Source organism: Buteo buteo, chromosome 2, assembly GCF_964188355.1.
Source record: "Buteo buteo chromosome 2, bButBut1.hap1.1, whole genome shotgun sequence".
Classification (NCBI taxonomy): domain Eukaryota; kingdom Metazoa; phylum Chordata; class Aves; order Accipitriformes; family Accipitridae; genus Buteo; species Buteo buteo.
In genome coordinates, this window is record NC_134172.1 from 8,276,960 (window position 1) to 8,337,748 (window position 60,789).

Here is a 60,789-nt window from a genome sequence, read left to right on the forward strand (position 1 = left end):
GTTAGTTGTTTGGCGTGTATACGTAATGGCATGTATTTTAGTATGCGTGTGTAATTTCTGCTACATGTGACAACACCTATTTTTGTATGTTTATCTCTTTGGATGATAACAAGAGTTACCGTTTCTGTAGCACCTTACAAAGAAGCGTACCAACCGCAGTTGCGGGAATTAATCTGACAAGGTCCAGCGGAGTGTATACAGTTGGTCTGGCATGTGCTGGTGTGTGTAATACTTTGTTAACTCTTGTGTGCCTTGTGACTTGCTCTAGTACCTAAGCGAAAAGCCGAGTATCAGGATATTCTTGTACAACTTGATGGGAAGACTCACAAATAAAGAACTCACAATGAACTTTTCAGCTAAAACTTCATTCCCTTTTCCTTTTTTTATTCTATTACTTCATCTCCCATCCTTTCTGTCTGCATGTTATACACTGTTCTTTACCATCTTTTTCCCCATTGCCCTGTGCCTTTTCCTTCCCAGATGAAACATCCCTCTTTTTCCTATTCATTGCCCTTAGTGGGTTGTCTCCATATAGTTCATAATTTCTCTCCCTCACTTCCTCCACTCGTCCTGACATCTTGGGCAGGAGTGATTGAAGCAATGGTTTCTGAAAGAGCAAACCATCCTCTAGAGTAGTGTTCCTCTCTCTAGAGAAACACTACAGATCATTATCGTTCTCTCTCTGTTAATGGAGAAACAGAAAATGTGTGAAGTCAGTTGTTAACATAGTAAATGTGTAGATGAAAGTCCTTTTGCTGCAAGAGGTATCATAAATATAAGGTACCTACAGGTATTTGATCTGAGCAAAATCTTCCTTGACTCTTAGTATTCTCATTCAATATCTATGTATAGCTGATGTCTGTAGGAACGCACTGGAAGTCCCGATCTGTGCATTAATTAAATGAGTGGGGTTTTAATGTGGAACATGCAGGAAAATACTTTTTTATCTCTTCCAGAATGGGCAGCACACAAATTATAATAATTTGCATGCTGATTGTTACCGTGATAAAACTCAATCTGCCCAAGAGCCCTTTGCTGACTCTTCATGGATCAGTTAGGTCTGTTCCCACAGTGAAAAGTGTTTGAACTATAGTGTTACCATTTCACATTATTTTCTAACTGCTCTCTGAAAATAGAAGAAAAATAAGAATACAATAGTTGGGACCCCATATAAAATCTTCCTAGAGGAGTCCAAGGATACTCACCATTGGTCTCAATGGAGCTTTCACACATCCTTGAAAGGAATTCATTAAGCTGGAAAAGCTGGCTAGAAACCAGTCTTCCTATAATGTCTTCCATAATTTGCTTCAAGGGACACATTTATAGTCACTCAGCCTTTTTTATAGATCTTGTGCAAGATGAAGGGCTGGGTCACAATTGCAAGACTTTCATGAATAGATGTTTGTTGTATGCCACAACCCAAATAATTTTTTAAGCATCTCAGCACAGTGTAGTGCAGTCTTTTCGGTATGGACTTTCCCAAGGATATGCCACAAGATGATAGCTGCAGCCTCTGGAATCACAACGATGTAGTAGTGACTGTTTTTGTTCCAGGTGCTCCCGCTTCCATGCTGACCCATTCAGGTGCAGAAAGAAAACATCCAGCAACTGCAATTTCTACTCTTGATTTTTTTCAAGGGCTTGAAGATTTCAGCTAGTTCTTCTTATTCCTATTAACTTCTCGACAGGCTTGTATGGAGACAGATTACAATAGAGAGGCTCCTCTGATTAACAAAACATCACTGAAACTTTGAACATCTATCAGACATACCAGACAGGATAACATGCTGCTTTTCAGAATAATCCTAAGATCTTCTTCATGAGTTCTGTTTAATTTATGAGAATTGTCTGTCATTCCCATTCCACCAAATGCTGCTATTGGATTATAATGGTTAGAGAGAAAGGGAACCAAAAAAAAAGAGGTGTTTTTTGGGTGTGAAGCTCATGGGAGTTTTAGAATGGGGAAGTAGATTTGGCTGCTGACCTTTGATAACCAAATACAAATTAAGTCAGAAACTTTTTATGTGAAGGTAGCCCAAATTAAGAACGAGCTCCCTTCCTGTTCTCCTTATCTTTCTGAGAAAACTGGGCACATCATTGGCCCTGGACTTTTTTTGCTGGACATTTTCCACCTGGTCACAAACATTGGAAGTTATGTGTTAGCATGGTAAGCCAAGTAGCTATTGCACAAAGAAACATTGAATGCATTTATATATTGCAACAGAAACAGCTTTGAGTCACCGTATTGATATACAAAGGATCAGATAGTAAACTTTTTATTAGCAGCCAGGAATTTCTTTTGAAAAAGATTCTTTTTCTTTGACATCCCTACATATGGGCTGAAGGATGCTGGTACAGTTCTCTTTCTATCAAAATAGGATATAATGTGTTACTGTGTTCTAGAAAAGTGTTACCTTTTTTAACAGATTTATAATTTTTTAATGTCAGACCACCACAAAGCTTTCAAGCAATAGCTGCTGGCCAAAATTACATTAGGAAAGTGCACGTTATGCTCCATTTCCCTCAAGGAAGGGGAGGTAAACATAGGCAATCTGGACTGGGAGGGCCAGAGCAGAGGTAAGGAGGCAGCCAGCTCCCCAGCGTCTTGGCTGTTACTGTACTCTTCCTAGGGTCTCTGCTGCATCGATCCGTGGCAGTTTTAAAGAAAGATAACGGGGCCTTTCCTGAAACGATCAGACCCCTTTGCTTCCATGCCTGTATCCATATTTAAGAAAAATTTGTCTGTTATTCAAGAGAGGTAGCTGGCCCTCAGCTTTCCAGGGCAGGCCTGTCAGGCTCTGTGCAGACAGACACAAGCTTCTTCTGCCCATGCCTTCTCAGCAGGCATATTAGCTTGGGCACCGAGCCATGCTAATATAGCTCTGTGGCTTCTAGACAGGGGCTGGCACAAGTCCGCTTGGCGTGGAGTACGGGCAGGGTGAGCTCACATCTGTCTGCACCTGTCTGTGCTGACAGAGTTAAAAATCAGGGTGGAAAAAGAAACAGGAGAAAACCTAAATGAGCACCTCTGAATCCACCTTGCGTTAGCAGCCGGAGTGCTTGAATTCAGGGGGATGCTGGGGTGCAGCCATGTGCACGGTGGGAGCTGTTGGGCTGGATCTTGCCTCTGCAAGAGAGAGGGAGGCTGTGGAGCCTGCTTGTTCCACATTGCCCGCAGGAGCTCAGCAGGAACAACAGCTCTTGCTGAGTTTCTGCAGGCGGCCCATACACCCATTTCTTCCCAAAATGGCAATACAGAAGTAGCAATACAAAATACCCAAGAAGGGATATTGTATTCTGCTGAATACCAGCTACTCCGAGGAATGGGCAACACAGTGTGATTGTTGCATCCTGAAGGAGAGACGGAGACGGCATCCACAAAGGGGGAAACGATATTTATGGTGAATTAACACTGCTGACAGACATACCTGGTACATAGGGCTGGTGGATGCTGTTCCTTCAATCTGCAGGGAAAAGCAATGCACTGTAAAGCTCAGTGGCATTTTGAAATACGTGGAAAATCTGTGCAGCACAACCTGAACCTATTATTATCCGGTTAGTCACAGTGCTGCTAATTGCAAGACACCTTATACCAGGGAAGTTGGGTTAAGGAACCGAGCTCAGGAAAAAAGACCACCTAATTTAGGTCCCCCATTAGTCATTGTAACAGCTGAAATTACATGGCTTGACTCGAGCGGGACAAGCCAGGTCACCTAGGTTGGACATTTAGGCTTCGTATGCAGAGAGTGAGTCAAAAAACCAGTCTGCTTTCCTAGGTGAAAGAGGTGTTGGTGGGATGTAGCCAATGCTAAAAGCTGCATTTGCGTTCGCTCCCCTCCCTTCCCCTCCCCGAAGCTCCAGCCCTTCCCTCAGGGCTGCCCGTGGGAACTGCCGTCCTTTGGGCTCTTGACCCTGGAGGAACCTCTCCTGCTGGTTGCCAAACTGAGACAGGTTTGCTCTTTTTTACGAAACAACCAGTGGCACTAGGCTGAGCAGAGCCTACAGTGCGCTTCTGCTGGTTCCTGAGCATGTGTCCAAATTGCTGTGAAAAAGATGGGCAGAAATTTCACCTTCATCACTGTGTTTCTGTTAGCATTTGTCGGCGTCTTCTGAGTGTGCCCTTCCAGTAATCTTTCAAGTGATTTGTAGGATTTGGCCTAAATCTGGGTTGCAGAAGAGCTTAGGTGGGAGACCGACCAAGCTTTCAAGCTGAGCAGAAGGGCCCCTCGGGGATTAGGCAATGATGGTGGTTAGGCAGTGCTCCCTTTGGCACCTCTGGAACTAAGGCACCTAAATTCTGCTTAAATCCAGAGGTTAAGGAGCAGGCATAACACGCCGAGTACCTTTCTGAAAAAGCAGTCAATACATAAATTGCTTCTCCTGCCAATAGACAGCCTGCATTGTTTGGTTCAGTTGCAGAAGGAAGTGGGGTCAGGTGTTTCTTTTGTGCTCAGTGAAATGATATCTGTGTGCCCAAGAAGCTGGAAGGGATATCTGAGGTCACCGAGTTCAGCCCTTCAGTACTGCAGACAAACATGATGTAATCCCTTTCATTACGTGAGCAAACTCCCATTCTAAAAGTAGTTAGTTCTGCTTGTTTTCCTTTTTTTTCTCCACTTGATTTGCTTTCCTGTCCTGCAGTAAAGTTATGCCCAACCTTACTTTTCTTTTTTGAGCCTGTATTTATTCCAGGCTAGTTTTACCTATTATACTCTTAGGTCTAGCCCTTGTCTCCACATTTTTTGTATTTCTGGTGAGTGGAAGTGGAAAATGAAATCCACAAGAAAAGAGTTCAATAGCACTGTATTTGTGCATATTAACTACTGAGCCCACTAGTGCTTGATTAGACAATTTTGAGATACAGGCAAATGATAATTACATTGGTCACAATACATTGAACTGAACATCTGAAGTAGCCATTAACAAGAAAACCCTTCTAGAACAAGAAGACTTTTATTTTATTAAACCATTTGTAATTCGGTCATATGGTTCTTGAAGATACTTATAGCTGAATTATAAAGTACCTTATTTCACTTAGTGTCACTTTACATTTTACCAGTTGGAAGAGCTGCAGTGTTTCACAAGGCAGAGATAAGTCCCCTGGAACCTTCCAATTGCATCTGAAAAACTTGGGCTCCTTTGCTCTCCCTTAGTCTTAGCACATTCCAGCTACCAGCAATGTCCCAGTCAGCCAGAGCCCCCACCAGCAATCTGGCATCTTTTTGCTCTTCATCTCTGTCACATCAGACTTGAGACATGATTTGAAGCCAGTTTTGTAATGGAGGTAGAACAGGAAAGCATAGGCTTGGGAGCAAAATGATGAGGGTAGAAAAATGTTCGCTAACTATGTGCAGGTGACTGTGGTTAAAAGGAAGTGTGAACATTTGCTGGCTTGCCTAGCACAACAGAACACTTCGAGCGGCCTTCCCTTGTGATACATTCAAGGCAATTTTATTTTGAATTTCTTTCCAAGTAAAATTTTAAACTTGTTTTTTGATCAGTTTAACACATTGGTCCCTGGGACATTCTGCTCAATGCCTGTAAGACTGCTTCTTCTTCCCGTCCGTCCTCAAAGCCTGGCTCTCCTCCATCAGCTATAAAATGTAAAAACTTGGATAGGTGTAATCAGCAATACATGTATTGATTCACAACAATACAAAACCAGTTGGACTTGTATATATGCGTAATCAGCACTACATGTGTTGATTCACAATAACACAAAGCCAATTTGAATTTATATATATGCATAATCAGCATTGCAGGTATTGACCCACGGTAATACAAAATCAATTTGCAAATATGTATGTACTCCCGAATTGCACATGGCCGTTGGGATGTCGGGACTCGTGGTTTGCGTGGAGCAGTTACCTCTGTAGGCCAATTCTGTAAGACGTTACATAGGTACGTCCAGACCCCTGGTGCCCCGACAGCCTGTGCAAAACCTCGTCCCCTCTCCGAGGGTTTGGCTGCCGCGTGGCTGCAACCTGGGAGCGGGCTGCTGGGAAAGGAGCTGCGTGAGACGAGCTGGGAGAAGCCCCATCGGGGGCTGACCCCTTCGCTCCGGAGCTGCCTTCGCTCCAGCCCTCGCCCCGGGTCCTTGTCTGGGCGATGCTGCAGCTCCGTCCGAGGCTGGGCACGTCCCTCTCTGACCCTCGCCTTCCCGGCTCGATCTCGGAGCGGCCTCATCCCGTGCCCGGGCTGGCGGTCCCTGACCCCGCGCGCAGGGCGGTTGGAGCCAAGAGACGTACGTGCTCTCCTCGCCTGCGCCGGGGCGGCACGCCGCACGGGCACGTATTCCTCACATTCAGGATTAGCAGTACTGGGCCCTGTTCCTGCGCAGGCACCTGAGCGCTGTGGCCATGTATCTTTCTATAAATAATTACTTAACTTCATCACTCGCAGCCTCTTTTCATCACCTCTTTTCCTTCAGACTGATGGCTGTTTTGGGATGGAAGGCTATTTTCCTCTCTAGCTGGACCAAGGCCATTCAATGGAGTGAGCAGCAGGAGGTACTGAAAGAGAGATACTGTTAGCACTGTTTCCACATACCCGAAGACTGATCTTTATGCAGCTGAGACTACAAGGGATATCCCTTAAAATAAAGGCCAGCTTATTACCCATCTTCTCCAACTCCTGTGGAACTAAATATCCTGAAGTTGAGAGAAGCTGCTGCACAAAGCTTCTTTATAGCTCTCAGTGTGCCTTCTTTGCTGGCTCCAGCTGCCCCTACACTCTGTTTTTCCTCAGTCTTTTCTTCAATATTTTTTCCAGTTGACTTAGTTATTACAGTACATGGACCAGACTGAGGAAAATACACTGAAGGTTGGAGCTGGCAGAGCAGGGAGAGCTGCGAGGGAAGTGCTTTTGCCATCCAATGACATCATCTGCGCGTTAATTGGTCACATTCCCGCGGATGGGAGGCACTGGCCAGCGTCCTTGGGCTTACTTCCGTGATACAGAACAGAGACGGTGCCTGTCTCCTGCCAGCCTCTTTCATTGCCAGCCTTCTGGCAAAGCTTAGGACATTTATAAAAACAGTACAGTACTTTATTTAGCCTCTAGTGAGAAAAAGTCACTTCACAGCTCCAGTTTAGGCACAAGGCACTAACAAGCAGATTAAGAAAAAAAAAAAAACCCTTACATAAAAACATTTCAAATGAATACATGAAAGTTGATTTGTATTCCAGATGACCTCGCAAATCAGGAGATTGAGCTGTGCCTTTTATCTCCAGAGAAATGGGTTCAAATCCTGATTAGCCCATAGAGGAAATTCCATTTAATGGTCTAATTTTGGTGGGCTGAAAAGCTGTTCCCTGCCTAGAACCACCATCTATTATGGCATGATTGGCAGTCTGTGTTCAAGACAGAACAAGAACTTCACCTCATCTCTACTCCTATTACTTCATCCTGCCATCAGCTCGCACTACCTAACCCTCCACTTCCAAAGAGCCTGAGAAAATAGGCAGGGTTTGCGGCGTGAACAGAGTCATCACAGCTGTGCCGGGGCAGAGCAGTGCGTGCATGCAGTTAATAGGGGCTGTGGTGGTGGTGCCAAGAGGAGAATGGCGAGGTGGCAGAGGGGAGCCTGAGAAAACAAGAAGGAAACTGTTGGAGGGAAGTTTCAATGGAAGGCAATGGAATGCAGACAAGAAGGGGAAAAATAGGGAATGAGGATGGACGGGGAAAGGATGCGTGGATAAGCAAAGAGTGGGATGCAGGTATATCCAGAGCCGAAGGCAATAAACCGAAACGAGTATAACTCTTGTCTAAACGGCAGAAGGAAACGTCAGCTGTGGGAGGGATTCTCGCAGGGTCACTTCCCTGAATGGTCTCACTGTGTCTGGTGGTCCTGGTTGGTATAGAAATGCCCTTAGTCCTCAGCTTGTGCTGTTCTGTGACAAAAGTATCTTAGCATTGTTGTTTTCCCAAGTCTTCATTCCCCAGAGCACGAAACACTGTTCTGCAGAGGAGCAGAGGATTTGCGAGACTGATCAGCAGCCAACTCAGGCCTCCATCGTATCTTTGCAGAAGCCACAGATTAAGAGAAGAAATGCTTGTCTCCAGTCCGATCAGTACAGTATCACCGAGTTGTTCGGTTGTATTTCTCCTGCCAGCGTGAGAAGCCTGCATGGTGTTCTCTATAGGCAGAGCAAGTGGAGGACAGTAATAGAAATTTGTACGGTGACCCTAGGAAGCCTTATGGCCCTGTTCTGAGCGGTGCTGTGAGCAGACACAAAACATTGTCAATCTGAGGTGGCTGCAGAAGTGGCTGAGAACCTGTAGGTGATGGCTATGAAGGATGGCATTTCAGACAGACCTCACGGTTCTCTTTGTCCTTTTCATAACCACCTTGGGTGTGAGGACAGTGGATGTGCTTACAAAATACCTCTGTTTGGGGTGGTCTTACTTGCCACAACAAAATCTGAATTTAGAATAGCATTGATAATGGGGAAAAAATGTTACAAAATCAGCCTGATGATTAAGTGTGAACTACTGCACTTTGGGAGGAGAAATGCAAAAAGAGGACCTCCCAGCTGGGCAGCAGCATCGGGAGGGACTGGGGGTGCAGAGTGGACTAAAGGCTGACTCTAAGGACAGTATCAGATGTCCTTTTCTGGCCACAGTTACTCCAGCAGCGAAAGCCGCCGTCCATAACCCCATTGCTCATCATCTCCTCCCATCTCAGGTTTCAGCTTCTTCGCACCTGCTTAAACCTCAGCCTTACCTGGGTCTGTTAAACTGATGATTAGAAAAGACCTGTTATTTGAATTATTGACTCTAACCTGGATCATTTACTCAGATTGCGTTAGGGAGCGATTATACGGCAGTTATGCTGGTTGACCTGGGAGGGGGAGAGCCTGCAGCTGAGGGGTGGTGATAAGCAGCTGGAGTGGGTGAAAAGAAATAAACTTTTCACCCAGCTCAGCTGCAGGCAGAACAGGATGTGTGACTGCAACCTAAGACATAGGAGATAATTATTCTACTCCAGTTGGCACCGGTAAGGCCTCAGCTGGAATACAGTGTCCAGTTTTGGGCACTGCACTGTAAGAAAAATGTAGACAAACTGGAGAGACTCCAGGAGAGAGACACTAGAAATATCAGAGGCATAGAAGGAACAACCTAGGAGGAAATGTTGAAAGGATTGTTTGTTTAGTCTGGGAACAGCAGAGTCTAAAGAAGAGACATGATAAAAATCTTGCAATATGTTAAAGTTTATTGTAAGGAGGATAGTGATAAATCTTTCCCCGTGGCCACTGGGTGATAGGGAAAGAAGGAACCAGCTTCATTTGTAGCTAATAAAATTTAGGTTTGACATCATTAGGAAAAACTTTCTAGATAAGAGGGTGATGAAGTGAAGCTAGCTAGGGAGTGCATGGGTTTTGTTAAAATTCGTAATAAGGGTGTTTTATTTTAATAATGAGCATCAATAGAATAAAGACATTTCTTCTTGTTTAAATAACTATTTTGGGCTAACGCCTGGGACTGGATTTCCACACATCGACAGTACAACCATGTGGATGCACTTGCAAGAAATAGCTCTTGGACTGCAAGCTTCAGGGCATATACTCTTTTTTCATGATCAGCGTGTACAAAACCCGGCATCCTGTGACTGATCTCTTATTGCAGGTTCTCTACCTATTGCTGCAATACAAATAAGCCATCATGTAACACAAGGATTTGTATAAAATTTTACAAATACAGGAATAACCTTTCTCTTATGATTTCATTTCTGGCTCCACTGTATTTTTTTCCTTGCAGGTTCATATCCTATATCTCTAATCCCTTCTTTGTAGATTTGCTCTGTGTGCACAGCTAGAGATATATCCCCTGATTGCTGTTAATCCTTTGAGTGTTTTTACATTATATGGCATATGTCCAGTGAAAGTTCTGTCGTATGGTTTTAACGATATTCACTGATCCTCCAGTGACACTACTGGAAACAGAAAATCACACCACTGTGTTTCCATCCCAGGAAGTTCTCAGACTGTGAACTGGGTTTTCTTCCACAGCAGAGAATCAAAGAACCTCGTAATATTTTCAGAAGTTCGGTCTAGTGCGTTTGCAAACTTAGAAAAGAAAGACAAGGTTGGTCTAAAGGCTGGATGTGGAGGTAGGAAGTCAGCACACAAAGGTCCCACATGGGGTCTTTGGACTTGCCTATGACCTTGCAGAGGTCAAAATCTATGGCTGTAGCTGGTCAAAATTTTTTCTTGAGGCTTATGATAGAATACGGATTTTTCTCAGGAAACAAACTCTGCCAGAAAATATATTTGCTATAGAATGCCCTTTCTGATCTTAACCTGTTTGGATTTTAAGTGTAACTTTAGGTATGAGGGTTTTGGATTTTCTGCTGTTTGGTTTTAGTTTAGCTGCAAAATCTGTTAGAGGTGTTTTACTTTAAATTCCTGATATATGTGCTTAACCTTCATTCCACCTTAAGATGATTTATCTGTAAATTAACACAAATCAAGAAACCTGAAGTCATGGCTACTGTGGGATACTTCTAATATTTTGAAGATGAGTAATATTAAGCCTAAATCCCATTTAAAGAGTATATTCTTTGGAGTACTAGAGCAGTACAAATCGGCAAAAAAACCAGACAGTTAAACTGGGTTTATAGTTGCTTTGCTTTCCACAAAAGCACAAAGCACCCACGAGGTATTAATTACCATATTAATTAATAATCTTTTTGCAGTGCTTTCCAGAAGATAGGTGTCTACAGCATCTGTTGCAAAGAACCAAGCAGTGGTCAGTCTTGTCTATTAAAGTAAGCTGGGAAATGAAACCACATCTCATGAAACTCCTTTGCTGGGGGCTGTCGCTGGGTCACAGGAGAACTTCTGGAGATGGTTCGAGCCCACAGCTCCATGACGAGCCTTCTAGCCCTTAATTCTTGGTTGTTCTGCAGGGGATTAGGATAATTGTGTGCTCCCAGGTCTTCCTGTTAGAGCTGTGGCGACATGAAAGGTTTACTGAGATAGAAAGAGAAGAGAGGAAAGGGGTAGAGGGAGGAGAGGGGGAACTCATCTGCCCTGATTTAGATATTGAACAACTGGAGTTCAAAGGCTGTTAGTCATCCCAGGCTCCACGTACAGTCAGTGGAGAGGAAAAGGAACTCGAGAGATACTTGTCTCCTTTCAGGACAGGAAATGCCTGTTTCTCTGCCGCCTAGATGAGACATCTAGGTATCTAGCTACTTGATGAGTGAAGTTAGCCGAGATGACCTTGCATGGCCTATTGGTTATGGCACTCTCTTGGGAGGAGAGAGCCTGAGCTCTGGCCTCTGCTTCAGGGACTTCTGATGGACTTTGTGCAAATTACTGGTCCTACAGACACGAGCAATAACGAACGCACTGTCTCCCTCCTTCCTCCTGCCCAGGAGAGTGCATTATCATAGGGGTGAGGTATGGCTGAGGGAAGCGGGAGACGCGTGTTCAAACGACCTCCCGTGGGAGGAGGAACTCAGTCCACGCGCCAGTTCCTGGAGAGTGCTTCTACCATTAAGCAACTGCCTAAAAGTGGGAGCCACCTCCGCTGCAGTCCCTGCTCTGTCTGCGAGGCAGTAGTGACTACCATTACCTTTTGTAAGGAAGAAGACTCTATCACTGAGGTCTTGGCATGACACAGAAGCCCTGACAGACGGGTCGCTTTAGGGGGTTTAGGCTGAAGAGCAATTTCAGAGGCCCAGATGGACTTGGAAGTGAGCTGGGTGCCGAACTTCTCAGGCTTGTCAGGCCTGAGGCTCGACCTAGGCAGGAGCATGAAACGTTAAAGAGCTGCCTCTTCACTCATCCATACCTGACATCGAGGCAAAGCAAACCTGACATCTCTCTCACACGGGTGTCAAACCGAGCTCTTACTGGCCTTCCCCTGGGTTTCTGACAGCCCTTGGATGATCCATGGTAGATCACAGGGATGAGGCACCGGCTGAAGGGCTCTAGGTGATGGCTGCTCCAGGGCACTGCTGTTTTTCCAAAGCCTTGCAGCACGCCACGGTAAAAGCCTTTCAGGCAGAAGGCTGTGCTGTGGGCTGGTGGGAGGGAGAGCAGGAGGAGGAACGACACAACACATTACAGCCAGAGAAGAGAAAAGGATTCTGCATCAAGGATTATGTAACTTTTGACATGCCCTATATATCACGATCCAGTATCGGGGAGCTAACGCTGAGCCGTGCCATGTTAGCAGTGCTTACTTTAGACAGTTGTTGTTAAATGACATCCCCGCCTTGCCAGAGGTTCTCCAGTTTCATGTCTACTACATCCTTATGGGGCAGCTCCTTAGAGAACGCCTGCTGCGTGGCACCAAGCCGGAGCTGCACATGTGTGTGCCCTGACAGTGGCAAGGGAAGCCACTCTTCTCTCCTACTTCGGCTCCTCGAAGAAGGAGGGAGGCTTACGGACGAGCCCTTCACCCTCCTGCAGACCAGCACCCACTAGGACCTGGTTTGCATTTAATTGCACCTCAGGAATAGGAATCCTCATCGTTTGGGAAGCAAAATCCTTTGGCACTGTAACCAGACCAAACCCATCTTTGCTGGCTTTATGGCCCCTGATAGCTTTTCCACATTTCACATGGGACCGGGCTCTCAAATGCTTTTTACAAACTTGACCAACTCCCTTCAGTGTCTGGTGGGGTTTGTTTTCCCACTGATATTTTGCTTATTCCAAATGAACTCTACACCTTGATTTTGTTGTTGTTGTTGTTGTTGTGTTTTGGTTTGTTTTTTGGGGTTTTTTTTTGTTTAGGAGAGAAATGGGCAAGTGAAAGTACATCACGTGTAACGTCTGGGAGCAGCGCGGAGGCAGCCAGGCAGCCGTTGCAGGGGTTTGGCACCTCGTGCGGGAATGAGCACATGCAGGTAGAATGTTATTCCGCTGCTCCTGCTGAGTGCTCGGCAGTTCGCTCTCTGCTGAATCCTAAAGTCGAGCAAAACGCAGCTGGTTAAGGTGGAATTTGAAAATCAGTCATAAGATAAACAGGTTGCAACATTAAGCACTCTCCAAGGGAAAAGCAGTGTGCAGCATATGTTCTTACTTTGGAAGATACTTAAAAAAACTTTAATGGACCCTTTACTGGCTTATGCTAGTGGAGCTGTTAATTAATTAAATAACTATATGTGAATGGCATCCATTGGGAAAGAGCCTCACAGCTTCCAGATGCCAGTTATTGGCCCCATTATGGGCCTAAAACTATTACAGTAAATCATTACAAGCTCCAAGATGAACTGGCACACGATTGCTGTGAGGAAGGATGGAGCTATTCTCACTTGTGCCATTTTGTGCCAGTTTTTATCTAGTGAGATTAATTAGTACTTTTAGAAGTGCAAGTCAGAGCTATAAAATATTAAAGGATATTCCATCAATGGAGTGGAGACATGCTTAAGCAGGGCTTTTAAAACTTTTGGATGTTGACGGATAGATAGGAGTTGGAAGAGATAATAAGCAACATCTGATTTGTGTTTTTTTTTTAAAAAAAAGGTGAGATTTATAGCTAGCGGGACTGCACGAAGTCTCCTTTGTGTGCTGTGGGAATACTCAGAGGAGGACATTAAAGTTTATCACTGAAGTTCAGGTGCCAGGTAAGCAAACAGTTTCTCAGGCCAAAACCAATCATTTAAGGCAGTTATTCCAAATACAAAATCAAGCAGAAAGTATTAAATAAACTTTTAGCCTGGATCCCCTGCTGGGAGGGGAGCATTTCCTGACATTGGATGGCAGCCTAGAATCTATGATCTGGCCTAGAAGTGGCTTTTTTGTTGTTGTTTTTTAATTAATAAGCTATAAATTTTCACCCCAAATGACCACCATGGACCCTTCTGTCTTATTAGACTGAGAGATAAAACCACTGAATCACCTTGCGCAGACAGACCGTCCTTTGAAAATCTTCTTGCCTGCTTGGTCTGTTTTGAGCCCAAAAGCTGAGTACTGAAGAGGCACTCCAGGGACTGTTTATACAGTTTACCCAATAATTAGTTGTTAGAGACATTAATTCATGGGTAGACGCTTCCTCTGAGAAATTATTCCACAGCTGAAAGCCCTCCCACAGCTGGACGAGTCAGGCTGAGCACACAAACCTGGAGATGTTTCGGTCCCATCAGCCAGAGCTTGGGAGGAGCACTGCCAAGGGGACTTCTGCCGCCGTCCTCTTGCTCCAAGCCCTGGTCCGGACCACGCACAAACTCTCGCCGGAGCGCAGTCGTTCGAGCGGGGCCGAGGGGGCTCCAGGGAGCCGCAGCGGTGCCTTTGCTGATGCTGATAACCAGCGATAGCCCTCCCACGCAGCCCCGCCGGGGCAAACCGAGAGATGCCATCGCTGATAGACCTCTGCTGCTTACCGCAACAACCTGTTTGCCCAGAAGGACAGACAAGATCTCCCACGGCTCAGTGGGAAAGTGTCCCGGACTGCTCTGGCACGAAAAGCCTCTGCATATGGCCCTGGGACATGTACCGGGGGGTGGCGGAGGGGCTGCAAGTGAAATGCAGCTCTGCTTCTTGGCTACTTGCATCCAGGTCAGGCCAATTGCTTGGAGGACAAGATCCCTTTCCTACACCGTGGTGTGCAGGACACAGCGCAGACCACGTGTCCAATAACTCTTCCCCATGGGTTGAAAAGTTAGGTCTGTATTGGTTGTGAGGAGTCACAAGAGCATCGATATCAGGAAAACCAACCTCATCTCACTGCTTCTCCTAAAGCCACAGTCAGACACCGCGTTCACACAAATGCTACTGGGAAGCGTGACTTACTGTATGAGAAATGCATGAGTAAGAGTTTGCTGACTAACCCCGAGTTAAAGGAAATAAATTGATTTATTATATGAGCATGACAAATTGAGGCACCGGTCTTGCAAGTTGGGGCTGTGTGAGCAAATCTCTGTGTCCACGTGGCTCTGATAGGGCCCAGTAAGGCTGAGAACCAAGCGTTGTAGTTGCCAAACCAGCAATATAGCTGGTTTGATAGAAAAGGTTGGAAAGTTTGTGTTTATATTTTTCTGATGCGCCTGAGTTTTGGGTGGGAGCCATGGGACCTACGGCACCTAAGCTGAAGCACGAGGACAGACAGCTGCTTTGTCAGCAGGGCAGCCTTCCCCAGTGTGTGTGCTGGTAAGAAAGCACTGCCTTTTCTGTCTTTAAATGAAAACAAATTGCTTTTAGGACCTTGGATCTGATGAGGGGATTGTCACCATGTGTCCAACACAAACAAAAAAATGAGCTGAGCCAAGAGCAGCCCAGTGCTTGTCTCCCATTCCCTGGCTTTAACCACAAGAGACTCCTCTTGGCTTGTGTGAGAGTGGGAGGGAATGCAATCACCAAGCAAAAAATGTTGTTTCTACTTGATAGTTTAACATTACATAGGCAGCAGTTATGCTTTTCTACTGAGCGTACTTTACTCTATGGAGTCTTAGACTGGCCCATCCTTGCTGTAGAGAAAAAGAAACCGAGATAGGAAAAATGCAGCTACTTTTTTTCCGTGACACAGATTATTATATTTTGTTTGGTTTTTTTTCTGAGTGGAACAATTACACCAAAAAGACTACTGTGGTGTTAAGCCATCACCATGATGACTGATGTGTTTGATGGGAAAGGGCTGCAAGTGACCGGGGCATGAAGAGTGGAGGGGACTGGCAAGAGGAGATGTTTAGATCATGGATTTTGATCCAGAACAAGGTGGAATTGAGTGCAAGTCATCACAGTCTGGTAACGGGACACTGGCCTCTGTGCAGTGAGCCTGTGGGTACCACTACAGGCCTCTGAATCACGGTGTGAGATGACAGCGACTGTCAGCACGGCCCGCCTTCCTTCTCCAGTCATCATCAACTGGCTCTGTGTGGGCATGCGCTTTCCTAGCCACCGCAATCATTTTTTCATGCTCCACGTTCTGGGTATTTTGGGAAAGAAGTAGGAAAAAAGGAAGACAGCCATGTATGATGATTGTACAGTCAATGGTGGATTTCGAGTTTTCAGTTGGAGGAATAATAGACTAGTGTTAGAAATCTGGTTCAGTTATGTATGTTCTGGCAGACGCAGCTGGAGAAAAGCTTTAGGTATAGAATGCAAAGTCCAGTTTGACTTTGTAAAGATGTATTCACACCCTTAACTTTAAAGATAGAAATTTTCCCGTTGACTTCCCTGGAACTATTCATGCATTAAACATATCCATGAGCCTTTCTAGAAATAGGGATATAAATGAGACTACCAAAATAGTTAACCAGAAGTACTTTCTGTACAATGAAATAGGGAAATTTACAAGGGGTGTGCACATCATAGGAGTTCTTAGGAGTAGATAAAATCTAGGCCACATTGTTAAAGGACGAGGCATTGTTGCTGATGTACTAGAGGGTGTTTCCAGCTACCTATAGTGCAGACTAGAGTGCAGTTTGCATTTGTTACGTTAATTAAGCAATTTACTGGAATTTAGCATGTGGCGGATTGGCAGGAGGCAACTTTAACTTGGGTTGTGCGGCTGAGATCCTTTCATTGCGTTGACAACCCTGAGTCATGCCAACAAAGCAGCACACTTGGTAATGCATTTCTGTTGGTGGCTTCTGTGCAAAGTCAAACTTAAACAATTCCATTAGGGTCTGACAAAGAGAACTGATAAAAATAAACAAGATTTACATTACTTAAGCAGTCTGTTGTGGGCAGGATATCCAGAGTCTGGTGATACATAACAAGTTACCATTCAAGGAGTAGCTTCTCTGGACTATTAAGACTTCTTCTATTAGTTATTAGCCTCTAGTTATTTATTTTTTTTATATTCACATGGGAAATGTTTCTATTTTTATTGTCTGTATCTGTTTCCTCACATTGTTTCAAGTCTGTTTTTCCTGATAGGTTTATTGTTTAGCTTATGCTGTAGTCATTAGCATTTAAATCTATAGGTTGTTTTGGAGTCACCATCGCCTATGTTTGTGAATGTTAGTTACACAAACTTCCAGCAAATAAGCAATATTGTGACTTGAGCTAGTGGCTGCAGATGAACACAAACCCAGCCTACAGCAGCATCGAATCCATTTTGTGGCTGAAGGCCACTTGTTTTTGCAAAGCTGCACTATACTTAAGCCTTTTAGACTTGTGTTTGCTAAATCACCTTAAAACAGACCTTTAAGATTTGCTGTTTTGTGGCAGAAGTTTTGGCAAGCTGCATTCTCAGCTATCTTACACGTCTCCTTTCATGCATTAAAAATGGATACTTGAACAAGGCCATCAGCTATAAGTCTACAAAAAGGCAACTCCTTTTTCAGGAGTCTTTAAGGCTTTTATACAACTGCATAGGATTGCTGGGGTGGGGGGGTGTTGGTTCTTTGTATCAAGACCACACTCTGACCTCTCTTTTCTTCTGTACTCAAAACCTAATGTCACCCTACCCAGGATTATCAGGATCTGCTTTTCAGTATCAAGACCAATGAACTAGTGAGGAGACCTGTGGGGAAACAAGGCAAGTCCAAAATCAGATGAGGCTCCAGTCTACTCCAGTCTCTACTTGTATTTATTCTGGTTTACAGTGGGCTTCTTTTGGCAAGGGGTGATTCACTGCTCTGAGCTTTGGCACACTGTTTCAGACAGGGAGGAAATCTGGGACGGGAGACCACAGTGTAAGAAAATGTACCTTGCAGTCACTTTTCATTAAACATGATAGAGCTAAAGGGTTTCTCCATTCCCTTTGAATGTTCTGTTTCATACCACAATGGCTTTGCAAGATGAAATGCCTTCTATCCTGTCTGTGTGTTGCTGTTGTTCACAAGAATCCTAGAGGCAGCTAAATGTATGGTTTAGTCTGTGGATGAATTAACATTTTAGTTTTAGTACCTCCTACCCCATAATTACTTGCAATGTTTTTTGGAAAGAGAGTCTGAAAACCTACCTGCTTCCCAAGAGCAATGGTTTTGGCTTCAAATAAATGGCAGGGCAAGTGACACTGAAATCCTCCAAGGCTGAGATTAGCCAGTCACCAATTCCAAATACTGGGAACTCAGCACATTTTGAACTTTTACACTGGTATTTGGTGATTTCTTATCCTAACAGAAAGCACTTTCATTTGTGTTACCTTCATTTTCTTAGAAGTTAGACCTTGCTCCTGGAGAAAACCTGGAGGTTGTAGGATCAAAAGATCTAGAAAATCAGCCTTGTTGTTCTGTGTCTGCACGTTTCCATCTTCAGACTCTAACTCAGCCGTGCCGTATATGTAAAAGTGCAAATTCAGGAGGACTAGTTCAAAGTTTTACTCTTGGCTTTCAGGTGCTGCGGAATGCTGTTCTCTTTATATCCAGTGTGTTCATTTAAATACCTCTCTGTCTGTAGCTCCACCTGCCCTGTCTTCTAGTACTCCCTCCTACTTATCCCATTGCCCGTGATATCTTTGATCAATCCATGAGCGGAACAACACTGTTGTGTAATGTGCAGTTCAGAAAATAAACCCAGAGACTGTGTCCCTTTCTTGCCTTTTGCGTCTCAAATCTGTGGGTAGGATACCACACACAGTATATGACTTACCAGAAAAGGAAGTATTGGGAAATGTTGTTTCCTGGAAGAGATATTAGTAGTGGCAATAAAAAACAAACACAAAAAGAAAAGCCTGTTTCGAAATCTCAATGCTCTGTTATGGTGCTCTGACTCGTTAACATTCAGTTCATGGCCAATACTGCTAGGGTTGGGTAAAATGTCACCAAAACTGGTAGAGACAACCTCTGCCCTTCATTCAGAGCAGCAAAACCACTTGAGTTTCTTTACAAAACAAAAGTGGCTTCAGCGCAAAACACAGGCACGAGATCCCGCCAGAGCAGAGCCATGTGCAGAGCTAAGGAATTTGAGCAGTATGTGAGAAAAGGGTTTACTTGGTGGTTTCTGTACTCTGGGACAGTGGTTAGGAGTCACTGCTACCACATTCGAGCATTCTGCCCTAGAGAGGAGACGAGCCTGCTCTCACCATGCCAGGAGGAATGTCCCTCCAGGAGCCGTGCTGGACCTCCCAGCAGGCACCTCCAGGTGAAACTCTCCTTTGGGCTCTGCTGCTGGGGGTCAGTCACTGGGGTGATTTACTGACATCAGCGTGAGTTGATCTGCAACCAGCAAAGACCTGAGAAATGTCAGAAATTCCCGTTCCCATCGCTGAGAAAGGCTGATTTGCTCTGCAGCGAGCATGATGAAAATCAGGCACGTTAGGATTTACCTTCCGAGTCCAGAGCGGGGTCTCACTTACTCCCCTGCTGTGGTGGGAGACGGAACCTTTCCTGAGCATTTAGCAGCCAGCAGTGCCTTTGGGAGGCCGAGCAGCGGATCATGGGCACTCTCTGGCAGGCACCAAGCAGCTGAACCCTGCCTGCCTCCAGCTAGCACCGACTGCTGTTTTATTTAACCACACCTGTGGGAGCGAAGGAGGAAGTTCAGCCAGTTGTTAGGATGCTTATGGCATCCCGCAGGACATTTCCACAAAATCAACTGTGCTAGCAAATACTTTTGTGCATCTGCTCTGAGGGACAGGGATGTTTAAGTTATTATCTTCAGCCAGGGACTTAAGGCTTAATATGCTCAGAGCGCTTGTGCAGGCCATATCAATCAACGGGAAGGGTTGCGTAGCGTCAGCCTGCAAGGTTTGTTGTGAATAGGATTGCAGAATAATCATATTTTGAACGCCTCCGTGGATTTTAAAGACGGTGAGCTTTAACTGCATGGGCTATTCAAATATCTGACTCTACTGGCTTCTGTAACCTCATTGCCTATGCAACTGGTCTATATCATTTGCTTAGGGTATTCATAAATAGCATCGTGTTTTTCTGACGGGTGAAAATACGAGCACCTGTATAATTTCACAAACTGTGACTTCATTGTCAGAAAAGTGCCACTGATGATAGATACGGTAATCAAAGTGCAAACAGTGGCGGTAGTTTCACTGCAGAACCACAGAGTTAAGGCGTTAAAATAAAGGATGAGGGCAAGTTCAGTCATGACCTTGTAAGCGAAAGTTCCCCACCACGGGGCAAGACTGCTCAGCAGCTGTGGGGACAGGGTGGCCTCCCACCAGCCTCCCACTTGCCAGAAGGGGTTGAACTGTGTCCTGTCTCCAGCTGGAAGGAGCTGTGACAGCAGCTTCGAGCGGCAATGTGCTGTTCCCACCAGGACATGCTCAGAAGAGTACAGAGGAGCAGAACACCCGCTCTGGTGGCATGTCCTCTCCAGCCAGCTTTTCCCCTTCATGGTGGCCACTGGCTGCTCCTGCAAACTCCTGACCTTTTTAGAGTCTCTTTGCTGTTTCCAGCTAAGCCATTCCTTGCCATTTTTCTACAGGCTCTTGAGTGAAACGGAGCCCTTTGCCTGCCAGCTTTTGATGACCATATGGCTTTCCTTTTCCCATGCTTTAGCAAAGCCTCGAGGAGTTCCCCGACAAGCCTCCCCTTTTCTCTACTCTGTCCCCTCTCACTTCCCTGCTCAATCTGGGCAGTAGTTAACACCCAGCTTCTGGATGGTTTGGCTGTGTGAGTTGATAGCCTTGCTGGATGAGAAATTAATAAGCTTTTATTCATTATTCAATTTTGCAACAGACCATTTTTATAAAATACTCTTCCCAGTTTTGATATACCCCAGAGCCTCTTCCCACTTGTGGCATAGCTCTACCTTGGAGACTCTTTCCCAGCTGCCCTTCTGTGCATTTTGAACCTGGAGTAGAAGAAACCTCCATCATTTCAGGGGTGGCCTCAGGTGCCCGAGACAAGCTGGGTTGTTCCTCCACTGCGCTGCATTTCACATCAGTGAGGCAGTATGTAACCAGCCTTCAGATTAACTGAAGCCCAGTTAGGAAATGTCATCATACTTGCACTGCTACAGCCAATACATTCATTGGAGGGCGTGACCCTATCCATGAACCAAAACAGTAAAGGCACGCTGCTTTTTGAGGAAAACTAAGGCAAACCCAGCAAGTGACACGCTGCTGGAATTCACTAGACTAACACCTCCTGATGTTGTGCAGCTGGAATGGCACAACTGCCACTGTGCAAAGCAGTGAGAACTGACTTTATAATGCTGGGGACACGCTAGAGTAATTTCTGTACCTAAAAAATCCCATTTTATATTCCCTGGGAAGATGGTGGGGTTTTTTTCAGTTCTGCTAATGCTGTTTCATAGCAAGTTGTGGGTCTCTCTGGGACTAATCTTACTTGTGCCTTGTGAATTGTGGTGTGCCATGTGGTGTCTTGTTTACTTACTTCTGCAGTCATTCTTTACCAGATCAGAAAAACACTCTGCTAGTATTTTGCAAGTCAAAAGCAGCTTCGGAGTTGTTAAAACTGTCTGAGATTTTACTGAGGAGAAACTAACCCGCTTTGACGAGTTCTCCACTAACGTACACTGATCTTCTAAACCCATTCATTGCATGGTCCAAATACAGCATAGATTTGTTACATGACTGTGGGATAATACTTGAAGTTGTGCACTTCTGTGAGAAAGGATTCTTTGTTGAACCTGGTGAACACACAGCACAAGAGACCGAGGGTCAGCTGGGGGCTCAGAGGTGGTAATACTGAAGTACTGACTGAGTCTGGAGGATGGGTTTGCAGTTGGAGGTTCTGGCCCTTCAAAGGGTGTGGACTTGCTATTGCATTTTCACTGACCAGTGTCATCACACTGGCTATGCAGAGGACTGTTACAGTTGGAAAGCGTGGCCCAAACCTGCCCCAGATGACAATGCCCAGCACCATCTACCAATCCACACAGTATCACTCACGTCCAGTAAAGGCAAACGTGATGATGTTCACTGATCTCTGCAGCAGTGATGTTTGTACTACAGAGGAGGAGGCTGGGAGTCCATGGAGATGTTGGGCTGGAGACAGAACTCTCAGTGGTGGAGTTCAAGCAGAGCTTTTGAGTTGCACGTCGAAGACTGTACTCCCCACTGTAGCATGGTCTTCTCTCTCAGCAGTACGACAAAGTATGAGAGTACGCAGACATTCTAAGTCAAAAATCCTATTCACCCCTTCACAATATGGACAGTTGGTAAGGGAGACGTAGAGTCTGTTCCTTGATGCTTGCCAAGCCACCTTTGAGGCCTTGACGTCTATTTGCTGCTGCCAGGAACCTCATGGCCTTGCTTGCCCTCTTTTTGTAGCAATGGCCTAAAAATCTTGTCCTTCTTATATTCAAAACCTGAGATTTCTTCTCCTTCATATCTTGCCACAGGCCTAGGAGGTCTTTAGCACAGGCCCAGCTAGATGTATGAGAAAGAAGCCTGGCAAATTGTTTAAATTAAAAACTATAGTGGTTGTGCCAAGTCCTGCAGTATGAGAGTGCCACCATCCAGAACATGGCTGTTCACCAGCATTTGGCAAGGCAGTGACATCTTGTCACTGCTCTCCTTGAGCGCTGAGGCCCACACAGGTACACCGACCAGTTGGTTGGGGCAGGATGCAAAGCAGTGTGGGAAAGCAGAGGGAAGACTGCCAAACTTTTCCCAAGGCAAGTCACAGCCACGTTTCTTCAAAATCATCTAATCCAATGCGACATTGCTCCTGACTGCAAACAGAATGAAGTCTCCAAAGCTATTTACCAATTTCACTGATGTGTCACATGGGTTCAGTCCTCTATATTCAGGTATCCCAGTCTGCACTGGTAATAAAGAGCGTATACATAAACTCTTAGCAAAGGAGAAAACTAGCCACTTCCAGTAAAGCATGGTCCTCACATAGAAAGCTGTGAGTGCTTTTGGAGCAAAGTGCTGACTGTTGGGAAGGCATCTAGAGCTGGAGGGGAAAAAGAAAAACCAAACATAAAAACAGGAAGTCTGTTTTTACACTTAATTCCTCCTGGGTCCAGAAGAGCAGGGTTTTATATCTTCATTGTAAGCAAGCTATGCAGCATCTACAGAGTGGAATCCATCACCAGTTTCATCCGTTGGTGGGAAGAACCTGCAGGTCAACTATGGCCAGCTTTATATTTGAAAGCATTACCATGCTAGACGCGATAGTTAACAGTTCAAGAATCCTTTTGTCATATTACGTGTTATTCATAGCTCAGTGCCATTCTGCTGCCTTCTTTCAGGCACAGGGATGGCCAGAGTTTTATTTCAGAGACTGCTGCAGGGCATCACAGTTTTCTATCCAGAAGATCATGTAGATGCATTGTACTGATGCTCCTTTCCCTGTCTGAAAGTTTTTTCCACTGCCAAAGTCCTCCAAGCTCTTCCAGTGTTTCCCCTTTTTTACAAAATGCACAAGTCCTGCGCTGCTGCATAGTTGTTGGAAACATTAAAACTGTCTGCAGCTTTTACGCAGGCAAGTCTTCACTGCAACTTCCTACACGAGCTCAAGTTTGGTGGCGTGGCATGACCTTCTCCTGAGGTGGGCATTAAGTTTGGCATAAGGCTTGCTGATCACAAAATGACATTGCCCATTGCCTCAGTATGATAGCCATGTATCAAAAATACATTTGAATAAAGAGGTTTAAGAGACAATTATTGGAGCAGCCACAGAAAATAACTAAAATGTTATGTTCCTCTCTAGGACATGGTCCAAGCGTTACATCCAGCAGCCATCAAAATGGTACTGCCTTCTGCCTTTGTCCATTAGTCTCCAGTTAAAATATAACTGCAAGTATGCTTCCACGTGAGAATCTTTATCTTCTGCCATTTCCAAACTCTATGGAAAATTAAGTGGCTGGCATCAGTTATGTAAGAAAAAGGAAACTTGAATTTTATGTGCAAGTACAAACTTAAACCAAGCACACTGTTATTTGTATTTTATTTGCTCTATAAAAAAGTTTAGGAATACGAAGAACTTTTTGCTGAATATAAAAATGACATTTTCTTTCCAGGTGTCCACAGAAATACTGGTTTATTTAAAAATAAATATAAAACCTGCACAATACCTTAATTTGGTTTTGCTAAAAACCCTCTCATTATAAAAAGGATGGGGAAAAAAGGGTGAACTAGTTCCTCTTTATTTCAAGCTTGCTACTTTAATTCAGTGTTGCATATGAAGCAACAAACAAAAATTCTAAGGAATGTAAAAAGTTCCTGTGCCTACAAAAGCCTTAGTAATACAACACTGAGCTGAAGAACAATGACACTGACACAAAAGGGTTTTCATTTCTAAGAAATACCAGGATGAATTAAAAGTTTAGGAATACATGCACTCTATCCTCATATTTAATGACATGCGGTGGCACTTATCTTTTGCAGGGCTGATTTCCAGCAGCATAGACCTACTAACCTAAAATGCGCTTCCTCCCTGGGAGACTGAGCTGCAGCAGCACAGGTCACTCCCGGTTAGACAGTGGGCTGGAGACTGGGCAGTAACTGAGGTCTAGGTGAAAGAGGAGAATTTGGATTGAATATTCTATACTAAATATAATGCTGTGTTTAATATACTGTTCCTGGCTCATGAGGAAGAACTGCATTCTCCACTAACTACAATTTGTACGTAGTTTTAATGGAGAAAATTCTCCATTTAAAAAAATGGTAAAAACTATCTTTAATACCCACAGTTCATTAAGGTACAAACAAAATTGCTGTTTCCCAGGTTCTTTATCACTGCATCTTTCCTGCACTTGTATCCTAAAGGTTCATTTTTCCAAACGGCATAATTCTGGCAGAGGATAAGGTTAGTGCGCTCCCAGATTGCATACTGCCTATCCCTCCTGCAGACTTACAGAGATATGCAGATGCTCAACATCTCCAAAAGCTAGGCTTGCTATACATCTGAAACAAATGTGCAGAGCATGAATATTACAATTACCAGAGAACTGAAAAAATCTGTCTGCATTCAAAGTAAAAATAAAACTGGGAAATTTCAAAATTTCCTGAGGTGCTCTTTTTGATCAATTAGAACTTTGGCTTCATTTCAATTTAGGCATTTCTTTTATAGTACAATGCAAAATATAAACTACATTGTGAATAATATAAAAGCTTTTTTCCAGATGGGAATGCCGGAACATTTCCATTGTTTTTTTCTCAAACATATTTTTTAGCAAGTAAGATTTTATGAAGCAGTTAATCTTCGGTGGAGCTGTATTCTCCAATAGAAAAGGGGATTGTTGGTTTTTTGTAGTAGAAACTATGTAGTCCTATAATTTTCACATTTAAAATTTCTATAGTACTACTTGAATCTTTCCATTTTTTTCACAAAAAATTCAAGTATGTCCTTTATAATAATTCTCAGTGGAAGTGTCTGCTCATGTTAAACCATCTAACTTGGGTCCAGCATAGGCCGAATGGTTAAGTTGTATGTATTTCATGTATTTGTGTACTTATGCAAGTTCTGAAATAAAATAAATATTGGTGTTGATGGAAGAGAAAGCACAAATGAAATGACAGTCTATAAAATCATCACCTCTGCGGGGATGTTGAAAAGGCAAAGTTCACTCATGTGTCACAGTAAAAGAACTGATGGCATGAAGAAGTGATTAGATGGAAGGTTTAACATGAGGGGGGGGGGGGGGAAGGAAGTTTTCCCACAGAAAGGATAATGAAACTGAACTCATTGTGAAAAGACATGGTGGAACTCAAGAAGGTAAGTTAGTTAAAAATAGATGGAGGATAAAAATTCATGGACGATGGTCTGACCGCAGACTCTGGTCAGGAGCTTCCCAAGCCCCATGCTGGGGGAGGCTGGGAGGCCATGCCAGTGAAAACTGATTATTCTCACACTCCTCCCAAAACCTTTGGTACTGGCTGCTGTTAGAGGTAGAACACTCATTGTCTTTGCAAAAATCCAGCCAAATCACAGCGATGCCAAATTCTATAAACAACAGTATAGATACATGCTCCTAGCTCTATATACACAAGTCTGGGTATGCACACTGAACTATACACAGCTGGCAATCCAGGTATACATTCAGCTTGAAAAGCTGGCTTCAGAAGTCAAGAAATTAAAAGGTAAGTGTCTCACAATAGAGTTTTTTAGGCATCTTCCTCAAAAAGATACTGTGCTAGATACTTCTTCTTAATATGCATTTTTGTTAATAATCTGTTCAATCTAAACTATAAAACGTGCTGTGCAACATGACTGAACGAATATTGCTGTGAGAAATATTTTCCCCTTGTTTGAGTAATTTAAATTTGTAAGCTAATGTAAGTTTTTGTATTAAATAATGTACTGTGTGCAATTTTCTTTCTTGTAAAGTACTTTGAAGCTTTCAAAGGGCACTCTAGGTTAATAAATAATATGGTACTCTTTGCCAGAACTGTAGGGCATTTCCCATAAGTTCTGAATCTTCTTTGCCAGAATTGCAACATGTTGCATGCCAAATCCTGCACACAAATGTTCTACATGTGGCAAATACATATTGGTAAAGACCAGAGGCATGGCATTCCTGGATTTCTTAGAGAGAGTGGGGGAAGGGAAAGAAGTGGGAGGGAATAATGAGGGAGGGCAGAGAAAAAAAAAGTATGTCTGTGCATACATCTAAAAAACCCAACAAAAAACAACCCCCCACACCCAAACCAACCCATAACCCACACTTCATTATTTTCAAAGACTAAACTGTTTGCTGCACGCAGCACAAACTCACAGGTACCCAGAACTGGGTCTTGTTTTCCTTCAGTTACAGAAATCAGGCCTCCATTTCTATGATAGCTGTAGATTCTTCAAACCCAGATGTTTGTAAGGGTCAAAACACCTGCAATCCTTGCTTCTCCAAGCACGTGCTAACGTAAACAGAGAGGCTGCAAGCTTGGAGAAGCATGGTCAGGATTACCGCTATTTAACAGGCTGTGAAAATGAATCCTCTTCAGGCAAAGTCGTGAATGCATTTCATATGCCCTAGGCTACTGGGAATAAACCAAGACCAGTATTTATAAAGAGTGAACACTCGCCTTTTTGCAGTCTTCCCCAGGGACAACTAGGCTCCTATTTCTGTAGCTTGGAAGAAGAGCAGTGTCAAGCAGTAAGACCCAGAGATGAAGTCAGTGCATTTGGCTGCATATCGTGGGGGTTAGATTACTGAAGGATACTAGGAGTTTAAAATGTCTTTGGTTATAATTTTCTTGATTTAATCTCTTTATGCATTAAACACAAACAAGTAATTTCAACATTCCTCACTAGTTTGGACTGAACGTCTACAGTAATTCAAAAATGTTACTATTTCCTGCCCTTCAATAAATTTTAAGAAAACGGTGACAAAAATTCTTAATCATCCAGCAACAACCAACTAGTTTAAAAGGTACTAAAAACTACTTAGACCTAATCAGGCCTTAAGCACCAGCATTTGTTACACATTTAAAAAACAAACTGAAGTTAAAACTGAACTCCACATTCTGCAACACTAAATGAACATTTTACTACATGGTTTCTTTTGAGGTGGCAAGAAATGACTGTAAAACCTTTGCTGTTGCCAGAATTACATTGCTTAGAGAAAAATATCCTGTGGGTTACCATTTGTTGCCATGATTTACAAAGATAAGGTCTGTAGTCTGTATCGGTTTCATGTTGAAGTTTTAAAGGAAAAAAGCTTTCTGCAGAGTTTGTAGATTTCTGCATAAGTGTCTGTGTTGTTGCAAAGAGAGCTAAGTGATGCTCTTTCACAAGCTTTTCAAGAAAGTTAGCACATTTCTTCAGATTCATCTCCTGCAAGTTAAGACTCTCCCCTCCATTGCTTCTGTCTATCCAATAAAAAGCTGATATGCTATCTAAAATCAAAAGGCAGAGAGAGGGGTGAGTGCAAAACATGTTTTCTAAAGAGTACAGAGTGAGGAGTAACTGAGTGCTAGTATTGCAGTTCACAAGAAAAAGCCTTCCCAGGCACTGCTTTATCATTTCTTCTGTCCTTTGTGCCAATCTGTTCTCAAGAATGGTAACTAGACGAAGCATATCGAAATGGTAGTCTGTATCAATGAACATGACTTCTACTTCCAGTCCTCCGCTTGATTTTGGAATGATGCAGCGGGCTATTAGGTGATAAAGCATTTCTGTTTTTCCTGTTCCTTCTGGACCATGGAATTCAATGACATCTCCTGTTCAAAAACAAAGCAGCAATTTGTCAGGTAACAGCATTTATAGCTCAGAGTCAGTTTTCAGTATTTACTGAACCAATACTCACTATTCCACTAACTGGAAAATGCATTTTAGAAAGTTTGATATTCATAAAATTGTTCAAATCCTGGTTAGCATCTACCAAGAGAAATTTCAGTTTTCAAGAAAGGCCTCAATTGAAGAAAATCAACTGGGAACAAGGGTTGGAAAAAAACCCTGCCAACAGCATCCAGGACACCAATACCAACAAAAGGTTGGCAACTGGATTTCATCTATATCATTACAGGCAGATGAAGGCTGAAAAGGAAGCTGCTACACAAAAGTGGCTAAGAAACCATCTATTTACACTATGCACACAAAATTAAGAAATAAATAAAAAAGTAGAGGGCAAGCAAAACAAAAAAGAAGATGATACGTTAAGAGGTCCAAATCATGTTGGCACATATATTTTTATAACACAGACTGTCCTTCAGCATTTCATATCTGCTATATGCTTGTTCAGTATCTGCACGTGTCACAGGATACCAACAGGAACCTGTGACTGGTAAAGAGAACGCCAGTATATTTATTTAGCACTTACATTCTTCTGTGGTCATCATTATATGAAACTGCTTCTTTTGACAAGGGGGACTCACAGATTCCTTCAACTCCAAGCAATGACTCTACTGTCTGAAGCAAAGGATCTCTGTCCATAAATGGACTCAGCCTTACTGCCTGATCCATGTGGGTCAATAAAATACATATCACATAAATTTAAAATGTTAATTAAAAAAAGCATTATGCTTTACTAGAAAGCCAGGTCTTTTGTTGGATGTGAATGCAAGATACTCTGAAGTCTTTTCCCAAGTCTTCTGATGTCTTATATCAGAGCAAGACTCTAAAAAAAGTTAATTTATTAGATGCTCTTTATAAATTTCTAATTTCAGAAACTGGATTATTTATTTATGACATTTTGGATTTTAGGCAGAAGGGTAAAGACATGCAGCAAGGAGAATCTCACAACTATAACTGCAGGAAGGTGAGAGATTTCTATGGCCTTGGCAAGTGCACATGGCATAACACCTTTTCATAGGGGGGATGCAAGAGTAGAGAATGAATTGCAACTTCACTTAAACATGTTTGTGCCTGCCTGAGTTAACAGGGTTTTTCAAGTCATTACTCAACTTCCAGAGGATGTTCTTGTTCATAAGTGCATATAATGTCAAGACGCATCTTGGGATGAGGGGTGGAGGGTGGTGGGGAAGAACTAAGCTCTTACTTCACCCATTGGAAGCGTTGAAAGCAATTTACACCTGATGCGACAATTCTATCCATTTCAGTGACATTCAGACTGCCTGCCTTGCCATAATAAAATTCCTGCTGCTCCACAACTGCAATTCCATTTTTATGAATTTCTGATACTTTGAAATTTATTAAAGAGCTTGATTGCCTCCCAAACCCTTACTTATCTGTTCTGAATGGCTCTCCCCACTTTTGAGATGAAAGATGACTACACTTCCTATGACATAAATCTTCATTTTCTCTTCCTGTTCAGAGGTCACAATGTGCAACCCTGCCACGTGCAGCCAGCATCTGTTCTGCTGTCACATACGACTGTGCTAGTGACAGAACCGCACCCTGTTAGGATAAGATACCAGCTTGGAAGAACTCCTCCTAAGCATGCTGGGTAGGTCATTCCCTCATATTTCGTCTACTGAAATATTTTAGAACAATTGCATAAGGTACCTCTACTTAAGAAACAAAGTGGATCTTCTGTCTGCCATGGGCTTCGGCACAAGAATTCTGCCACCCAGACTGGCATTTCTGAATCCAAACCAGTAAATGAATTGGACCAATATGCAATACAGATTGCTTCACCTACCTTTACAGCAAAATATGACTTGTTTAACTAATACCAGCAACTCTATATGGTCACTCAGAAGCAGCAGTGGGCAAACCTGAGCTGCTGTTTGGTAATGATTCAAAAAAAGTTATTCTATGAAATAAGTGCTTGACTTTATCCATTTGAAGATGTTCTATCAGGATGTCTGTGTTACAGAATAACATTGGATGAGCTTTTATTGGCAGAACTAACAACTTTAAGTAAAAATTCTAAGTTGAATGAAAAAAATAATTCTGGGGAGTTTTTCTGGTGGTGGCTTATAAATTTTAACAGCAAGACAACTAAGGACCCTTCCAAACTTGTTCAACACTGCTGAACAAGACACACATCTGGGTTGTAGTTTGACCAAAATACTTAAGTTACTCTGAAAAGAATAACAGCTTGGACTGTAAAAAAACCTCAAGAGAGCCGGGGATTCCTGGGCCTTCATGATTATCAAAGAGGCTGCCCACAAGAAGAATGGGTGCAAAACAAAAGCCGTTTATAGCAACATCTATAAATGTAGGGTTTCATTAAATTAGCAACCAGGCTGTTAGAGTAAGATAAGAGGGGAAATTCGTCCTTGTGGATCAGAGAGGACAAGCCATGACACAGCAGAGGAGGAAGTGTGGCCAGCAATGTTTTCAAGAAGCCTTTGACACAATAACTCATGGAAGAAACTTAGTGATCAGTACTAGCATCATCCATTAATGTTAAAATAACTTTGAAAGGACTAGTAAAAAGATACTGTCACAGGATGAAAACAGTCTGAGAGGCAGAGTAGGAACAGACACTTTAACATGGAAGAAAGTTAATGGGAAGTTATCCTGCTAGAATTGGTGTTGCCCAATGTTAAACATATCAGCAGATGAATGTTCCATTAGCTTGGCAAAATGTGTAGAAAACAAACTAATTGTGTTAATAAAGACTTAAGATTGTGAAGATTTAACAGATCAAGGTGGATGAGCAGAATGATTTCATATGAAATTCAGCACTGACAAATTCAAGAAGTACGTTTCAAGGAGTCACCCAACACATTGCTTGGCTCACGGTAGCTTGAACTGGCCCACTATGGGCAGACCAAAGAGTACAATAGTCCACTGCTATGCAGTAACATACAGAATAAACTAAATGATGTTGCATAAACATAAATATTTATGTAACACTAATATATTTTTAACTGAAACATTGTCCTCAGTCCTGGTCATCAATTCAGTGTTAACTTTTGAATGAGAAGAGCCTAAAGTTTTGTCTGTAATCACTATACTAGCAAAAGTTGGTTAAACTATTTTCTTACACAGCAGTTACAAACAGGCTATTAGAATACTCAGCAATAACTCTGCAGGTTTCACATCATCAGATACCTTTAAGTTACTGGACTAGTAATTTACAGTACTGTGCAGAAGCTGTCACTAATATTTGTACCATTTATAAGTGAAGTAGAAAGGCCTAATATTTATTCCAAGTTAATGTTGTGTGTCATACTATTGCTGAACATCAGAGCTTTATACTGACACCCAAACCTTCATACCAGTGGCATAGGAGAAATATGACTGGCAATAGTGGAAGATTATTTAAAGCTCGTGTCACTTTTGCTCCATTCCAGAAGAGCTTAAATGGTATGTAATTAATATGCTTATGTATTCTTAAATATCATCATAATTAGAAGGAGTGACTAGAATATCACAGCAGTACCTATGTTAGCTGTTCCTATTTTACAGTACTTTGACATACATGTTATGAACACTTAATTACAACATAACCTTTGGATACTTTATTGAAACTTTGTATATATGATTGTTTCAAATACCATCAGGAAAAAGAATAATTTAGGTCTTTGCATTGCTTTAATCATAGCATTTTAGATTAAGAGCTGTTCAGTACGGACTTCACGGACAATGTATTACAGTATTCCACAGTGACCTACTAAAATTCAAGTTCATGACAAATGGAGAGGTAGGTCTTCAACAGGGATTTAAGAATGAATGATGAGAACACATCTAAATAACACATGGACTCACATAAATACTGTGGTATTAAAAGACAAAGCAAAAATGTAATAAAAGGTGAAGTCCATTTATGTATATATAGCTAAAGTTCTGTGCTAATATGTTAGGCAGCTTCATTAATGTCAGCAAAAAAGCGTGACCAAGATGGATCACAATTGATGCCACCTGTTAAAAGCAGAAGAAAAATAGAAGTGCTTCAGAAGCTCAATGACCGTGCTGGCACATTAAAACCAGGGGTGAATTTAGAAGGTTTCCAGCCATCTTAGAACTGGAACAGTCTTTGGACAGACATGAACAACCTACATAGCTTTAAGATGAAAGCTGATAATTTGATGATGGAATTATGTAATGCTGTGGAATGGGACAGCAAGGGCAATTACTGACCCCCAAGGAAGGCTTCGTATAGTCTGTTCTACCAGAACATGGCCAGTTTAGTCTCAAACATTTGTTTCTTGTGTGTAAAGTTCATTAAAAAAACACAGCCCAAAAGATCAGCATTGTCTATTACTGCATTTTTTCAAAACAAAAATATCTCATCTCTTAAAAAAATTGTTAAGAATTCAGGAGCTTTGTGAAGTGTATACCAATTTCACTACTGGTTCTTAATTCTTCTTGTGGGTAACAAAGCAGTTCAGAATTGAGAGTATTTAAATAATCTTCTCTACTCTGTTTGCACTGGCTTACCTGTATTTCTCTGCCCTTTATCTTTGTTAAATCGTATTTGAAACTTTCAGGGGCAGGAATCATATATTGCTAAACCCCTAATGTATTCTCAAGTGCTGCAAAATAATACACGAATAGTATCACAGTGACTGCATTTGTAGACAAAGCATCATCTCTGATCCAATTATCCCAATTCTTTTTATTGCTTTTTCTGCTATTTCTTCTGAACCTTCTATAATTTGTGGGAATTCAAATTGCAGGCAAGTATGTTGATAACCACTGCAGCCACATACTTTTCATATGAAATCTGTTCATTCATACATACATGCAACAACTGTAGGACCTCACAGCATGATCCTTACAGTTTGTCATTCATATACCTTTTTTACTACATATTTCTAGTTTTGTGTAATCAGAGTAGTCTCCTCCATTGCAAAACCCATGAAATTTCACACAATCTGGAAAACCAGTCTGACTTCCTGAATCATCAAGGAATTACTAAGTGTGCTAATTTCTGTTTAGCTCAGTAATTTCTTTCATTAAAACATCCAGTCTTGATCTTAAAACTTCTTGCTAGAAGAATTGACCTTAAACTTGTACCAGTGTCATTGGGAGGTAGCCCAATTTCTCCAATTTGATATTCTCATTTATTCACTGAGGGTCTATATAAGCCATTTTGATCCTAACATTGTCCGCAAACTCATTCAGCTGATTAGTACCTATGTTGATGATGGAATTGTTTCCAAATTTCCATCTAAGCATAATCAGGTTTTTTTCAGGCCAAGACTGAGTGGCTCAATGACTTGCCTTTATTGAAAAAACACTGTTTGCTCATGCCCCTTTTCCTAACTGATCCAAACCATTCCCTATCACTGAATTCTTTGCTATTTATTGAATCTCAAGTTTTTTGCAAACTTCTGCAGTTATGACTTTGTGGTGGTTTTTTAGACCATTCATTAAAAAAAAAGGTTAAATGACAGAATCCAGAACAAATTTCTGTAAAACTACTAGAAACAGACCAACGTGCTTGGTATTTACTCACCTACATCTGTGTTTTGATACCCATAATGTAGATTTTAAAGTCCATTTAATAACGTTTGGAATGGTGACTTGGCATTATTTCACTTTATCTAGTTCACATAAAACTATATCAACAATTACAATTCTGAATCCAGGGCAAAAAGATCTACTTGTATGTTTATCTCTGTAATATTGTTCTGAAAATATTTTACATCAGCATTTTTCCATAAATGGGATAAAGATACATTTTTACCGTGAACAGGAGATGCTTCCTCAGCAAACAGATAAGGTTCAAGATTCTTCAGAGAACTTCTGCCCTCAAGTCGTGCAAGTAGCTTTTAAGGAAAATACAGAAGAGACATGCTGTTAACTCAAAATAATGGACCTTCGGAACCAAATTTAAAGGATTCTGAGAACTGGGAATTTTCCATGACAGCCCTATGAAAAGGATTAGTCTGATCTTTAAAATGTTTTCATAAATACATATGGAAACCTATAGTCTGGACTACAGCAACAGAAGGTTCCATCCTTACAAACAATTAGCACACAGATTCAATAGCAGTAAAGAGTAGATATACATTAGGGGAAATAAAGCTTAAAAAAAAAAGAAAAAGCTGCATAGGTAGACTAGCAAGAGGGATCGCCTCTGGTATACAGCAGTGCTGCCAGAACATTGACAGAACAAAGGGAAAGAAGATAATTTGTAATAACCATCACTGCCACAACAAACTACTGGTTGAGAGGTGAAACATTACCCATCATTAGTCTCCTGAGTCAGTTCCTCTGAGCATTTATAAGTAAAAACATGTACATTTCATCTGAAAAGTTATATAGGACTCTTCTGGACTACAATCCCATTATTTCATAGTTACTTGTTCAAACAGACTATGGATTAAGAATGATCAAAAAGTAATTAGCCACCAGTGGCTCTGCAAAAACCTTTCTAAAGCAAGCTCGAATTTGTAAAGCAAGTTCCTCCAAAGCCCTTTGTAAAGCAACTCCATTGTAAAACAAATTAGTCCAAAGTTCATGGACAATTTCTTAAATTGACAGGTATTTGCATAGCAAGTAGACAGGTATTCACATAACTTGTGTTATTTGTAGTTCTGGCACACATTTGTAAACCAACAATGAACATTTCACCCAGTGCTGGAACTGTTATTCACTATGTGTATTAACATACATGGGAAAGGACACTATCAAGGTGCTCAGAGCATTGCCAGAACACGTACCCTCGTGCCAAATATTTCATTCTCCAAGACACCCAGCTGTCATTTAAAGAGTTAAAAAAAACCAAATCAGTATGAATACCGATACATACATGAATACATAGTTTTATCCCATCCTCTGTAAAGCCAGTCACCAAACGAGCAGCAAGCACACACCTTTAAACATACACTGCCTTATCTTGCCTTTCCTCCCTGCCACATCAATGAGCAACATTTGCTCTGAATTTTCTTAAAAGTTGTTTAAACAGTTGTGTGTGTGTCTTTGCCTTTAACAGTAGAATAAAACTCCATTAAATAGCCCTGAATTTACTTCAAGTGGTCACGATGGGAATCTAAGCGTGACATTTTCATTGACATTTTAACATTCCCTTCCATTAACAAAATGTCAATGTGTTTGCCTTTGTTTGCCTGTTCACATGTATTCAGGAGAGTTTTCCAACACGTCCACTGAAGGACCATAAAAACACGTGAATTGACCTTGCTCTGGATCTGCAGATCCTCCCATTATGTTTCACACATTTGCGCAGTGCAGAAAACACTCACACGGGGAACTCTTGCATATTTTGGGTATCAGTAGGGTTCTGTAAACTGGACAAAGCAAAAATCCAGATGGACATATGTACACAGGAATACAGGAGCATATCTCCGGGCACATAAACCAGGAGCTTGCAACTACAAAGAGGGCCATCGCAGACCCTACACACGCAGCCCTCCCATGCAAGGGGCTGCCTACACCTGGCCCTGGCCCCTGGCGAGGAGAGGAGAGGCTGTACCCGCTGTGGAGAAAGGCCAGGGATCTTTCACCCCCTTGTCCGGCAGTGGAAGTCAAGAGAAACAGGAAAACCACCACAGGCTGCTGCTTTCTGATGCTTTTCACTTCTTAGCAAAGGAAGCACCGCTCTGGCACTCAGCGATCACGGGAGCTTGATTATAGGCACTGCTGGGGCCGGGACTCACAACTACTGCTGGTCTAAACACATTTCTGCAGCCTCCTGTTCTCAAATTTATTTGTACACTAATGAATACATCCTCTACAGTTTATTTCTTCTGGAAAGGATGAGCTCCTGTCTCTTCTTAGACTATCACCTCTTTAAGCTTACTGCTACAGCTTTGGAAATACGCAGTGGATTGATCGCTATCGTTTTAATATGATTCTGCGGTTATTTAAATGACAAGTTTATATATTCATTTTAAATAACTACAGGTGCTTACTCTGAGCACTGCTCATGTAGGTAATTTATGGTAATTTGCTGATGATAGCACACCTGTGTTTTTATCAAACTTGTATTTACTTCCGAGTTCTGAAGCAGAATCTCCAAAGGCACTTGCCTCATTAGTGTCACGCTGGGAGCAACGGGGTTCCTGGCAGAAACAGCTAACAATTTTCCTTCATATCTAACAAAGGTTTGTCCACACTACAGCAGAAGTGACAGAAGCAAAGCCGAGATGAGACACCAGATAGGCATCCCTCACCTCTGCCAATATGAAAGACAGGGACAACGCTTTTAGGGTTTTTCCAAATGGGCAAAAGCCACCTTGGCCCTCTTCCAGGGGAAGCATTTCCATTTTGCCTTCTAACATTTTCTTCTGTAAAATGGGGTGGCTGGGGCAAGGGGGGGGGGGCAGGGAATCTACAGCATTTAAAGGGTGATCTGGATGGTGGACATCAGGCGTCCCAGGCTTTGTCATGGACAGTGTACAGAAGACAGCAGCACAGCACTGCTGAAAAGAGCCTTTGAGCGTGAAGAGCTTGGAAAGAAAAAAAAAAATCAAAACAATTTCAAATCACATATTGGAGACTTCAGACTCTATAGTTTAACTGTAGATGCTAGTTTCTTCGTTCATAATGCTCTTTTTATCTTCTTTTACACAAAATACCACCTTTTAGCAACCTGCTAGTGGTAGGTCTTTGCTCTTAGGTGTTCTTCACAAGTACAATTATGCTAGCAAGAAACTGCACATATGTGCAGTTACGTGTAGAAAACAAGCTATACAGCAAGAGTCAGGCAACAGTTGGGTTCAATTTCATTAATGACAAGGCTGATGGGACTCAAATATTTCAACTATGTCTTTTATAATTTATCAATTTCATCTTTTTAATAAAGAAATCTGCATATGGACAGTCCCACTGACTAATACATTATACGCTTATACTATATTGGTTTCAGTAAAGCTATGCATAAATGTAAGCATACATGTACGTCTTGTCAGGAATGAGATATTACTTCATTAAAATGTTAAAGAAATTCAAATTAAATAAAGCTCTGTTAGAGGCTGTGAGCTAACCTACAGGCTATTTACACATACAAACCTATCTCGAGTATGAGACAAAATTTAATTTTCAACCACTATAACCGCTCTGACTGAGCTTTTGTAAACTTTGGGCATGAAGACATATGCAAGCAATTTATCATTTATTTTATTGTGATATACCAGAGGTGTTTAGTGAGAAGCTCTAATTTGTTGTATTAATTATATTCAATAATAAGAGTACAAGACTGTGGTCTCAGTATAACTCTCAGTAAAACCTGATCTTACGCATGAGGCTATTTGAGGAAGTATTGTTTTAAATTAAGTATTTTCTGTTTCAAGAGCTTTTACCATTTTTTCTGGATGATGTACTCATACATTAACCTTTTCTAACCCATCAGTTATCAATTCCTCCCTCATTCAGGTTTGGTTATCCCTTCCATCATGGGCAGTTGCTGCCATGTGCATTCCCTGTTGTGCACCGCTCATGTGGACAAATAAATGCATTTACTCAGTTGGACACAGAGCATAACTCACGTCCTTAATATGTATATATTTGCCGACAGTGGACAGCTGTTACTTTTTTTTTTTTTTTTAAGTGTCAAAAGGGCTTAAGAACTCAAGTCCCACTGAAAAGACACGGAGCTTTAACAAGAAATAAGTATTATCACACGTTTCTATGCTTTTATGTGCACTACGCGGCATATTCTGATACAGTAACATACAAACCTCCCAAGTAATTAACTTGCTGACTGCAAGGACAAGTCACTAACAAATAAACCACCCAAAAGAAAAGACCAACCAACAAAAAAGACCAACCAACAAAACCCCCAAACTCAAAACCCTTTTCCTGCGAAGAACAGGAAAGCAACTTCACCTTCCATACTGTTTATTTAAACCAACCCTTCCTCACAGCTCTTCTTCCCTACCGCATCCACTCCAACGTAGCGAAGAAAACACTGATAAAGGAATTACTGCCAACACCTGAATACCACCACCCCCCCCGCGCTGCAAGGAAGCCCCATGGCAGGCATTCAACCCGAGTCCCAGAGCCGCAGCCGGGGACACAAAGGCAGGACACAGACCCACGCCACCCTTATCCTAGCCGAAGCCAGCTCCCTCAGCCAGCCACCCGCTGACAAAACCCTCCAGCAACACCGAAGCGTTTCAGGGCGAACCAACAACCCCCCCTCCCCCCCCGGGCGGTGCTTCCCGCCCTCCGCCCCCGCAGCTCCCCTCAGCGTGAGGCGAACCCTCGGGGGGGTGGGTGCCTTCCCGCAGCGCCGGGCTGACGGGGCCCCGCTCCCCGCCCTCACACGGAGGAGGAGGAGGAGGAGGAAGCAAACGGAAGGGGGAAGGGCGGCGGAGGCGGGAGGGCGCGGCTCTGCGGCGCGGCTCCCCCCCCCCCCGCTTCCTCTCACACAACGTCCCTCCGGGAGGCTCCGCGGGCGCCGGGCGCTCCCCTCCGCCCGCCCCGAGGGGGTTGGGGACGGAGCTACGCTCCGTCCCCAACCCCCTCGGGGCGGGCGGAGGGGAGCGCCCGGCGCTTCCCCCTTCCCCGGGCTGCGGCCTCGCTTCACCCTCCCCGTCGCCCCGCGGCTGAGGGAACCCCGGGGGGGGGCGCAGCGCCTCACCTGAGTGCCCGACTCCGCCCTCCGGAACGCGTCAGCCATGGCGCGGCTGGGGGAGGGGGCCGCGGCTCCCGCTCCAGGCCGGCAGCAGTTACTGCGCAAGCGCGTTGCCGTCGCCCCGCCCCCCCCGACAGCAGCCCCGCAGGCCGGCCGGCGGCTCGGCGCATGCGTGGTTCAGCCCCCTCCCCCCCCGGAAGGGCGGGGTGGAGTCCAGGTGCTCTGGGTTCGCGGGTTCGAGTCCCTCCTCGGCTCAGAGCCGCCTGGGATTCCCGAAAGACCGGTCGCTGTAGGGAGGCGGGTGTTGGTTTGTTTTTAAAAGGCCTGTCTTTTTATAGGTTGGTGGTTTGGGTTTTGTTTTTTTGAAATGGGGGCGGGTGGCTGGGTCGACGTGATTCAGGGGAAGCTCATCCGTGACCCAGGGGTTGACGTGACTCAAGGGATGCTCGCCTGCGATTAAACTCTTGACGCCTGCGAAATTGCTCTTCGCAAAAGCCAGCTATCAATTACGGCCCGGATTAAAAGGAGCCTGGAATATCTTAACGTAGCGTGCCTTGAATGAACCAGGCTCGCGTGGCGTGTGATGCTCCGGGGCAGCGAGTCCCACGTGCATCCGTTGCCGGCAGCGGGACCGGCTCCGCCGGAGGACCGCGGCCCATCAACCCGTCCGCTGCGGTTGTGCAACAAGAGGGGCGAGCACAGGGAGAACACGGAGAACCTGTTTGTGTTTTCCACAGGCTAAATGCAAAACCAGTACGATAAGAATAGCAGCTCCCCGTATCTGCATATCAAAGAGCAGTAGTGATATCATCCCTTTGGGTTTAGCCAGGATATCGGTGATACTGCACGTTCTTACAGTTTGGAGGAGAAACGGGTGGTGGAGTTCTTTGTTTCTTCAAAGAAATCATGTTTGTCTGTATCACATCTGTCGGTATAAAAAGAGTTTCTCCTAGCTTGGTCCTGAATACACCACAAATCAGAAAAATCTAACCTCAGACATAAGGCGGTGGCTTTGTTTACTCTTTCAACCCTCTTTCAGCCCAAAATACACTGCTCCGTCTGTTCAAAACACCCTGTTGTTGCTACCTGACTCTATCTCAAGGTTTTAGATGGATGCCACCTGCCTCCCCAAGGTCAGCTGGATTTAACCCAACTCAAACCAGTACTTTTAGTGTCAAACCCTAATACTACTCATTAAAGTACAGGAGGGAGATGGTCTCTTTGCACAGCCATAGTAGCCTGTCTTCTTCTCTGTGTATGGATACACACGCAAAATTATCAAGGGCATGGAAGGGGGTTCTCTAGTGAGAAAGACTTGGATGGCTGGGGGGACGACACACGGCACAAAAATGCAACTATAATACTATTGGTTTAATTCTATTGACGGAATTTTCTGCCTTGCATTTTTGAAGAAGTCAACATAAGGGACAGACAACCTTAAGAGCTACGTGTCTGACTATTGTTATAGTACCTCAGAGGTCTGGGCCACGTTCCCTGGAAGAGTTCAAAAGACTTGTTAATTAGAAGCGATTGCCCTTGAAGCTGACTGATGATTGAACATAACCCTAGAGTAGAGTGGACTCACTGTGACTTATGACAAAGACACTACTCACTGCATCAACCACATGATTTTTTTTTTTTAATTATAGGTTCTTTGTTGCTGTTCTCCTGTAATTAAAGCCATTGCACTAATTTTTAAAAAGTGATTGCTGCTTGAATTTGGAGACATGATATATACAGCGCACATAAATGCCAGTTGACTGAAACCCACTCCTACCTCATCACTTACCACTGCGTGTATCTCAGTAGGGTCCTATGGGAGCTCTCCTACTGCATGGGTGAACACAGTTTTGATATTACAATCTAATGCAAGATGAAGTATCACAGTTCAGTGGAGATCAAGCAACAAAGATTCAAGAGAGAGAGAGGGTAAAAATATTGAATTCACCTGAGCAGTAAAAAAAAAAGGATAGTTAATTTCTTGACATATTTAGTAGGAAACAGAAACATGTAAATCAAATACACTGGTCTCCTTGATAGGCAGATTGCCATAACCACCTCTCATATGTTACCTTTGCATTCATTTGCTTTATACAGTGTGGCTGGCATGACACAGTTAGAAAATTGATACTTACTTTGACAGCACTCTGCCTTAATAAAGACTCACATTGTGCTTTTTTCATTTATTTGTGAGTACTGTCATTTCTCTTCTTTGCAGATCAAAAGGTAGATTTTGGCAATGATGCACACTTCAGACTTTAACCCCAAACCAGCCTTATGTAGATCATTGTCTATCTAAACCTCTGCCCTCTGCACTTCAGCAGTCAGCATCGCATTCTTTCATATTTCTCTGCAGTGTTTCTGAGTGGCAGTGTGTGATCCAAGAGTACAGGATCCTACCCGCTCCTTACTCTTCTTTCCTAAATAGCAGAAACGTCCTTAATGCAGAATCCTCCTTAATGCAGTATAGCTGTAAGTAGCTCACAGTATCCAGGGACTATGCCCCAGTACTCCTGTTTCTACAGGCAGAAAATTAGTCTTCCTTTGTTTGGCATGTGGGGAGCCTGAGGGTGCCCCTCGAGCCACAGGCACTGTTCATGTAGCAATTCAGCAGCAAAAGCAATGACTTTTCCAATAGCAGAAAGATCAGACTCTAGGGGTATGCATCTCCGTCTTTATGAAATGTGTATTGTGGAGAAAATTCCTCTTTCCCCATCTCGATTTTGAGCATCTTCCAGACTGAGATGCTGTGTTTTCCATTGCACATGTTTAAGACCTTCATTGTGGGGAGAGGAAATGACAGTGCAAGAGAGGAAGGTATTTTAAGTGGAGTTGCAGCCCTGAACAAAATGATTTTTTATAATTTGGGGGGGCGTATTTGCTCATTCATATGTTCATCATGCTAATTTCAGCCAACAGAAGGAAACTGGGCTGGGTCTGGGGAAGGAAGGACTAGCCCATGTGCCCCAGAACTGTGGAGAACCAAGCCTACTGTTTGTAGAAATATTTAATTTCTTTTTAAGAAGCAAAGTCCTAACTTTAAATTGCCAGTTGGTCTACAATACAGAGCCAGTCTAAAGACTTAACACCCTATCCTGGAACAAGGCCTGAGGTAAGCACTTAAACAAGAGGGAAAAGCATGAAGAAAACTAACGTAGTGACAAGAAATTTAGGTTGTGTGAAGGTGTTTGCAAAAAATACATCAAACTTTTATATTTAATTAAGTAATAGCTAAATTAGAAACTGAAATGTAAATGTTTCCTCCTTTAAGCGGTTTTTTTCAGCCGCAGAGATTTTGCTCCAACATAAGCTTCATCATTTTGAGCATATTGTCACTTAATGTTCCCTCGCAAGATTTGTGTGGGTGACATTCCAGCACAAACCAGCTCCAAACAGATCTTCTAGGTTGAAAACAGTTTGTCTCTGTTCATATAGTTGAATTAAACTCCTTCAGTAAAGTCAGCTGTTGTTTTTCTAATTAACCTCTAGACTCTTAAATACCTTCACTCCAAACGTGACAAACTGACTATATGAAAAGTCATTAAACAGAAGAATCACTCCAAGAAATAAAATAGAAGGGTCCCGTTTTCTAGTTCTGTCTTATCTACTCCTTTGTGTAGTAATGCTCAAAACCCAAAAGGTTTACCAGCTAAAGACCATCTCAAATTTGTAAGTAGACCTCAAAAAGGATTAAAAATAACAACAGCAACAACAATAATAATAATATTATAATTAAGACTTAAGGTAGATGTTGAAGCTGCATGTGGCAAAGCAAATGATGAACTGCCCGTTGGATTATTTGCAACCTTTCTGTTGTGTGACTCCTCCGGTTTCACGTTGCTGATTTCAGCCCCACTGTTCCAAGTTTCTCTCAGTGAGTGAAGTGATCTGTCACAGGGTTTTATTAGATTTTTTTTAGAGCAGATGGCTGATTCTTTTTACCTGGAGAGCTGCCACTTTCTTTAGATACATCTCAGTTTTTATGGTAGTCTAATTTATCTGTTTACTTAAGAAATAAGTAACTTAAATTACAAGGGTGTTATAGTTTCACTGACCTCAGAAAAGGTGATAGATTTGCTGCATAACCTGGAAAAAAACACAAAGAGAAAAGAATTTAATCCATTGGTAGATGGACTGCTAGCCATGAAAAAAACCAGTCCAGGTCATTATTAAGTTCTGGCATCTGTGATAGAGTTTCATAGCTGGTTGCTGGATATTCTGCTTCACGTTTCAGCTTGCAGATTTACATCAGGAATGAACTTGCTCTGCGTAGCCATTCACCTGTATTTATGTCTAGATTTCTTATTTCTGCAGGTTGTCTTTTATCAGCCTGTATTCCTCAGCTGGAATTACTCCTCATTTGTTTGTACCAGGTTGTTCTTTTCCTGCTGCTTCTTCCGTCCTGTCTGAATAATTCTGCACTGGCCATTGCGAAGCTGCCAGATACTGCTTACTTGGTCGTTAATTGCACGGATAAGGACTGGTTTTGCATTGACCTGGCCAGGGGTACTTTCTTGCTTGTCTTTGGGGCACAGTTTAAGGTTAACAATAAATAAAGGCTTACAGAGAAGAGTGCATGACTAGTAAAGACACCTTCATAGCCAGCGGTGACTACAAATGAAGTTTTGTTTTGAGTACTTGAGCTCTGACCCGCGGCCCACGGAGGGACAGGTCTTGTGTTTGACCTTGTGAACCTCCATCGCTGCTCGTACCCCACTGACGGGAATAATGCAAATTTTGCCCCAGTCAAACAAGCTTGTGAAAATGTTCTCTGCGTTCTACAGAGCTGTTCAATGAAGTATGAACAATCTTTCTAAATTCTGCTCTTGCGAATTCCCCTTTGCTTGAATGTTGATGCCTTTACAAGCCCCAGGTTTTACAAAGAAGCCATGCAGGCAGTATGACCTTGCTGAAAAATTAACACAAATCCTAGGCCTTTCAAGAGGAATCAATCACTATTTTAATTAATGAGTTATGTATGCCACCCTGGGTATGCTGAAAAAAGATGCATCCAGGTAGTTGGCACTGAGTTTAAGCTGACCGGTATTCCTTGGTGAAAGCAAACCAGAATTTGCCCTTGTGGTACAAAGAACTAATGGTACAGTTCAAGCGTGCCTTTCTAACCATGAGATAAAGCCCAGGAAGAATAACTGTATAATCCAGGCCATTTCTTTTTTTTTCTTTTTTCTTTTTTTTAAAACTGACTAGGGAATCCCCACTTTACCCTTTTTACACAAATTTAGCATTAAAGTTTCTGTTTTCTGTAATCCCCATGGACCTCCTGTCAGCATGGAATATACATCTATTTCTTTTCTTTTTGATCTTAACACTTGTAAGTAATAAATAATTGATTGCAAAAGGAATTCTGGGAATATATTCAGCCTTAAATTGAGCACTAAACTATTTGCAAATGTGCTTAGGCACTAGCCCAAAAGATACATCAAAAGAATGTCAATTGAATATTGGGAAGTGAAGTGCCATCATATGTTAGAATTAGGAAGCATAAAATATAAGTAGAGAGATAACAGCTGTCAGATCTGCTACCGGTAGTAATAGAAAAAAGGTATGTTTTTATAGAAGGCTATAAACTTTTGTTCAAGCTAGACCACACTTTCACCTCAGTAATGACACTCCAGACCCATTCAGGGAATGCCTCAGTTTTGACTGTTGTCTTGAAACTGGGGCTTGACAGTGCACTCACCCTGGAAATACCCACAGCTTAGCCTGAATGGTCTGTGAAATAAATCTGTTAGAAAGAACTGGGGTGTATTTACAGCAATGACTGGCCATCTTTGGTACTGAAGACAGATTTACTATGGCAGTCTTATTTCACCATGGCTACAAGCCCCAACATAAGCTTGGTCAGTAAGGCTATAGTCTGTGCTGCTGTGGGTAGACTGTAGGGTCTGAGCTAACTCAACTACACCTGCACTGCTGTGCTTGCAACAGAGTCATATTCCAATATCTGGATATCTGTGAAGAAATTTAGATGCATGATGTTGGCCTTGACACTGCAACTAAAGCTCAAGACTGCTCTTCATGAGCAACATGGTCTTGGAATCCATTTACAAGCATACAAATTACAAGAAGGTAATGACAAGGAAGAGTGAGGATGGATTTCTTTACCAATGGTAAATCACACTTGACCAACGTGGTTGCTTTTTACGGTGAAATGGCTGGCTAAAAAGATGGGACTAGAGTGATGGATGTAATATATCTTCTCTTCAGTAAGGTTTTTGACACCATAGCATTCTTATCCGGAAGCTGAGGAAGTATAGCTTGGATGAACAAACTGTTCAATCAGTTGAAAACTGCCTGGACCATGAGATTTGAAGAACAATTATCAATGGCCTGATGCTCAGTAGTTGTGTACCCCAGGGTTGATACTGGGGCTGATATTGTTCAGCATTTTCATTGTGATCAGTGAGAATGCAAACTCAGAAAACTTGTGCGTGATGCTAAATTAAGGGAAATGATTAGCACCCTGAACAACAGAGCTTCAGTCCAGAGGGATCTTGAAACACTTGTGGATTGGACCTTAAGACATTCAGTAAGGTGTGTGAAGCTTGGTAGCTGGAGCAGAATAACCTCATGCAGCAATACAGACTAGGAACTTACCGTGAGAACTGGAAACTGAGGACAAATTTGAGGGCAAGGGCCACAGTTTGCATCTGGGGAGATTCAAACTGCATGTTTGCAAAATTTCTTCAGTAGGAGGATAGTACAGCACTGGAATACATTATTTGGAAGAGTTGTGGAATCTTGATCCTTGGAGGTTTTCAAGACTTAGCCAAATAAAGCCACGGCTGATTTGATTTAGAGTTGGTGATAGTGTGGCTTTGAGTGGGAGGTTGGTTCAGATGGCCTTCAGGAGCTTATTCCAGTTTCTCTGATTCTGTAATCTCTATTTCCACACAGCAGCTAGAAGAGTCATAAGTGAGTTTCTCGTGACCTCCCCAGATCAGTTAGGTTTTTCTTGCTAAGAAGTTTCTTGCATTGGTGCAAACTGGACATCTGTGACCATGGGTGTAAATCAAAGATGGCTTTGCACTGGCTTTGTCAGAAGCCGTTCTGTCTTCTGGTACTGTGGAAAGCTGTATCATCCATGATGTATGTTACATCAGCCTCAGAGATTCTCTTGTGTAAGGCAACCTGCAGTAACTCTTATGAAGTTGCACATGTGGAGTGTTGCAAAGAGAGCATGCTGCACCCATGTTCACCTGGCATGCTCATGGTCCTTCTGTCATGATGATGGAAGATGGTCATGGGAGCAACACAGAATTGAGTCAGGCAACAGTTTACTGATCAGTAGTTTTCCTATCAGAGAATACAGACTGGTAGAAACCCAAAAGTTCTTGTAGACTCTTTTTTGATTGAAGGCAAATGGGCTGGATGGATTTCTCATCTTCAAAACTTCAGGGGAGGGTTTTTTGGAAGTTGTTGAGACATCATCGGCTAGCAATTTCAGTGTGAAAACTGTCCTGTGAAACATTTTTCTGATAGACCTTAAGGTTAATTATACTAAGATATTTGCATGAAAAAGGGCCATAATTGAAATGAAACATTTAAAAAATGTTCTTGTTGGCTCACTGGTGGATTAGAGAACAAGACTTTGCTCTTTCAGTTTTGAAATACTGAAACTCCCCTAGGATGGAAAACCTCTTCCTACTGTTTGTTAAAGAAAACATCCATCTAACGTTATATTAGGTCAGGATGGCACAAAATAGCCTTGTTGTGCCTTGGGAACATCATCCTGTATTTTGATTTCCTATATTCAGTGCATCCTGACACTAGCGCAAAAAGTGACCTTGGGATAAGTAGCATTTCTCTAATTTTTAAATGTATTCACCTTGCTTGTGTTCATACCTATTTAAATGCCTGATTTTCTGCAAATGTCCTCACAATAAGATGCTGATAGGAATGTTCACTGAAGCAGCAAATTTGTAAAGAGAATGTTCAAATATATCTGCAGAAAATTAGTTTTAAAAATATATATATAAAAATACATAAACCACAAGTTTTTTCATCAACTGTATGATCTGTGCACTCACATAAGCAGTGACAGCCTGAATTTTCTGATGATGCATGTTTATCACAAACTGGCTGAGGAGTAGGTTATAAAAAGAGACTTATTACAGAGAAGTTTGAAAAAAGGTTAGAACTGAGATTTGGTAATGGTAGTCTCTGGAGAAAAAAGTATATGATAACATTCTTTCTCTGCATATGGTTTTTTTTGACATACTTTCTCAGATTATATAGATCATGAAAACATGGTCACCTTTTTCACTGCCATAATCTTTGATAAGCAGCGCAGCAGTTAATAGTGTTGTATTGAAACATTAACCGTGAAAATTAACCGCTTCACTAAAACAAATCTGAGAAATTTCAGATTTTCAATGTGCAGGCTAAGGCTGCAATTGCCTGCTTGCTTTAAACCAACACAAATTCACGCCGCTGCTGCAAGACGTGGTATTTCTCTGGGCTGCGCGTTCTTGCTGCCTCCTTTGGGCTGTGCTGGTGGTTGTGTACCGAACCAGCTCAGCCCTGCGACCCAGCTGGGAGCTGATGGAGGTGAGAGGTAGGAGTCTAGTTTTGTTTTCGGTGCTCAGTTCCCTGATGTGGCGATAGCAACGTGAAGCCAGAGGTGAGAGAGGGCAGGACTGTCTCATGCTGGCAGCCTGTATTTAGGTTGGCCAGAAGTGACTACAGAGCCAGCTGCAGGGAGACCTCAAAGCACTGGTTAATCTCAAAGGTTAATTTCTCCTCCGTGGAACTGGCGGTCTCAAAAACAAAGCCTGAAATTCTGAGGCCCAAAATGAAGTGTCCACAAGAAAACACCCTGTTGCTAGGCCAGCCGGAGGTGATCCAAAATGTTTTTTGTGCCTGACCCAACACAGGGCAGTTTCTACCCTTTAATTTGTGAGGGAATTGCGATAGATCTGTAGGCTAAAATAATTTCTGTATAAATCCTCTGACGGCAGCAGAGTTTCAACAAGAGTGATTTCACGCAACATAGCAACTGCAGCAAGAAATGTGTTACAATGCTTCCCAACCACATGCACGCGAACGCTAGCTTGGATTTATTAAACTGATGGTCAATAACAAAGGTGATGATCTAAGACAACATGGAAAGTTGGGAAGTAGTAGCAGACTTGTGGGAGCTGCACAGCCCATGACCATGGATTTCTGAGAACCTCTCCATGTCCACATGGCATTTCAAAAGTTACCTGCAATATTAAAAATGACTACAAGGATCCTATCCATCAAGAGCAGGGTTTCTGACACATTATAGCCATCGACAAAGGTCCCTGTATTTCTGAGAGACCATTGCAGTTTCCAGCAAATCTTTCTGTTGCTGCTGGCACCCCACAAGCTGATTTCTGTCTATGTTAACTAGAAGATCTGCTTCTCAGGAAGAGCTGCAGTTGTAGGAGGAGAATGAAACATGGAAACATCTGAAAAATATGTGCATCACTTAAGTGGAACCGCTGCTTTGACTGGTAGTAAGGATGCTGAGAGCAAAGGACTAGGAAAGAATGGGACTGGTTTGCAAGAAAAGAGGGGAAATTGGGGCTGATATGGTTAGGACTCTGAGATTAACACCACAGCTTCTAATTGAACACAACAACCACTAATATTCATGATTTTTTTTCTGAATTTAAGGATAACATGGATTATTTAGAGATTGACAGAGTTATGGGGACACAGAAAAGTTCTTCTCAACCCATAATCTGGAGTCTTCAGCTGACTGTTGTGTTTGCCTGCCCTTCTAAAGCAAACCTAATAGTTCCTTCAAAAATAGCTTTAAATAAAAGATCCAGAATCTTTCTCTCCATTCCCCTTTCCCTCTTGCCATTGGCAAACAAAGCCCTGACAGACAAAAGCCTTCACTAGTGTAATCCCCGTCCCCCAAAATTAACTTAAAAGGTAGCATGGAGGTAAAAAACCCGGCATAATCTGGGTGATTTTACCTATTATTATAGCCTGAAGGCTGTATGAGCAAGTGTTCTCCACCTTCTCAAGAAATGAGGTGGCGCTGAGGAATTAAACAAAGCTAGACAAATGAGGAGTCTCAGGAGCAGTGAAAACAAACACAGATAGGTCAGCTTGCCTTCCTTGGAAGCAACTCTGCTAATGTTTTAACGCAGACATAAATTAGGGGCCTGGAGAAGCAAGGGGAAACGCTCCTGGTAAGTTTGAGCGATTGTGGAATTATCTTTTGGAGGTAGAATTCAAACTTTATCTGCATCTTCAATATTGTCCTCTTTCTCTTGGGATCCCATCTTGGAAAAAATATCACAATCCAAGGAATTGGTCAACAACGGTGATTTGAATCATTAATTACAAGCATCTCTGCTTACATATGGCTATGCATTGACCTTTGTATGGCTAGATGAACTCCTGTACCACTGCTTTCTTGTATCATTTTATGACCTTTTATGATCAGTCTCTTTTGTCCTTATGGCATGCTGTCTTGCTGTGCTTTGCCTCTGGGATACTTCAAACCAGGTAGCAGCCGTGTGCTTCCCTCTTCACAGGCAGTTCTTTGACTTGTGTCCTTTCCCACCGGCATGCTCGGTCCTCGGTGGCAGCAGTGACTTGGCACAGAAAACGACGGTTGGAGGATTATCATAACACTGTCTTCACAGGGGCAGCCAGGTGTTGACCACAGCAAGAGAAATAAAAGTTGATTTTCTTTTTCTCAGGGTCATGCACTCCCTTTCAGTTAAACAAGAGGTAAACCAGGCCCAGCCAGTGCTGAGATGTCTGCTGACGTTCTCCAGCTGTGCATTTATCATCTGCTTCTATTCTTTATTTTTTCCCCCCTCCGTTTTGCACGATGAAAGTAATGACAATGTGGGATTCTAAATATATCTGAGCCGCTTGCAGGTTCTGTGATTGCGCTGTAGGCTGTGTGAAATCTGCAGGCAACAGTACGCCCGCTTGCAGTGTTGCTTTAGGTGAGAATCTGTTTAGTGCCCTAAGACAAAGTTAGAGACATACAAAGGCGCAAAGGCTAACACACTGAAGGAGATGTTGGCGGCGTTAACCTGAAACCCTCTGTCTGTTAGCAGGTAATGCCCCTGCTGGAAAATAATGAGCGCATTCAGGGGTAGTTCTCCATTACAGGGAATTAGGCACTCACTAGCACACAAAGGTTCATCAAGTGAAGCATTTCTGGGAGACAGCACAACCATCCTCACAAGGGCACCTTAGGAGTACTTGATCCCAGCGAGGTAGTTATTTTTTTAGGCTGTGGGCCTCAGACCCGCTGAAGCAGTCCCTTCTGCTCCCTCACCTCCTCCTACTTCCAGCCACTCTTTCCCACTCCCTTCCTCCTCCTTCTGCTATGCTGGCACAAGCATTTGGGCATGTGGTGAAGTGCAAAGGGAGAACTAATCTGGCTGAAAAAATCCTGGCTGAAAAAGAAGGGGGGGGGGGGGTTAGCCAGCTCAGCTCCCTGCTCTGATTTATTTGCAGCAACCTAGGAGGTACAAGGAGGAATCATGTAGGAGCAGGAACTCCTTAAGCAGACAGAGCTGCTGAAAATAATGCTCATCAGGCTATGATAGGATTTCCTTTTTGTGATGACTTCTTCCTGCCACCTGCAAGGAGACAAGACAGCCCCGTTACGGTTTGCGTGGTGAGGATGGAGAGGAAATAACCTGCTCACAATTACTGGACTCCAAACTGGGCATCAAAGGGGAATTTAGAAGAAACTGTCAAGTGATAGTCAAGATCTTTTATATTGTTGTTTGGCATATAGTTCAGTTTAAAATAACAGGTTTTAACTAGTGAAGCTCTTCATGGTTTGAACCTTGTTACCCCCAAACAGAGGAACTGCCATTTAGTTCAAAGCACTGATAAGAGAAACAAGTGGACCATTAGAGAATCATCTACCAAAAGGGAAATGTCTCCTTGGTTTATATCCAAGGAGGAAGGAGTACCTCATTTGTACTCAGAAACTTAATGGTTTATGTAATTTGTAAAATATCTTTCTAGACTTTTTTATTGTGGCGTTAAATATTATCATTATGTTTATGTGCATATATATATATCTCCTCCCCTCTTTTATTTTTCAGTCCTACTTACCTCTTAGCCTGAATAGGTAAGTGGAGGCTGTAGAGAACGTTTTCAATGAGTCAGTTTGAAAGTTACTCTGGTGATCTGAGGTCACACAAGCGCTTTAGAAAACACAACCAAGGACTTGAATATACCCAGTAGCTTCAGGCACTGGGTTAAAGTCAAATAATGCTTCAAAACGAAGTCCTGACCATTAGGCAGTGATTCCAAGCAGCTGACCCAAGTCCTGTGGGTCTCCACATAGTAAGTGAAGACAGATAGCTCAGAGGGCATGTCAGTGTGCCAGAGGCAATACCTCTCCTTCTGTGTGTAATGAACCTATAGGATGATGAAGCCTGCGGGCTGAGGAAGAAGCTCTTGGGCTAGCTGATGAGAAGTGATGGATGAAGATGTGTCTGAGACCGAGTGCCTGACTTGGGACTGCCTAGGGGATGTCTCTGTCCCTTACAGATCCAGAATACTGAGCTCTAGGAAGGTAGGTAATGATAGGTGGACTCTGAAATGGAAAAATACAAGCACTCCCTGAGTGAGAATCAGATTCCTGCCCTCTGGAGATGTTCATCAGTAAGGAGTCAGAGTCATGCTTACTTTCTTGTTGAATGTTGTCTTCTTTGCAGCTCAGTGCACCAGTTGCAGTAGGAGATGCATGGGAGCGGGACTGAGGATTTTGTATTCTGATGGCTGGAAGATCTTGCTAGAGAAGTGGGAGCTGTGGGAAAGAGGAGTCTGGGTCTTTAACATCTTGGGAGTGTGCTGCAGACACTGAGTTATGATACAAAAGGCTATCACCATCATCTCCACCTGTGTTCTGCAGCAAACTCCTGTGTAAGACTCACTTGGATATACTAAGATAAACTTTTTTTTTCCTCAGGGAGTTTTGCAGGAAGCACAGAAGCTTTACAGCAATTTTGAGGCAGCCTTTCGGGGCTCAGCATGTTTCTCCTTTTTCAGACCTCGAGTAAGTTTGTATTCCAAAGCGATGGCAACAGATGATACATATATATACACACACCTATATATGTATATATTTAGTTCCTCTGGGAGCTATTTGGTACTTCAGTAAGTGGTCTGAATCACTATCTGACAGTGAGTACCCCCAAACTGGCTGATTTGCTGGTGACGTACGTGGGGAGGATCTGGCTTTCTGGATATTAAATCAGGCAGGGTTTTTTTTTGTTATTTTAAAACTGAATTGTGTTCGAGAAGTACAATATAGAACAAGCCCCTTGTGTTTCCCTTTATTCTCCTTCCAGCAGGAATGGCTGGGGGCAGGGGTGTGGTGCACAGAGATGAGCCATGACTTTGTCATTAGAAAGTAAGTGAGGGTTTACAAAATGATGATGCAGTGGCTGTGTTCCTGCAGTGTGCCCGACAGATTGTGACTGCTGGATAATCTTTAAACTATTGCCTCACTCCGTGTAACACTGAGCTCCTGAATTACATTAGAATCTCATATTTCATCTGTAAAGCTGTGAAGCAGATACATTTTTCAAACAGCAAGAAACATTTTTCTTTCCTATTTTTTTCATGCCAATTCCATACCTTTCCTGAGGGAGCTAGAGTGCCTGGCTAAGTGGAAAAGTAATAGTGGGTCTGCAATAAATAGATAAGATGAAAAACTTGCTCTATTGTAAAGGGTGCAGCTGCTTGATTGCATCTACTTATTTTGTCAGTGTGTGATATCCACTTTCTTGTTGTCAGGTTTTGAGATTATTAGTACTGAATCTTCATCTCATTGCTTGCATCTACTGATAGTCTTTCTTACTTTCAACCTCATGCTGTGATAGTCTCAGCTACCGTAATGATAGCTGACTTTATGCAAAAAAACCCCCCACAAACAACAAAACAAAATCAGCTGAGGAAAGGCATGGCACCCACACAAGTACCAGAGAAGTAGTACTTCCTTAGCTGCTGTAAAAAGTTGCTACAAACATTAACGTTTTTTGGAGTGGGAGTATAGGCAAGAGGAAATTTGGTATGCAAGGGCTCAGAACAGTGGAGTGGCTGTGCACGTCTGCCTCAGTTGGGGGTCTGCTTGTAGTGTGGGTAAATACATTTGCTTTAGCTTTGATCTACTTTGCTTGGGCAACAAGCAGGGTGAAGAGATCAATGGAAGAGCCACCCACTTGGTTAATCACCCACAGCCCACTCCATGCTGCTGCGTCGTCACTGCTACCCGTAGCTGAGATATGTAGATTAGGAACAGTTTGCATATGTTTACAGGTGCTGCAATTGTATTTTTTTTTCTAGTTGCAGAACAGACCTGTTGCTTTGTGGTGTATGTGAAGATATTGTGTGAAACCAGGTGTCCACAGACATGAAAGTCTTTGTTTTTGCAAATGCTGATGCTGTGATATAGGTGACTTGAAACATGGGGGTTTGCTTTTATACAGTAGTCGTATCAAAACATTTTGTAATTCATTAGCAAAATTCTGTACTTTATGGAAAAGACCTGGTTCGTCTGTTAGTTGATTTTGAGGACATTTCAGCCCTCAAAAACAAGTGGAGCTGGATGCAAGTAGGTATCAGTGGAGACACAGGAGCTGAGGGGAAAGCAGCAGCAAAGAGTATTTGACAAAAATCACGTTTTTCCATATAGCAGAAGATGAAAATAATAGGGAAAATGGGTTTCCTTTGATATCTCATGTAGAAAAATACTAATTTTGATGGTGACTGAGCCTGTGTAACTTAGAAACGCTGAGCTGGCATAAACCTTTATGGTGCTTGAGGTAGAGAAGCAAAAAAAGTGTAAATCAATGGACAGCAGGGCGACTACCATAAGTCTGAGCATTCTGCAGTAAGTGACAGCTGTTGGATGTTGGACCTGTGAACTTAGAGTCAAAACAACACCACATACTCAGCATTTTTACTGCTAAATGGATGAATACTTGCAATGAGTTAAGTCCAACTAGAGATCTGGGGGATTCTTCATCAGTTTTAATATGCAAATGCCCAATAAAGGTCTATTTGCTTGAGTCTGAAGTAAGGTCCAGCTCCAGTTTTTGTGAATCTTTTTGTGGGAAGGCCTTAGAGAAGGAAACAGCCCATTCCCCTGATGGCAGAAAGAATATGCCAAGATTTTTGTGTTACTGAAAAGAACTAGCCCCTGGCCTCCATGGAAGGCTGGGTTTCCACCTCCGAGTACTGTGTGCCAGTACCAGCCTCAGAGCCCTTCTGGTGTGTGACTTGTTGCAACCTGAAAAATTCACAAGATTTTCCTCAAAAGCCTTTTTTAAAAACAGTTCTGCTGCTTGAGAAAGTTAAACACAGACTCGGAAAGATACTTGGTATAAATAGCAGGGGTTTAGGAGATGAGGAATGTCATGTTGCTTTTAATGGTGCTTCAGACCAGCTAGTGCCCTGCTCCTGCGGCGAGGCTTCATCAGACCCTTTTTTGTGCCTCTGGGGTTGATCCTGTCACATGTAGTTTGGATGTCCATGATTTTGGACAGCTGTATTCTGCTACAATGAATGTTTTCTTAAAGCCTGATTAGATCAAAATGATGTTTGTGTTGTGTGTGACAGTGCTTGTGGTGACTCGGAGAACCAAACACTTCATCTCCACAAAGAGGCTTCTTCATATCTCTGGTTTGGCTGCTTACAAATACATTTAGTAACTGGAAAAATATGTTGCTGCTTTGTTGATGTGTTGACTCATTTGATGTATTTTAAAAGAAAACAAACAACAAACTGATTTGCTTGTCCAAACGAGTCTAGCCGACATATCTGCAGAGGTAGGCTGGGCTGGAGGATGTCAAGATTGTCTCTCATCAGATTATTGTGATCCCTTGTTTGCTTCATAGTCCGTATGAAGAAATCAGTTCTGTATTACCATCAACTCTTCTGGGCCTCAGATGAGGTTTCATATGGCATCGTTGTGACACACAGAGCTATGCTTTATGAACAGCATGTTAGGGGAAACTTACCAAACCATGAAACTTGAGTATGTTTGATATTGATAGAAACTACATTGCATAAAACTTATCTGAATGGTATTTTAATGACTCAGACAGTAATAGAGAATATTCCATTCAGTGCACAGGAGACAAGATGTGCAGTTTTCAAGTTACAGTAATAGAGGGTTAGTTCAATCTGCAGGCAGTTTTATTTAAGGATGGAAACCATTGGATAGGAGGTTCTGCATATACATATGTGTGCAGTTGGCTTTTGAATGACGCATTTCTCATAGTGGGGGTGGTTCTATATAGTGTGGAGCTGTGTTATTGTTTGCACCCTGGAGTACCCCTGGAAGAACTTAAATCTCTCTCTTTCTTGGTGTGTCTAAACAGCCTGAATTGCCATTTTTGGAACTGGCTGTAATGCATCTGCTTCCAAGCGGATAAAGATTTGGGTGGCCACACGTGCTCCAACGATGACAAATTCATTACTGTGTTGCTGCGTTCTGCACTGTTCTGCTGGCTTTCTGTAGCCGTTTGGGCAAATTAAGCAAATAGTCCTTTAGATAGTGGCACCTGGGAAGTTGCCTCTGCCATGTTCATTTGTTAATAATATAGCTGTGCTGATGTGCAATCTCTCTGTGAGGGTGATATTGGCCTTTCTCTGTAAGCTTCTTGGCTATTATCTTTACACAACTACTGGAAATGTTTACATCTTTCAGGCCTCTACCTTTGACTCAAGCTTGGCTGAAGTTTCCCAGTGAGTTCAAGTCGGAGGGAGGGAAGGAACCGTCAGATAATACAAGCTTTTTTTCCTAAGAATACCAAACTGAAACCCCAAAGACACAATTTGAAAGTGAATACGACAATTAATATAACAACTTGACAAATACAGCTGACTTTATGCTATTCCCATGTTCAATATGGGCAGTCTTCTTTCTTTTTCCTTAAATTTACAATTCCTAAGTGTATCGCTGGTATTGTTTAGGAAGATAGGGATGAACGAAGTAGTTCAGACTTTCCCTAGGTACTAGCTAGACCTTCTGTTGTTTTCCAGATTTCTTCAGAAGTGCAGGGGTAAAATCCCCTGATGTAAAAACATGGTTTCTGGTGTATTATTTCTAAAATTAGAGGTGTAATGTTTAGCAAATTCCATGGTGCAGCATGAGTATATGGAACAAAATTTTGTGTTCTGTTTCAAAAGCGTGTAATGCAGTTTTGTCATTGTATATAATATATATGCAGAGTTTTACTGTATAGTTAATAATAGCCAGATTTCAAGGTAGACAGACGTGTTAACAGAGGTGAAAGTGAGTATGAGAGTTTACTACAAGTCTGCTGGCTTTGCTTGAGTTTGAGGAACTGCTGTTTTCATTAATTATGAATGTTCTATATCATAACATTTCTCTTAGAGTAAGAGAACTATCAAAATAAAAGTGTATTATTTACATAGGTGTCAGTTACTGCAGTTGATATTCTCAGCTAAAACTGGGTCCCAAGTCATGCTGGACTGGCTTCAGATTTCAGACTGTTATTTGCAAAGTGCAAAAGGGTAATTTCTCAGCTGGGGTAAGATGAAGTTGTTAGAATTCAATTTTAAAGGCAAAGAATCAGAGTGGCTTAAAATAAGCTTTGCATAGCCTCTACCTCAAAGATACTTTCTAAGGCATTCAGCTACCATGGTGATGAATGTGGTATAAATAGAAATTACATTAGATGATAAAATCCAAAATGTTTCTGAGTAGATCTAAATTAACAGTGGCCATTCAGGAAAGAGAGGTAGGAAGTCACTGTGCAAAATTTAAGAAAATACACACCAACAGTAAATCTCGAGTGGTTTATAGAAAGAGGAAGGTAGGAAGCAGTTGGTAATATCATGGCTGGTAATACAATATCCACAGGAATATTGGATTCTGATTCTTTTCAACAGCACAAAAAAAACCAGACACAGGAGATGTTTTAGAAACTTGAGAAGCACAGAAAGATTTTTACCTGGGAGACAAAAACCTCTTTTAAACAGACAGGTGCTAGAAATGGCAACATTCCCCTATGTATCTATGAAGCAAATAAAGGATCCCACAACAGTGGGATACACAACTAGGAAAGACATTCAGAAATAAGTCACCTGTTCTGCAAAAGACATACATCTCTGTCCCCCATCAACGAAACCCGCTTTTACTTGTAACATAAGACCACAATATAATTTAAAGACAGCAAGTACTTTTTAGTCTGTTTGCATACGCAGCTTGTAGTTTTTTGCCACAATATATTAAGGTGAACTGTTCCGTAGGAATTAAAGCTTGTTTAGGCCCCAGTTTGCAGACTTATTTAAAGGACGTATAACTTTAGGGACATGGAGAATTCTGTTGTTTTCAGTGGGACTATTCATGTGCTTTAAATTGCAGGTGGACTGAAGTACCCTGCTGAAGAATGGTCTTAGAAATAGCTGTGTACAGGTCTATGTAGATATAAAGAATATACAATAGGTTAATGTGTGCTCTACAGATACATCTTTGTATGAACGGTTTGCCCTCTGTTGCTGCTTTTTTTTTTGACTTTGTTTCGTCTGCAGCCAAGGGGAAAGCTTAGCTTCTCTAGCAATTTACTTCCCAGTGATTGAGTAATACCCTGTGATTGCTAGTGTGTGAACACCATTACTTGGTGACCTTTCCTAGTGATTGTATGATGACAACTGCGTAACAGCTGCCCTTAAACTAGCCTCGTGTTTGAGATGATCAAGGGATTAAAAACCTGTCTTTCGTGCTGCTACTTTCTGAGGTTTGGAATTGAGTCTTTTTTATGTTGTCATTGTTTCTGCTAGTTAGAAAACAAGTTAACACTTCAGTCATGTATTTGGGACCAAGATGTAAGCACTGTTTTTGGCTGATCAGGTGAACAAAATCAGAGGGTGCAGTTTATCTAACTCAGAAGTAATTCCCTGAATATGGTCTGATAATAGTTCTCCACTACTTACCAAAAATCAAAGTTTAAAGGAAAAGTGATGACCAGGCACTTATCTAGAGACTGAAATTTTAGATTTGAAAGTAATTTTTAAAAAAATACATAGCTGAAATTATTTTGGATGGAGCATAATAGCTGGACAGAACAGACACTTCAGGGGATGTGTGATAGTGCTCCCTCACCTTCATGTTACTCAATTCAAGATACTGATGACCTCTCTGTGAGGAGGCAGAGATGCGGGAGAACGTTCTCGGGGCCTCTATGAAGGTGTCCACTAAATAACGAGTGATGGAAGAATATACCCTTACAACTATCCTTTTAACTAGAATTCACCATGAACGTGTGGCCTGCAGGTAAGTTGTTCGGGCAATGTGAACCTAAGTGCCAGCAGTACAGTCCTTCAACAGATCTTAGGTCTTATCAGTACCACTAAGATAGCCTAGTGCTTTTACAGATCAGCTCAGCAATGAAGAAAAGCTGACTGAAGCTGATCTTAAGCAGGGGAGAGGTTACTTAAACAAAGAAAACCTTTTTTGTAGCCTCACTTCTTTGAGGGTATGCAAACACAATTGGTTAACTTGCTCATTAATTTGGTGATGTCCCTGGACTCTGAGCTGTCACTAAGCTTGTGCATGCATTTTGTTTAGGAACCCCTGTCTCCTCCTGGCAGATTACATATGTAACCAAAGCTGGGTTTCCATTACCTCTTCTCTGAAATAGCAACGGGATATATCTGGGTATGACACTATCAGCTTTGAAGATGTTTGATCTAGAACACAACGTGCAGTTCATCTTAATAACACAAAGCTAGCATAAATGCATCAAAAGCACCCTCTTCTCACGTACCGGCTTCTTATAGCTAAGCACAGGCTGGCTTTTTCAGTCACCTGAGTTTCTTGGGGGCTGCTCTGTTACTGTTGAATAAATTCTCACGGGAGTAAAGGGTTATCAAAACTACATCTACTTCTTTAGATTACCTTCTTTATTGTAAACATAGAGTAGCATCAACACTTTAAGATAAAAACCCTAAAATAAAAAGTAAAAAACCAATTCTCTCCTGCCTACACAGTTCTTCCTTTGAGACTGAAATGAAAGAATGGCAGATATTAGCCACATCACTTAACGCATTCCTTGAAGGCATTTGGATGCTGTGGTGAAAAGGGGTGTAGACAAACCAACGTAAAACAGCATAGCTTCAGTTGTGTAACTCACGGCAGGCTCTACAGGTAGTCAAACTGAGACCACATACACTTCTTGGGTGTCCATTTCCCTTTCAGTATAGCTTAAACTCGGCTAACAGTTGTGGCCTATATGGTACTGAGAGCGGAAGGACATAATGATCCCTGTGGGCTTAAAGCATGAAATGACAATAACAATGGCTGTGTTCTGAGGGAGGGGCCATGATATCCCCCAAATGCCACATGATGATGGTTTCAGAAGAATCTATCATTCACTAAGCTGTATAGATCAGGTGTTTCCTTCTCCTCCCTCTTCTACCCGAGTAACTAGTTGTCATTACTATCATTTAAGCAATCATTAGATATGTGATTTCCAATATATCACTGGCATGAATGAATGTTTTTGCATTTGTCATTGCTGTAAGACCACCAGCTGATGTATGTTATCATCATTTCATGGCACAATTTTTGTTCCAGGTTCTCCACAGACTTGTCTCTATGTTACTTAGACTACAGACAGATGTCCTCTTCTGGATCCAGCTAGAAGAGCTTAAGATGTTACTGTGCTTTACCCCTCCCCTCACCTCTGCTAACAAAGCAGCTTGTCTGAGTGCTCCCTAACCCACTTCAGGCACAATCAACTGAGTTAGTGCATAGCTCCTAGTTCAAACAGTTTAAATATCTCAGCTGATTCTGCTTGAAGTGGGTTAGGGAGCACTCACACAAACAGCTGGGAGAGCTACCGGGCTAGTAATCAATGCCCGAGGGACACTGATAAACAGCTTGAGAAGAGGAGGGCAGGGCACAAATGTTTCAAACCCCTGCAGCTGTTTGCAAATTGAATGTCTACATAGCGCCTGTAGGCTGCATGTGAGCTATGGCAATACCTCTGTTTCTAGATGAGGCATTCTCCTCAGCTGTAAGAGGTAATGACTTCTTTTTTTTTTAAAAAAAAAAAAGGAAAATTGAGAATTATAAGAAAGTTTACAGTGATGTGCTCTGTAGCATATGAGCAGATATTCTCTGAGCCCAGCACAGCATATTGTGCAACAGCATGGGAAAGGGGAAATTTTGGCCAGGAAAGTCAAAGCATATTCTTTCTTTTATCTGTTGGATGCTAAAGCGGTGGCTTTCATGCGCCGATTTGATTTGACTGGCCTGAAGAGGGGGGCAGCCAATTTCTATTGAGCTTCATTCCCCAGTTCTGGAGCCTACTTATTAGAGTCTGAGTGTCAGCTGTTTCAACCCAATGATGAGGGAGCCCTTCCAACAGACAAGTTGGGCTGCCTTCCACCGCATTCTGTATCTTCCAAAATCTCCGAGGGGAACAGAGTGAACAAATATGTTGAGTGAGTGTGCTCAGTTTGCAGTAAACGGCTGAACAACCCTCCCAGGGCATATGGACCGTCTATAGCCATCACACCAACGTTGGGTGTGAGGACCAGAGGATACATCTCATTAATTTGCTTATACAGGCCCTTGGTCTGCACAAGCTTCTCGTGTAGTGATGTGGAGCTGGGAAGGGGCGATAGAAAATACACCTTCATGGGAAACACGCTTGTTCTGGTGGTTCGTGCTTGGGCCCAGGCATCTGGAGAGTCTTTTTTTGGCATTACCACACACTCGCAGTATGACCAGGGCTGAGTCACGTATGAGACATCATTATCCTGTATGTAAATTAGGTATCAACAACATTGCAGGTGATGTTTGTTGCAGCCTTTTTTTTTTTTTTCAAGTGCTTTAAGCGTACTAATATACTGTGTTCTGGGCCTGTTTACGGCCAACCTGGTGGATTTGTGGGCTGTAGCATGGCCACCTGTGCCCGGAGAAACATAGCTTTGTTTTTTACAATTGACTGGTTCAATGTTGGTGTTTTTTCCCCGGGGCAAACCCCACCTTCACTGAAACGTGAACTGCGACGCAAGTCTTGCTCTGAAGGGCAGCAGCATCTGCAGTGTTTGCTGGGGGGTGGTGAACCCTTTCTTCCCCCCCCACACGCACTGTATCCTTTCTGGTCATACGTGGCTTTAAAGAAGCTTTTAAGCTGATGAAATCCAT

General features: G+C 42.5%; 1 protein-coding gene across 1 annotated transcript; it reads right to left on the minus strand.

The window, feature by feature from the left end:
• Window positions 1-26,951: 26,951 nt before the first annotated feature.
• Window positions 26,952-38,726, minus strand: XRCC2 (X-ray repair cross complementing 2). The gene is made up of 3 exons (XM_075045237.1): window positions 38,619-38,726; window positions 33,759-33,840; window positions 26,952-27,933 (listed from the first exon to the last, which is right to left on the minus strand). Exons 1-3 carry the CDS (start codon window positions 38,655-38,657, stop codon window positions 27,218-27,220), a joined length of 837 nt encoding a protein of 278 aa, XP_074901338.1. The 5' UTR covers window positions 38,658-38,726; the 3' UTR covers window positions 26,952-27,217.
• Between the last annotated feature and the right edge of the window lie 22,063 nt (window positions 38,727-60,789).

What these genes read in the sequence shown, in the direction of transcription:
- XRCC2 (XM_075045237.1), bottom strand. Translation starts at nt 38,657, where the DNA reads ATGGCTGACGCGTTCCGGAGGGCGGAGTCGGGCACTCAG. An exon ending in GGGCGGAGTCGGGCACTCAG is followed by an intron (nt 33,841 to 38,618) that starts GTGAGGCGCTGC and finishes TTTCCTTAAAAG; the next exon opens with CTACTTGCACGACTTGAGGG. An exon ending in GGAAGCATCTCCTGTTCACG is followed by an intron (nt 27,934 to 33,758) that starts GTAAAAATGTAT and finishes GTTTTTGAACAG; the next exon opens with GAGATGTCATTGAATTCCAT.